At 35.4% G+C, this 72,089-nt stretch overlaps 3 protein-coding genes across 3 annotated transcripts; 1 reads left to right on the plus strand and 2 right to left on the minus strand.

The window, feature by feature from the left end:
• Positions 1-13,699: 13,699 nt before the first annotated feature.
• Positions 13,700-14,336, minus strand: LOC124887174. Its single transcript, XM_047396361.1, has 2 exons — positions 13,955-14,336; positions 13,700-13,836 (listed from the first exon to the last, which is right to left on the minus strand). The coding sequence occupies exons 1-2, from the start codon at positions 14,334-14,336 to the stop codon at positions 13,700-13,702; spliced, it is 519 nt and encodes a 172-aa protein (XP_047252317.1).
• Positions 14,337-31,477: 17,141 nt separating this feature from the next.
• Positions 31,478-35,544, plus strand: LOC124887175 (disease resistance protein RPS2-like). The gene is made up of 4 exons (XM_047396362.1): positions 31,478-32,396; positions 32,771-33,445; positions 34,602-35,043; positions 35,160-35,544. The coding sequence occupies exons 1-2, from the start codon at positions 31,616-31,618 to the stop codon at positions 33,268-33,270; spliced, it is 1,281 nt and encodes a 426-aa protein (XP_047252318.1). The 5' UTR covers positions 31,478-31,615; the 3' UTR covers positions 33,271-33,445; positions 34,602-35,043; positions 35,160-35,544.
• Positions 35,545-45,789: 10,245 nt separating this feature from the next.
• On the minus strand, positions 45,790-49,944 carry LOC107842296. The gene is made up of 4 exons (XM_016686057.2): positions 49,697-49,944; positions 48,933-49,003; positions 47,191-47,277; positions 45,790-46,054 (listed from the first exon to the last, which is right to left on the minus strand). Exons 1-4 carry the CDS (start codon positions 49,803-49,805, stop codon positions 46,031-46,033), a joined length of 291 nt encoding a protein of 96 aa, XP_016541543.2. The 5' UTR covers positions 49,806-49,944; the 3' UTR covers positions 45,790-46,030.
• Between the last annotated feature and the right edge of the window lie 22,145 nt (positions 49,945-72,089).

Consider the following 72,089-nt stretch of genomic DNA (forward strand, 5'->3'; position numbering starts at 1 on the left):
TCGTTCTTCCCATTGAACCTGGTTATAGGATCACTAGTCTCAAGGTTGGGTTTCCTCATATGTGACTCGTGATTTTTTATTAGCTTCCTTCCTCTCCCTCGATGCGTTTTAGACCCTTTATCTTGCCAAAGCCTTGCTTAGTTCATCTACAGGATAATTACATAATTTGACATAATCAATGTTAGTGGTTCCACTTGTCAAACATAATATCACAATATTATTTTATTATCAGGGGTCTTAATTTATTATTGTAATAACAACTTTAAAATTTAATAATAAATTTTGGTGCTATCACAATAACTCAAAATTAGAGAAATCAATTTCTCAACTTAAAGTGGTTGATCAATTCACTTTTTCACTAGTTGAAGCTAAAATAATTAGTTCAACCTCCATGACTGAGTTAGCACATCATAATTTATTTCTTCATTTCACTAACTATCACCAAGTTGTTTTTTCATTTGCATCAAAAACACTTTTAAGTACAATAGGATTTATTTTAATAAAACAAGCCACAATTTTTTTTATCAAGTAAATATACCTGATTCACCTGTATTTACCTGTAAAATATTTCTTTTGCATAGATAATATCAAGCCAAGTACAATTAGCCGCCTATCTCTTCTTTCATTAGGTTAGCAAACTCTTTTTATATTTGTCACATCAGTTTCACATATTTGAATCAAAAGGAGTTTCATGACTCATACAATCAACAAAATGTATGTCACAATTTTTCTTTTTCACCATAATGTGACATGTCAAGGAAAAGTTCATCACATAATGTAATTATTTTTTATTTCAAGAATGAAATTTATCTCACCCAAATATTTAATGTCAAATTGCCTATTCAATTTATCATTTATTTGATAAAATGCATGTTAGATCCAAAGACAACAATAAATACACAAATAGTAACATATGATTTATTTCAAGACTAATATATGCACTTGCAACTTTTTTTTCTCAAAGCATTCTCAAAAATGCAAAAATCACATATTTCATGGTGATTTTTTCTCATTTCATTAGCCCCCACTATTTTTAGACTTTAAGAAGATAAATTTTCATGAAAAGTATCATTTTATTTATGAAAAATAATTGATAACTTTTTACCTTTCCTCCGCAACAACTAGAAAAGTTTTTACCTTTCCTCCGCTTGAGTTGAGGAGTAGAAAGATACTTTACGTGGCCATCTCTTGCTATCTATCTTTTGAGATCCCTCATCTTGATATTCGCAATTTTTCAAACTGTAACAAAACATGATTCTCCTTAAAATTGTGGATGTAATATACCACAATTACAATAAATGATTACAGTTGAAAATAAAATGAACAAAAGTGAAAAAATAAAATAATCTTCTTCTTGGATGAGGCGCGGATATCTTGTTCTCTTTAAGGAGATTCAAGCCCACTGTGGCATAATCTACACCAATCCAACAGTATATCTCTTGACTTGTTCCTTCCAGGATACAACAACTCTTCAATAATGTACAACTCAAGCAACTCTGAATTAGTTAAAGAGTCCAAAGCTCCACCATAAGAACACCTTCCTTCAACATACATTTACTCTTTTTGTATAGTGAATAGAGTAAAAGACTTAAAATATTTTTTTTATCTAAACTCTTTCTTTCACTAATATAATAACTCTCTTTTGTGTAGTGAATATGGTTAAAAACTTAGAATATTTTCTTTGTCTCAACTCTCTCTTTCACTACTACACTCTATAATCTTTTCCACACTTATCATATTTTCTTGTCCGTACAATAGCATGCAAGGCCACCTCTATTTATAGGTGAGGTATTCATCCTTTTATTAAATAAGAAGAATGTGGTGTAGTAAAGTGGTACATGAATGGTTTATAGGTTATAAATGTTACAAGAGTTACAAGAGCAATGAGGTAGACTAATGGTAGATGTTACAAGAACTAAATGTCACATTCTACCATAAAATAATGAGTGAAATAAAGTGTTAATGATTATAAGAGTTACACTAAGTAAATATAACACTTTTACTCTTAATAATATTCCACTAATGTGCATTGGAGAAGTGCAACCATCAACAACACACTTTATCATTTGATATAAGGCACTTTAATATAATTAAAATATTAAAATGCACTAACTGAAAATAAGAATTTATCATGATCTAACAATGGATATAGGTGGTGTTAAATGAAGGTGATGATCATGTTGAAGAACAAGAAGTATGTGCTATTTGTTTAGTTGGATATAGAAATTGTGATACTATTGGCACACTTGAATGTGGCCATGAATTTCATGCTGAATGCATCGAGAAGTGGTTGGTGAGGAAGAAAGCATGTCCCATTTGTAGAGCTACAGTTTTTCCCAAACACGATGAACATCCTAGCCCCGTGGTACATTTCCTTTATCCGTACTGATGCAAATTTGACTCCACGAGATTGCTTAATACATCTTTTAGTTATTGGGAGGACCCAACTACACTCATAAATCTTTTTCTCTTTGGGAAGATACAAAGAGTGAAACAACTGATATTAGAAGACCCTACGTACCTTCTTGAAAATTATAGTTCAAGGGTAACAGAAACATGATCGCATGGGCAGAGCTAGGGTAACCCCCTTAGTTTAAAAAAAATTACATTGTTTAATATATAAGGTTATTAAAATTATTTTTTATGTGCATGTAGTAGATATTGAATCTTCTTGCCTTCTTTCTTTGTTATATTTTGACTACTCTGAATGAAAATCTTAACTATATAATTCTTTCTAATGGGGAAAGCGTCAAGATATCTCATATCTTTATCCTTCTAGTAACTTATGATATTTTGTGTATCAATTTTTTTTCTCCATGTATCAATTTTATCTTTTTCGAATTAGATAATTTTAATTACCAAAAGACAGTATGTATCAAAGAGAACAAGTTGTGTTTTTTAGTCCTTTAAATATTGAAAAACCTATTGAATTAGATAATAGGGAAAAGACTCAAATATGCCATTAAACTATCAGAAATAACTCATTTATGTCATTTGTTAAAAGTTTGGCTCGTTTATGCCATCACCTTTACAAAACAAGTTCATCCATACCATTACTTGTTAACGGTGGTTTTTCAAAAACAGTTTTGCTACGTGTCGTTTACTAGAAGTTCACATCATTAATTAAAACAATGAGAAAAGGCTCAAATATGCCATCGAACTATCAGAAATGACTCATTTATGTCATCCGTTAAAAGTTTGACTCGTTAATTCCATCGTCGTTACAAAACAGGTCCATACATGCCAGTAGTTGTTAATGACGGTTTTTCAAAAACTGCTCTGCCATGTGTCATCTTACTAGAGGTACACGTCATTAATTAAAATAATCAATAAGAATTGATTTATTTTCTCTTACATTTTGTTCATAATAGTCATAGTCAGTGCCTTGAATTTTTTAGGAAGATCACCTGTCATAGCATTGAATGAAAAATTCCTAAAGCATAAACATTAGTCGACCAAAATGTATGCAACGGAGAATGATTAACTAGTCATTTTGAGGTTTGTAAGGCTTGAAAAAGAATATTTTAGGCCTCACTTGTTTTTATAGTTATTGGAACTTGGCCTAAGAATATCTCAAAATATATTAAGTTGTTTAGTTAACTTAGTTGGGACAATCACATAATTTTAATTAGTTACGTGGACCTCTAGTATGATGATGCATGGCAAGACTGTTTTTGAAAAACCACCATTAACAAGTATTGGCATGTATGAACCTGTTTTGTAATGGCAATGGCATAAACGAGCCAAGCTTTTAACGGGTGGTATAAATGAGTCCTTTCTGTTAGTTCAATGACATATTTGAGTCTTTTCTCTTTCTTTTAATTAATGATGTGGACCTCTAGTAAGACGACACGTGGCAAAGCTGTTTTTGAAAAACCACCGTTAACAAGTAATGACATGAATGAACTTGTTTTGTAACGACGATAGCATAAACAAGCCAAACTTCTAACTAATGTCATAAATAAGTCATTCTTGATAGTTTGATGGCATATTTGAGTCTTTTCACTAGATAATATTAGTTGCCAAAGACAACATCAAAGAGGAAAATTTGCGCTTTTCGTCCTTCAAATATTGGCAAATTATATTCTCGTCATTATGATATGTAGTTAAAAGTCTTGACCTTTAGATAATTAAAGTGTATATTTTAGCAATTTGGTTGTGAATATTCACAAATTTAATACATTGTTAACTATTAAACCAATTAGCTGTACATTTTCTATATTAAGCTTGTCATGTTTTACTCAATATTTGAGAGTAATATAATACCATAAATAATACATCTATGTAATTTAATATTAAATATGTATATACTTAAATAGTACAAAAGGGCCAAAATCTAATTTATGAATAGTTGAAGAAAAAAAAAAGATTCGGTGAGCCAAAACGAGTAGTATTTTTATTTTAAATTAGACCAATACTAGTGACTAATGGAATGTCAAAATTTCATCATGGATTGTGGTAAGATAGCTGCTCTCCACTAGAAATCTCGTGTTTTTGCTTCCAAAAATAAGAAAAATCCCGTTGGAAGTTCACAATTCAAAAATGAATCCTACAACGTACGAATTCAAATTTAATGAAAACAAATGTGAATATTCTACGTGCCATGTGAAACCAAAGAAAAAATTCAACAGTAATTTGAGGAGTGAAATTCCAATGTGGGGCAGGAAAATGACAGATGAAGCTTCTTAGTTATATATAGTACAATATAAAGATTGACTTCAAATCAACCCATAGCTGGCCTGACTTTCGATTGCCTCAATAGTTGATTATATTTAACGTATACTAGTTACACTCCTTAGCCATGTTAATTTTCTTCTGATAATTTTTCACAGAAAAATAAGATAATATAAGGAGCCTCCCCCTCAAGAACACTAGAGAAAATCAAAGTGGTTAATATTCAATTTCTGTCCATCTTTTACAAGTTAAGTTAGTGAATATTTTGATGTCTGTTTGTGAATATAAATATCTATTAATATATGATGAATTCTTAATAGATGTTGGAAAATGATTGGTGAGTTCTTCAAGAATAACCAGGAAACTCAAAGAATTTAGTTCTGTATAAATTGATAGTGTGAACAATGATTATACCTCAGTTAGAGGCGGAGCCAGAAGTTTTTTGTTCATGAGTTCTAGAACATAATTCTGTTTGCTTATTGGATTTTAGATGCATTCATTGTACACATTAAATGTATTTTGGATCTGAGCAAAAGTTACTGGTTCTGCCGAACCTGTAACCACCATTATGGCTATAGTACTATATTCGGTAGTCAATATGGTGGGTTTAGTTTAGACAGTTACTCATCTGAGTAGTAGCTTAAACCTTATTTGTTGTGATTTATCAGTGTTGAAGTCTCAAATTAGTTGAGAGTTTGGGTTGTAATATCTTTATATGTTCTTGAATGATTCTCACCTTATGAGCTGACGTTTGAGGTGAGAATTGTTCAAAGACAATATAGTGGTTAACAAATTGGATTGAGAATTATGAGGTCTCAAAGACAAAAACATGAGGTGATTTCTTTCTCTTTGTCCAACTCTTGGTAGACAGAGTTACCCAATATCTGTACTATGTGGGAGGGAGCAGGTATCTGTGAAATTAGTTCAGCTGCATACAGGCTAGCCTGAACACCACGGTTATCAAAAAAGAGAATACACCTACCTCAATCAATGTGGTTTTAGGGCTAGACCAATTACCGATATAGGGTTGTCCAATACTGAACCTCAATGATATGTTATTCATATTCCAAATATCTAAACCCTGGTGCATTCCAGGATGATTTGCGGGGTGGTGGGGGTGGGGGAGGGGTGTTAATTGTTTTGGTCAGGGGCGGACCCAGCCTTCAATAGGGGATGCATGAGTATCCGTTAACCTCGGAAAAGTTCTGCATATATATGTGTATATACCTTGAAGAATTATCATATATTTTTAAGAGACCCTCAAAACACATTTTTTCAATTGGGGCAGCTGGTTGTTGGGCCCCTCTCGGTTCTTTATGCAAGTTGGTAACCCGTGTTTGAGCCTTCATGGCGGCACTTTTCATGATTTTGTTGTGGAAGACCAGCTGAACTTTGTGTACTAAAGTTAGTAGTTCCCCTGTTGCGCTCGAATCCCGGTTCCACCTATGGTTATAGTCTGACTTTAGCTGGGGTATGAGTTGTAGTCTCTTGGTCTTGAGCATTCTTCACCTCATAATCTAGCTCTTAGTCTTGGGTTAGATTCAATGTCTTTTTCTTAGATATCAGATTAGATGATCCACTTGTTCTCTGTCATTTTGCAGACATATTTGCCATTGAAATCGTTGGTGCAGTGTTAAGCATGATGCAGTGTTTTTGTGGAGAGACCTGTTCTTGTCAATCCATTTCCGAAACATGTACATACCTGAGAAAGCCTCTTTCATTAGCAAATAGACTAAGATGAAAAGATGGAATTGCTTAAAGCTCGGGAGGAGGATATTAAAAGTAAGTTACATGAGGAAAATGTATGGCGCGGAATGGAGCCAAAGGCTGAGGTAAATATGTGGCTTACCAATGTAAGAAAGATTAATAGTAGTATTGCTAGCATGCAAGAGAAAATTATTGAAGACAAGAGGTGGTTGCCGAATTATATGTGTCGATTTAAGCTGGGGAAATTCATTAATAAGAAAATTAAAGAAGTCGACAGGCTGCTGGGACAGAGCATATTTCCAGATGCTTTGTTGGTTGATGTGATGCCTCAAAGGGGAAAGATATTGCCAACAACCTCATCTGCTCAAAGAAGTTTGGAGGCCATATGGAAGTACTTGAATGATGGACACACTGGGATAATTGGTATTTACGGAATGGGGAGTGTTCCCAACAAATTTTCGTTGTGCGTAAAATTAACTGCAGGCAAAAATAAAAATAAATAAAAAAATAATTTTATTTAAAGTAATTTTGCGGGTAAAATTCCGTTATTCTCTCGATTCTTCTCTCCTAAGCTTTTCCGTAATTCGAGGGCCTTTGTAGCGTAATTATCGAACTTCCGGATGATTTGAGCCTCCCAGAAATTTGTTTGGATGTCCAGGGATTGTTTGACAGTACTTCATATTATCGAGTTGCCTCCGTTAGTCGATTCGTTGAAGAGCTGTGTAGTTAATGCAGAAGCCTCCAATGCTTCCAGAATGACCTCAGAAAATTGTGTAAACCTCCTATTTATAGTTGTAGGGGTAGGAAGTCTAAGTATAAATAACCCCTTTTGCCTCATTCTGATTGGTCCATTTGATTTTCAAGCTTATCACAAATGTTATGTGACAAGGTTGCTTGTGATTGACCAAAAACATGTCATTTGGGACATTTGGCGATGTTTTATTGGCTCTTGAACTTGACTTGGATTGCCACACCATTTGATGTGTGTGGTCTTGCTTCATTGGTCTTTAATTTGACTGGGATGCCACATCACTTGACACGTGACATAAGTTTAGGCCTCAAGGTGAGATGGACCTTGAAGTCCTTGATGAGGAATAAAATGGGCTTATTATTTTTATAGCCCAAAATGATTTTAGACCAAATAAAATATGGGTCAAATTCAATTTTTTTATGAATTTGACCCAATAAATTTTACGTGTCTACAAATGTCCCCTACTTCAAAACTCGTTAAGGTGTTTGATTTGTCGAATCTGTTAGAGATGAGATTTGAAGTATTTGTGGAGCCCTCATTTATTTTTTTATTTATTTTTTTACAAGACTTGAGCACTTTGTCGAAATCTGACTCCTTGAAGCCATCATAATCTAGGTAGAATAAAGTGAATCCCTTCCTTAAGAATATAAAATTATATTTAAAACTAAATATATCCAAACCTTGTAGGATTCGAGTATTAGTCTTATATCGAATTTTAATAGGATTAAATATGATGTTATCCCACTTTGAAAAGGATTAGGAATTTGACTTGTTTTGGACACTTGGAAGTCCCAGTTCTTCTTGAAGATAACTTGTTCAGCAAATTCCTTTTCGAAATCAAACTGGGGGCCTTTTCAGAGTCTATAAAAGGACATCACCACCCCATTAAATTATTTTAATTTAGCTTGAGCAGAAATTCAACTCCCGTTCTTCTCCTCTTTTTTTTTTTTTGCTCTTTTTCACAATTGAGCTTTCGGGTATTTTGGGGCGTCTATGGAAGAAGCTTCATAATGCATCGTGGAGGTGTCTGAATCACGAACATCTTGTCGTGTTGGAAAGTAGACTCGCTAGGCTACGTTCTACACGGAAACCACGCTCAATTTAACTCCATATTTGCCCAGGTATCGTTTCAAAATCAAACTTTCAGTTCTGTTTCATCACTTTTTACTTGTTTTGTGCAGTCTCACGAAAACTCTTATATCTTGACATAGGAACATCAAAATCAGGAGCCGTTTTTTGCGTTGAAAACTAGATTCGTATATCTACATCACGCGCAGAAGCCAGCATCAAATTGCATCTGAATCGTCCCAAATATCGCTCCAAAAACGGCTTTCTACTCTTGATTCGCTGTTTATTTCAGCTTTCCACAGCGTCGCAATAAATTCCATATCTCGATGAGGAAGTATCAGAATCAGGTGCCTTTTTTTTAGCATTGGAAAGTAAATTCATAGATCTACGTCCAACACGGACACCACAATCAAATTGTATCTTAATCGTCCCAGATATCGCTCCAAAGACGGCCTTCTAATCTTGGTTCGCTAGTTATTTCAGCTTTGCACAGCGTCCTGATAAATTTCATATCTCGATGTGAAAGTATCGGAATCAGGTGCCATTTTTTGTATTGGAAATTAGATTCGTAGATATACGTCCAACGTGAAAACCACAATCATATTGCATTTTAATCGTCCCAGATATCGCTCCAAAGATGGCCATCTAATCGTGGTTCGCTAGTTATTTCAGCTTTGCGCAGCGTCACGATAAATTCCATATCTCGACGTGGAAGTATCAGAATCAGGTGCCATTTTTTTAATTGGAAAGTAGACTCGTATATCTACGTTACAAATGAAATCCATTAGCAGAAAACTTCTATATTTTCTCAAGTAAATTTTTGAAATTACAGCCTAAATCTGGTGGTGCTCTTTTTTCCTTTTGCAGACTTACTGTTTAATTTAATATTTTTGGCAGGTCTTCAAACACAGAGAGGATATCTTCAGTGCTTTGAAATATGGTGAACTTCCTTGACCAAACATCATCATATCCTCTACTTGAAATAGAAAATGATGAATGATATTCTTCTGCTAGTGTCCTTACCTTGAAAGTTCATCCTCCGGTAATAGGTGCCTTCCCACTTGACAAAGGATCACCTGACATGTCCCTTCATCTAGACAAATGGTCGACAAAAGAAGAAATTAATGTCCTTGACTTTAATAAGGTCATTAACACTATTGCTTTTGTGCTGCATTCATCTACACATGACAAAGAATCTCCTGCTACCTACCCCAAAGGCTCGAATAAAGGCCTTGCTACATGGAATTATCCCTAATCAGGTTTTGGTGAGTTTCGTTAGGTTACTTGATATTGGGAGTGGGTAGAGGATGTCCTTAGCCGTAGCAAGGAGGCGCTGGAATGAACTAAGAATTATGATGTTGTTTTTGCCTCTTTATTCACGTACGACATCAACGAGAATGTTTTGCAGGCCTTTTGTGAACTTTGGCATTCCTCGACTAATATAATATGTGTTGGCATTGGTGATCTTTCCATTTCATTGTGGGACATGCATATGATTAGAGGCATTCCAGTACACGAAACTTTCTTGGATGAAGTCGTCCCTTCGGCTAAAGAATTGTCACAAACAGATTAGCAAGGGAAGCCATTTTTGCCTAAGACTTGTGCTTACTTATTTTCAGCATTCTATCGGCTTTCAAATGGTGCGTCTAAGGAGGTTTCTATTCATGATTGGGTGAATTTTTGGTTCAAAGGATCGGAGCGGTACACAGAGCCTCCACCACGAGGCCCTAAACAACATGCTAAACTAAAGTCAAATCACAGTCCCAACGGCTACATTGATGTGTCATTTTTACCGTGAACACAAGAAGAAAACATCCCTTTCGTCAAGTTAGGTGTGGAAGGGTTTCTTAGAAAAGAAACAAACTTGGTTGCTTTTCTTGCTTTCTGGATTTGCAAGTTCGTTCTTTCAATTAAGAAAATTGACCACATCCATCCTAGCATCTTTAAGATTGCAAGTCTAATGGCTCATGAGGAGAGGTTTGCGCTAGCGATTCCCATTTTGGCTAGCATCTACAGAGGCTTGACAGAGATCACAACTTCAACAAACTTAAGTGCAGGCAACATAATTTTTCCCATACAATATGTCTATGGATGGATTGGTGTGTATTTTAACTCCTATTATCAAGCACGTCATTACAATGGTCCTCATATGTGTAGGATTGTTGGGAAAGGATGGATAGAAACTTTGATCTTTCTAACGCAAGACGATTATTTTAGAATGTCGATATCTGCAGTCTCCCTACTTTGACCATGCTACAACCCAAGGAGTTGTTTATAGCAGACAACAGAGAGTTGTCTAGTTCTTGGAACGATTATTTCATTAGTCTTCGTTCGAGCTATGTTACCCTCTGGTGTGATGATCACTTTGTCATGGAGCCTAACAGTCCCCATAGATTCAGCCGACAATTTGGATTTGTTCAAGACCTGCCTGGGAACTTTATCAAACGACCATATGACAGGACACTAAAAGAATTGGTACAACTTTGGGACTCTTGCACCCGTCTTAGTAGTTCTTCAACCATTAGTATACCACCACGTCCTAAAAGGCCTCTAGCGGCCAATAGGTATGCAAATTGGTGGTATATTAGTCGAACAAACCTTGTTGGGCAGAATAAAATTATCTTAAAAGTTCCCCTTCGTCCATCGGAACAAGGTAAGTCTTCCACTTCCTCCCTTGTTAGGTTAAAGATGAGCCCGCTGTCTTCTAAGTCTTTACCTTCAAGGGATAAGTTGGTGAAAACTAGAAAAGAATCAAGTCGCCCTTCATTGAAATTGAATGACACTCCTTCTGTGGCTTCGAACAAGACTCGCAAGCGAAATAATGATTCTTCTTTGCTTGAGATTAATAGTGGAAAGATGCCAACCAATACGCCACTTGAAGATAAGATTCCGCCTATCTGCATAGTTAATGAAGTTGTAGATGCTAATGGTGACACTAGCTCAACGGAAGAAAATCAAGACCAACATTGGAAGCGCAAAAGAAAGAAGGCAAAAGACCAATCAAGCGAGTTTGTTGATTTGGACATTGCTACTATAGATAGCGAGGCATTTTCTGTTAATGACCCTAGCTCCATTATGCCATTGCTTGAACTCCCAGAACAAGTAAGATTACTTTCTTTTTTAAAAATAATAATAATAATACCCTGCTAATTTTTTTTATTTTTTTTAAAGCAGGATCTCCAAGGTATTTCTACTGATACGCTTAATGGCATTTTTGATGGTGTTACGAGTCCAAGTTGCCTTGATACATCTTCTCCTCCTGTCACAGAAGCTTTGATAAATAACATAGAGGTTGTGGCTACCCAAACTAAGTCGCCAAAAGTTTATGAGCCTTCATTGTGTTTATCGTCATTTGTTGCTCCAAATTTTGAACCACAAGAGACGACCTCTATTTTTAAGAAGTCTTACATTCTTCAGATGTGTGGTGCATTGCATGAATGGCTAACCATGTTCTCCGTTGAATCTTCGGACGACTTCTCAAAGTTGAAAAATGGTGTAAACATGCTCATGGAGGACCTCAAATGTATTAACGTCACAATACCTCTATTCTAGAGGACTCTGTTAATGCTTTTATAAAAACATATGAGGATTATGATGCTATGAAATCATCTTCATCCCGGAAAATAACTAAAGAGAACCATCAAAAATTGCTCTCTGATTTGCAACAAAGCCTTGTTAATGCAAAAGAGAAAAACACCAAGGAGCAAGTGTGCATGGAGGATCTCCAATCAAATCTTGCTAAGTTTGATAAAGAACTGAAGCTCTTATCTACGAAGAGGGAGAAGACCATTTCATGCATAAAAGAGCAGAAAGAACGGTTGTCTAAAAGCCAAGAGAAGATTATCACTTTTGAGGGCGATCTTCATGCAATTAGAGAGAAACATCCATTATCTGAAGATGAAGTGGAGATACTATCCAAACTAAAAAAGGCGATTGAGGCGAGTCGTCAGCAAATTCTAGAATTTTAATCTTTTTCGTAGTTTAGATATTTGCTTAGGATTTTTTTAATTGCTTATTATGATGTAGTGACATTTTTGTCTTTGGTGCAATAAAAGTGACCTTTAGCTTTCATTTAAATATTGTTGCATCTGTTTTCTTTTTTAAATGATCAAGCTAGATGAATTTTCCCCCAATCATGAATAAAATTTGAGCTCTGTTGACAACATGTATCAAAATCAAACTTCTTTCCATTTAACCAAAATTAATTTTTCTTGAAGTTAACCATGAATCTGTCCAATTTTATAATTTTGTGCGGCTAGGGTAGAAAATTCATAACTCAACGTACAAGTCTTTGAATTACAAACCATATTTTGTATTGATAAGATAACACAAAGAGATATAACATACGTAAAAATCAAGACCATATCCTTTACGGATTTGTACAGATTCGTCATTGAAGTTAGCTCAGTTTGAAACGTGAGAGTCTCCTTCTCAGCTTTGAGCGGCTATGGTAGAAACTTTCTAACTTTACACAGAAATCTTTGAATTATGAGCGATCTTTTTGGTTGCAAAGATAACACCAAAATCTACAACATATATAAAAATCAAGACTATATCCTTTACGTATTTGTACAGATTTGTCATTGAAGTCAGCTCAGTTCGAAACGTGAGGGTATCTTTCGCACCTTTGAGTGGCTGTGGTAGAAAATTTATAACTTGACGTAGAAGTCTTTGAATTATGAGCCATATTTTTTTGTTTCAAAGATAACACCAAGGTCTACAGAATATGTAAAAATCAAGATCATATCCTTTACGGATTTGTACAGATTCATCATTGAAGTCAGCTCAGTTTGAAACGTGAGGGTCTCTTTCTCAGCTTTGAGCGGCTATGGTAGAAACTTCATAACTTGACGCAGACATCTTTGAATTATGAGCCAACTATTTTTTACAAAGATAACACCAAGACCTACAAAATATGTAAAAATCAAGGCCACATCCTTTACGGATTTATCTAGATATACCATCGAAGTCCTCTTTACTTTACTTGTTTCTTCACCTTTGCACATCCGTGGTAAACTAAGCGAAGAAACATCTAATTCATGTGATATCTATGCCACTTCAAAGTATTATTGTCGTGCTCAAGTAATGACACATCCTTTTCCTTTTCTCTTTTTTTAACCCATATGACTGAACTTAGAGAAAAAACATACTCTAAACTGCCTACGTACCTCAAGAGGATTAAGTCATAACGTAGTTCAGGATGATGAGTTACATTTTTTTTTCTTTTTTTTAAGTTATTTTTTTGTATTTTTTAGATTCGTTCACATTTTAGACTCATGCGGGCCAGGAGTGGACATACAGTTTATACTCGTGCCTTAAGGAGGACTACCTTCATGGAAAGTACTGCTTAAGGAACTTACCATTGATGGGACCAACTCTTACACCATCTTGATCGACGATCTTATAATCGCCACTTGAATATGTTTCTTTCACAACATATGGCTCATCCCACTTAGATGTAAACTTGTCACCAATGCGTTTGTTGAGTATTATGGGTTTTCAAACTGCTAAGACCAATTTTCCTACTTGAAATAATTGTGGGCGCACTCTTTTGTTGAAAGATCTAGCAAGTCGAGCTTGATAACACTCCAACTTTTGTTGTGCTTCTAATCTCTTCTCGTCCAATGCCTCTAACTCTGCCAAACAAAGTTGAGCATTACTTTCAGTTGTAAGACCTTCTTGGATCGCCATTCGTAGCGATGGAATTTTTTGTTCTAGTGGAAGGACTGCTTCTATGCCATAACCAACGAATACGGAGTCGCTTGGGTAGCAGTTCTACAGGTCGTACGATATGCCCACAAAGCTTCACCGATCCTCTCATACCAGTTCTTTTATTTTTTGCAACCACTTTCTTCAAGAGGTTACCAAGTGTTTTATTAAAAGCTTCGGCAAGACCATTGGCAGGCGCATTGTACAATGAAGACTTATGCTGCTTAAAATTAAACTTCTTGCATAAAGTACTCATGAGCTTATTATTGAAGGGAGTTCCATTATCAATAACTATACATCTTGGTATGCCACACCTAAAGATGATGTTCGACTTGATAAAATCAACAACATTTTTCTTTTTTAACTCTTTTAGCGGCACGGCTTCAGCCCATTTCGAGAAATAATCGGTAGTAGCTAAAATGTACATCTGCCCTTTTGATGACTTTGGGAGAGGCCCAACAACATCAAGTCCCCACGCATCAAAAGATCATGATGCTATAGTTGGGTGAAGATGCTCTGAAGCTTGATGTATATAATTAGCATGAAATTGACATGCTTGATACCTTTTGGCATGCTCTAGAAAGTCCATCACCATTGTTGGCTAGTAGTAGCCCATCCTTTTGATGCGAAAATGAAGTTTAGGCCCTGATTGGTGTGCTCCATATATGCCAGAATATGCTTCCTCCATTTTTTGCTGAGCTTCTTCTTTGTTAAGACACCGCAAGAGTAACCCCTCGTAAGAATGACGAAATAAAATCCCCTCATGGAAGATGAATCATGGTGCCCTTCTCCTAATGTCTGCTCTTTTCTGCGGCTCCTCGGGCAGCCTTCCATGTTCAAGATACTCAATTAGTGGTTTTCTCCAATCTTCTTCTTCAACAACTCGAACAGATGTATGGAGGATTTCATCTAATTGAAGATTAAGGCAACCAGAAATAACCCGCCGATGACTTACTTGCACTTTTTTGACTTATTTTCTCTAAGTGCCATTGTCGTAGCTAAGTTTTCCAGAGCATCTGCTATGTAATTTTCTTATCTTGGGACGTGTTTTAAGAATACTTGATCAAACCTTTCAAGCAAATGAGTAGTGTATCGATGATATGGTATAAGATCTTTCTTTTTCTCCTCGTAACTGCCTAAGAGTTGATTTATGATCAACTTAAAGTCACCATAGATATCCAATTGTGGAATCTTCATATCTGATGCCATTTCAAGTCCAATAATTAAAGCTTGGTACTCTGCAGCATTATTGGAACATGTTTCACCCAAAATAAATGAAAATGGCAAGATTAGTTTTTCTGGTGATATCAACATGATGCCTGCCCCTGCACAATCTTGACTTGTTGATCTATCGAAGAGCATTGTCCATGTCGGCATTTCTTCAGTAAATAATACATCTTCATCAGGAAACTCATCCGAAATCTCCCATTCTGCCAGTAGGGGGTGATCAGCAAGGAAATTAGCAAGTGCTTGCCCTTTTACAGCCTTTTGAGGCATGTAGATGATCTCATATTGGTTAAACAATATAAACCATCTAGTTAGACGTCCTGACAGTACTGGCCGAGGCATCACAAACTTTACAGGATCAGCTCAGAAAATTAGCTTGATGGTGTATACTTCAAAATAATGTCTTAATTTATTTATCGCATAAAACAAAGCCAAACATATCTTTTCGATGGGTGTATAATTTAACTCAGCTCCTATCAAAGTTTGACTTAGATAGTACAATGCTTATTCTCTCTTAGCTTCATTATCTTGAGCCAAAAGTGCTCCAAGTGATCACTCTTGTGATGTACTGTAGAGTATCAATGGCCTATCGGGAGTTGGTGCCCTCAATACAGGTGGATTCAACAAGTATCTTTTGATGTTTTCGAAAGCATTTCGACATGATTGATCCCAGTGGAAAGGGGCATCTTTCTTCATTAGATGGCTGAAGGGTTGACATCGTTCGTCCAAGTTAGAGATGAACCTCCGAATGAATGCCAAATTTCCTTACAGACTATGGAGGTCTCTCTAGTTCCTTGGCTCCAACATTTTCTGAATGGCATTAATATTCATGGGATCAACTTTAATTCTGTGGTGACGTGTAATAAAGTCAAGAAACTTTCCCGAAGTAACTTCAAATGCACATTTGAGTGGATTCATTTTCAAGTCAAATTTTCTTAACCTCTCAAAAACAACGCGAAGATCATCAAGATAGTCGTCTCATCAAGATAGTCGTCCCTACACTTTGTCTTCACCACCAAGTTGTCGCGTAGCATTCCACCCTCTTATGTAATATGTCATCAAAAATATTTTGCATTGCACGTTTGTAGGTGGCACCCATATTCTATAGACCAAAAGGCATCACCTTGTAGCAGTAAATCCCTTTTGGAGTTTGGAAAGCAGTGCACTCTTTGTCTCTTGGGGACATTCTGATTTGGTTATATCCGAAAGACCCATCCATAAATGGCATAGCTTCATGTCCAGTCGTCGCATCAACCATGAGCTCTATGATTAGTATCGAAAAATCATCCTTCGAACACGCCTTGTTCAAGTCTCAAAAATCAATGCACACACCTATTTGTCCATTCTTCTTTTTTATAGGTATAATATTTAAGATCCATGATGGGTATTTCACCTCTCGAATAAATTTGGCTTTGATGAGCTGATTGACCTCTACTTCAATTTATGTTACTAACTCAGGGCGAAACACTCGTTGTGACTGCTTTACAGGACGTGCCCCCTTTTTTATCCCTAAATGGTGAATAGCTACCTTAGGACAAGGCCAGACATTTCTTTGTATAACCAGGCAAAGACATCTTTGTACTCGACTAATAACTTAAAGTAGTCCCTCTCTTCTTGCGTTGTAAGAAGTGTACTAACAAAGGTTGGGCGCGGATTCACCAATGTACCTAGGTTTATCTCCTTGAGTTCATCTACAGTCGATTGTACTCCATCCTCTAGTTGAGGGGGTGTTTCTTGAATATCATCATCCATTTCATCATGGCACAGATTATCCTCCATCGTTACATGATATGATGCGTTGGCTTCTTCTGGATCCTCTTTTGTTTCTCCAAGATGTTGGTTGGTAAAAATAATAGTTCTTTTTCTTACCTTCAGTGGGCCATCTGTGGTAATTGACAAAATAGACTTTCTTTTCATGCGCAATAGGAAAACACTATGAATTTTTTTGTCATCAATGTCCTCAAAGAAATATTATTGTTTGTGGCCCAACAACATCTTTCTAGCTGAGGTCTTTTCTATGGTTCCTAAGCGAAGAAAAACAGAGGCATTCATGATGGTGACACGTCCTTCTACACAGTTAAAAACTCCACTTCCATCTTTGCCTCCTAATCTATCAAATACAGAGACACGAGGTATTGATTTTCCTATGCGATTAAACACTAAGGTCAGTTGTGGTGTTTTCTCATCCTCATCCTTGTTTTCCCCTTCTACTAAGATGTGGTGAGATGAAGTTGTTTCCTTCACCTTCCTAGCTGAAATTCTAAGAGGCTCTAGCAATTTGAATCCTAGCCCAAACTTAGGAGTGGTGACGTAATGTCCTTGCTTTCTCAACTTTATTTGGGATACTGTAAGGCCATGAATTTTTTCACCAGTGACTTTATCCTTGAGCTCTCCTAGTCTTGTCGGATTGGAGAAGTCATAACTTGATTTTTCAAGTAATGTGAAATCTGTTTGATCAAAGTGACCTCTTCTCTTTTCAACTAAGATGTCATTTCTTGAGGACTCAGGAGTAATAGGTTGGAATTGTACGACTGGTACAGTCATACTCTTTTTCATATCTTGCAATATTTTGTGGCTCATTTCTTTTCTTGGATGGAGAACTTATTGAGTATATGCCTCTAGCAAGGGTTTTCCCTCTCTTCGACGCTCACGTGGAATGTAGCAAAATACAAAATGCTCATTATTTGTCTTTACTTTCATGTCTCCTTTAGATAATGGGAACTTAATGGCTATTCCTTTAGTTCTTTCCTTAGACATCTTAGCAACACCCACTTGCACTCTTACTTCTTCTTTTGAATTGGCCCCGTTTGGTTGGAGGGTGTTGGTTTCTTCACATCTAACTCACAAGTGTCCAAGTAGAATTTTGCATCTACAAAGTACGACTTTGTTTCTGTGAAATGATGAATATCTGCATCAACTTTGACTACCTCACCATCCTTCATATACTTCATGCACTGATGCAAACTAGATGTCACCACTCCATTTTCATGCAACCAGGGGCATCCAAGCAACAAGTTGTATGATGTCTTGGCGTCTATGATGTGAATTAAAATGTTTGATTTCATATTGCCAATGGATAATTCTACGGAGATTTTTCCCATGGCTCCTGCCCTCCTTGATTGAAGCCTTGGATTGGTATATTATTTTTGGACAGTTCATCAATAGAGATTCCAAGCCTTTTGTGCACTGTCCTTGGCATGATATTAACCGCCGAACCATCATCGATCAGTATGCGATCGAGATGTTGTTCTCGAATAGCTCCTACGACAAACAAATATCTGTTATGCAGTTTAGACCCTAACAACAAATCATCATCGGTGAAGGAAATTACAGCAAAACACTGTGCAACTGTTGGCTTAACATGACATTCTTGTGCTATTGTTAGATGATGCTCTTGTTTGCTTTCCTTGGGTTCTTCTATGCTAGAAATTACATGTGTCGTCCTGACTTGGCTATCTTGAAGGAATTTTTTAGAAAAAAATTTATGCAATGTGATAGGCCTTTAGGCCTTCAGGCCTTCAGTAACAAGAAACCACTAGTCCTCTTGTTAGCATTAACTTGACACTTTTTTATGGTCGTAGCTGATCTACATTATGCCCCGTCACTTTCAGCTCAGGAAGTCGTATCCTTGGAACCGCTCGATGTCTTTTTTTATTATGAGAAACAAGAGTCCAACTGTCATCCTCATCATTTTTAGAATTGTCGTCTACCTCTATTGCAACTTCAGAAGTTCTTCTTGGGGCATCAACTTCAACCGACCTGAAGCTCCCAAATTGCAATAAGATGGTGCTTTACATAGTCAGTGGCATGGAGCATTTTTGTTGATCGACAACACTAGCATGATTTGAATCCATGGTTTCATCCATGTCAATGATGATTTTCCCTTCACTTACTAGTGTCATGATTTTCTCCTTCAAAACAAAGTATTTCCCCATCGGGTGGCCAATGACGCGATGAAACTTGTAGTACTTGGGATCATTAACCCTATTAATTTCCTCAGGCCTCTTTGATTCTGGAAGATCAATGTCTTTTTGGGCTAACAATTCATCAAGGATTGTAGGTACGTCTGAATCTAGAAATGGGTAAATTTTTGCATCCAACTCTTTCAAAGTTGGGCGACGTTTTTCCTTCCTCGGCTGTTTCTTGGAGGTTTCATCTTCCTTCACTTTTTGCTTTGTCATGACCTTTACTGAAGTTTCTTTCACCATCATGGATTCTTTAGTATGGATCTTTAGGGTTGTACCCTTCTTGAACTCTTTGTTTTCTTTAGTAAGATCAACAAAAGGAGATGCTTTCCCATGACTTGCGATGCTTAACTCCATGTCATGTTCCCGTGTAGTAAGTTCTTTAAATGTTAATGGTTTGATTAATTGCAGTATATATAGAAGGCCCCAATGCATTCCTTGAGTACACATTTCTACAGCGGATATTTTAGAAAGACGATCTTTACAATCCAAACTCAATGACCTCCAACGATTGATGTAATCCACCATAGGCTCATCTTTTCTTTGATTAGTGCCAGTCAACTCTATTATACTCACAGTTCATCGAGTGCTGTAAAACCGATTGAGAAATTCCTTCTCGAATTGCTCCTAACTATCAATTGACTCATGCTCCAAGTTGATATACCAGTCGAATGCATTCCCTTTTAACAAACGGACAAACTGCTTCACCAGGAGATCGCCGTTTGTTCCAGCATTGCTGCAAGTTTTGACAAAGTGGGCGATGTATTGCCTCGGGTTTCCCTTGCCATCAAATTGCTGCAACTTTGGTGGTTGATAGTTCGTTGGCACGGATAGACAGTCAATTCTCCTTGTGTAAGGCTTGGAGTAATATAGTGAACTTTATGGTTCTCTGCCATATTAAGCCCTAATAGAGTTATTTAGCATGTCTTGCAATGGCTGAACAGACAGAGCTCCAACCGAAGTAGACTATTTCTCTTTTTGAGATTTAGTCTTGCTAGGTGACTCGTTGACACTCTTATTTTGGAGAGTTAAGCCGGGTGGATAAGCAGGGTCGTGGCTCGATTCTCCAGGGGTGAAGGACTCTAACTTGTTCAGCAGTTGAGCAATTTGAAGATTTTTATCCTCAACAGATTTCTTTAAAACTTTAATGGTTTGTTCCATTATTGCAAACTTCTCATCCATATCAGTTGAGTCAGCCATAAGGCATTGACCTTTGTTGAAACTGGAGAATCAGTCAAATCTTCAGATCCACTAAAATTGACGCCAGTCTGAGAGAGTTCATCACATAGCAAGGATGTCAAGTTGCCCCCAGGAGTTGCGATTCCAGCCGCCATAAGAGATTTGCTCTTTTTTGCCTTCTTCAAAGAAGTAAAGTATTCAGATGTGTCCCAACCACTAGTCTTCAACTTGCGCCGAGTGAGTGAACTAATATGGTTGAGCTCATCAGATGTGGTAGTAGTAGAGTTCTTGCGTGAGACAACTTAGTATTTTCGAAGTCCATAGCAGTAGTTAAATTTGATTTTGCAGGAAGAAGAGATGGAGAGTAGAACCGGTCCCACTGGGCGTGCCAAAATTTGTTCACAACAAATTTTTGTTGTGCGGAAAATTAACTGCAAGCAAAAATAAAAATAAACAAAAATAATAATTTTATTTAAAGTAATTTTATAGGTACAATTCCATTATTCTCTCGATTCTTCTCTCCTAAGTTTTTTCATAATACGAGGGCCTTTGTAGCGTAATTATTGAACTTCCAAATGATTTAAGCCTCCCAGAAATTTGTTTGGATCTCTAAGAAATTTTTGAAAGAACTTCATCTTATCGAGTTGACCTCCGGGCAGAACTTCGTTAGTCGATTCGTTGAAGAGTTGTGTAGTCAATGTAGAAGCGTCCTCCAATGCTTCCAGAATAACCTCAGAAAATTGTGTAACCCTCTTATTTATAGTTGTAGAGGGTAGGCAGTCCAAGTGTAAATAACCTCTTTTGCCTCATTTTGATTGGTCCATTCAATTTTCAAGCTTATCACAAATGTTACGTGACAAGGTTGCTTGTAATTGGCCAAAAACATGTCATTTGGGACACTTGGTGATGTTTTATTGGCTCTTGAACTTGACTTGGATTGCCACATCATTTGATGTGTATGGTCTTACTTCATTGGTCTTTAATTTAACTGGGATGCCACATCACTTGACAGGTGGCATAAATTTGGGCCTCAAGGTGAGATGAACCTTGAAGTCCTTGATGAGGAATAAAATGGACTTATTAGTTTTATAGCCCAAAATTATTTATATGAATTTGACCCAATAAATTTTACGTGTCTACAGATAGTTGGCAAGACATCCATGTTAGAATATGCACAGCGAAAGAAATAATTCTACAGGATCAATAACTTACATAATATCTAGATAACTCAACTAAACGAGAATCAAAAAACTTACCTCTTGAAGCTTTCACAAAACTCGTTCAACGCTTGCTTTCCAGGACTGTGATCTTCTACCAAAATTGAATTAACATTTTTCAATCAACACTTGAGTGGTAAATGATTATTTTTCAAAAAAGAAGATCTTGAATCAAAAAATCAGCCCTTATTTATTCCCAATCTTTAATGAAAAGGGAAGATAAAGGGGGCAAAAAGTTTTTGCCCTTATTGCTGCAATTATGCCAGTAACGTTTTTGCCTTTATTACGGGTTTAATACCCAAAACGTTTTTGGCCTTAATGTAGTCATTAAACCTGTTTTTTTAATTCATTCTTTCCTTATTAATAGAAGACCAGTAATTAAAACAAAATCACTTCTTCTATAAAGTTTTTCCTTTCTTTTCCAAAATGATTAATTAATCTGGTATGGTAGGGACCGCAGATTTATTAAGTGAGGCTTTCAATTATGACATTAATTCGGTGATGAAAGGATTATCATATCATAATAAAATATAAATTATTCCACTAAAAATCTGTAATTGCACTCCTCGATTCAAAATCTACCATTACATCTTATTTAACTCCCCATGTTAGAATTACTGACACCAATGAATTAAATTAAATTCTCTGAAAAAATTCAATTCATTGAATAATTTAATCCTTTATTTATAATGCTTAACTTATTTCACATGACGGATACAAAATTCAGTCTTCTATCTCAAGTCCAAGATATGGTTCTATCAACTCATTAATATTTCAATAAGTGATTCGTCATCATCCAACCTATCAGGAATATATTGACTCACAAAAGAGTCTCATCTTTTAATAGATTAAAACGACAAAACAAACTACATATATCATAATAATCATATCAAGATTAAGAGTATAAGTACATGTAATGGACTAGAGAAATCGTTTATTAATATTCAAAACATAAACGAATATCTCTAATTGGTCCGTTTAATACATATGAAATGTACTAGCATAAGAAGGTGGAATATTACCACTCCCATAATTAAGATCAAATTATATTTAATCTTGTGCTACAATCATCAAGATGTTTGTCCTATCTCATCTTTGATTGTGAACGTTAATTTATTACTTATAAGAACCGACAATTTTAATCTTCCGTGCATGAGTTAAAATACTCCATACACAAAATTATCTACTATATAAGCGAAGGACACACATGTTAACACAATGATCTATTCAAATAAAGATTTTATTAATATAATAAATGGTCTTTGCATGGGATGAAAATATAATACAATAACACAGATTACATGGTTAATAGTATATCCTAACAATCTCTCACTTAGACTCATAACCATGAATGCACAACTTTAACACATATTTTTTCCACATGCTTATCAAAAACCTTCTGAGTTAATCCCTTTGTAAATTGGTCCGCCAAATTGTTATTCGACTTAATCTTCAAAACTCTCACATCACCTCTTTGAGTTATATCCCGAATTAAGTGATATTTTCTCTCAATTTTCTTACTTCTTTTATGGCTTTGTGGTTCTTTCGAGTTTGCAACTGCACCACTATTATCACAATAAAGTGGTAGTGGTGTTTGAACCGAAGGAACAAGTCCAAGCTCTTTCAGAAAGTTACCGAGCCAAACAGCTTCTTTAGCCACCTCAGAGGCAGCTACATATTCGGCTTCCATGGTGGAATCAGCAACACATGATTATTTGATACTCCTCCAAACAATGGCTCCAACTCCTAAAGTAAACACATATCCTGAGGTAGATTTTCTAGAATCTTTATCCGACTGAAAATCTGAATCAGTATACCCAATAGGTACAAGATCCTCAGAGTGAAAGACAAGCATGTAATACCTAGTCCTTTTAAGGTACTTGATTATATGCTTAACCGCAGTCCAATGTTCTTGCCTAGGATTATACTGAAATCTACTAACCATGCCAACAGCAAAGCAGATATCTGGTCTAGTGCACAACATAGTATACATGAGGATCCCTACGGCAGAAGCATAAGGAACCCCCTGCATTCTCTCTATCTCATCGGTCGTTTTAAGCAACTGGTTTTTTGATAGAGTAATTCTATGCCTAAAAGGAAGGAATCCCTTTTTAGAATTTTGCATGCTAAATCTTGCAAGAATAGTATCAATATAAAGTGCTTGAGATAAGCCTAATATCCTTTGTTTACGATCTCACATAAGCATGATCCCAAGGATATGAGCCGCTTCTCTCAAGTCTTTCATATCAAAATGTGAGAACAGCCACTCCTTAACAGAATTCAACATGCTCACATTATTTTCTATGAGCAAAATGTCATCTACGTACAGAATCAAAAATGCTACTTTGTCTCTATCCTATTTTTTATAAACACATGACTCATTTTCACATTAATTAAAACCAAAAGTCTTAATCGAATTATCAAAACAAGTATTCCATGCTCTAGATGCTTGTTTCAAACCATAAATGGATTTCTTAAGTTTACAAAACTTATGTTCATTACCACTTTCCATAAAACCTTCTGGTTGTGCCATATAAATGCACTCGTCAATACTTCTATTTAGGAAAGCCGTCTTGACAACCATTTTCCAAATCTCATAATCATAATAAGCAGCAATGGATAAGAGAATCCTAATGGATTTAAGCATAGCTACCGGTGAAAAATTTTCCTCATAATTAATTTCTTCATTTTGAGTAAACCCTTTCGCAACAAGCCTAGCCTTAAAAGTTTACACTTTTTCATCCACTCCTCTCTTTTGCTTATAGATCCATCTACATGCAATGGGTTTGAATCCCGTAGGTGGCTCTACAAGTTCCCAGACTTGATTCGAATAAATAGACTCCATTTCAAATTTCATAGAGGCAATCCACATTTTAGCATCTTTATCATGTAGTGTTTCGGCGTAATTAAGAGGTTCCATATTAGGCTCCTCAGGAATTCTATCATACGATTCTCCCAAGGGCACAAACCGTAAAGGTTTTCTAATAATTATCCCACTACAATGACTATTCACTATAAGATCTGCTACATTTGAAACTAAATTTTGAACACCCTCAATGTCTTCCTGTACTATGACAGGTTCCTCGATATTATCCTGAACATTTTCCTCCACAATTGCAGGCTGCTCGACGTTACTCCCACTACTTTGAGGTAGTGTAGTGTCAAGTTTTTTCTCTTGTGCAATCTCTTGTCTATTGACATTTCTCCCACTACGTGGATGCAGTGGTATATCAATAACAAATTTCAAAAATTGTTCTTGTGTTTCATTATTCGTTATTCTATTGCCCAATTCCTGTAAAACAATTTTACTTCTAGGAACGTGGTTCATTAAATAATCCTCTTCAAGAAATCTAGCATTTGTCAAAACAATTGCCATCTGTTCCTTAGGACAATAAAATAAACCCCCTTTCGTCCCTTTTTGGATATCCAATAAAAATGCACACTTCTGTCCTAGATTCTAATTTATCAGTTTTTCTTTTTAGCACATGTGTTGGACAACCCCAAACCTGAATATGCCGTAGAATAGGCTTGCGCCCACTCCACAATTCAGATGGGGTTAAAGGTACTAATTTTGTAGGAACCAAGTTCAGAATGTAATTTGCAGTTTCTAATGCATAACCCCAAAAAGAAAAGGGCAAATCTGAATAACTTAACATTGATCTAACTATTTCCATAAGAGTTCTATTTCGGCTTTCTGCCACACCATTTTGTTGTGGTGTTCCTGGAGAAGAATATTGAGATGTAATTCCTAATTCTGATAAGTATTTAATGAATTTTGCGAAAAGGTATTCATCACCACGATCAAATCATAATGTATGGATATGCTTGTTATGTCGCTTTTCTATTTCCATCTTAAATTCTTTGAATTTTCAAAGCATTCAGATTTACGATGCAACAAATAAATGTATCTATATTTTGAGTAATCGTCTATGAAAGTCACAAAATACTTAAAACCACCTCTTGCTTGTATATTCATAGACCACACAAATCAGTATGAATTAATTCTAACTTATTTCCGGCTCTATTTTCTTTGGAAGGAAAATGTCTCTTAGTTATTTTACCTTCTAAACAGGATTCACAAGTTGGAAGTGCCTCCACTTTCAATGAACTCAAAGGTCTATCAGAAACCAACCATGAGATCCTATTTAAGTTAATATGACCTAGACGTAAGTTCCATAAGTATGTTTCACTCAATTCCAAAATACGTTTTCTTTTATGTGATTGATCAACATTATTAAGTTCTATTTTTTGTAGCATATCATGGGAAACTTCAAATACAAACAAATCATGTATTCTAGGAGCAGAAATAATAAAATGCTTATTAAACTTAATAATTGCACAATTATTAGCAAAATAAATATTGTAACCAGCATCCATTATTCTTGAAACTGAAAGCAAATTCCTTCTTATAGAAGGTACGTAAAGAACATTCTTCAAAGTCAAAACTCTAGAACTACCAAATGAAATAGAAATATTTTCTATAGCTAGGGCTAGTGCTGGTTTCCCATATGCTTGAAACACGTTAAGTTCATTTTCACTTAGGCGTCGTGTTTCCTGAAACCCCTGCAAGGATGTCCAGATATGATTACTTTCTCCCGAATCTATAGCCCAAAATTGGGTAGAAACAGTCGCTAAAAATGCTTCAACGGCATATGAAAAAGATGTACCTTGTTTCTGCATCTTAGCTATGTAGTCGGGACACTGTTTCTTATAATGACCAGGTTGCTTGCAATGATAGCATTTGCCTTTAAGCTTAGCCACACCACCATTAGCACTTGAAACCTTATGAGGCTTCTTCTTTTTCTTTTTGCCTTTCGGCTTAGAAGTCGAAGACAAAGGTTCGTCAACCATCAATACTGCAGGAAAAGCTTGTTGCTTAATGATAGATTCTGTCGCTTGCAGTTCATTTAACAGTTTCATAAGAGATAAGTCTATCTTATTCATGTTATAATTCAAGCGAAACTGCTGAAAACTATCTGGCAGAGTCTGTAGGACCATCTCAACCTGAGACTCCTTATCAATAACCGCACCAAGAATTTTCAGCTCGTTCAATAGACTCATCATTTTAAGAACATGTTCTCTTACCGAAGTTCCTTCAACCATTTTTGTGGTCAAAAGAGCTTTCATGGCCGTCTGCTTTGCAGCACGATTTTGCTCACCAAACATCTCTTTGAGAGATTCAAGCATATCATAAGCAGTAGTCATGGACTGATGTTGATGCTACAACATATTTGCCACAGAGGCAAGAATGTAGCATCTTTCCATCTCGTCAACCTTGATCCACTTATCGTAGGCTTTAATCTCGTCATCAGTGGGTTCATTTGACTTAAAAGGACATTCCTCAACCAGCACAAATTTAAAGCCTTCATCAGTAAGAATAATATCCAAATTATGTTTCCAGTCCACATAGTTAGGACCTTCTAATTTATTTTGATTCAGGATAGAAGTTAAGGGATTGAATGAAGACATGGTTAATTTGTTATATAATCAAATTAAAATAGATCATTAGACATGCTGCAGAATAATAAAATTCTTCAAAACCACATCACAGATATAACCATGCACATAAACAGTTAGAATCGTTAGGAAAACTTAACCACTTAAGCAAATATACATGTAATGTTAGATAATTTTTCTCTTAAATGAAACAGAACCAACTCAGTTGGAGAGTCAACTGTTGATTTAAGTTAGATAAATATCACGTTTCATAAGTCTCTATACCATTGAACCAACATGTAACTTAGTTGAAAAGTTAATACAAGTCATCAAAAACAAGAGACTATAAAACAGTATTACAATATATAAGTTTATCCGATGGGGAAGATGACCGATGTTAACATGTAAACTCATATTATGTACTGTTATTAACCACTGTAAATCATAAGGAATGATCCCTATCACCACTGATTTGCAAAATATAATTTTTTTCAGAATTTTTATTTTTTTCGAAAACATAAAAACGTCCAAAAACTCATCAAAACGACCCTGAATGGCCAAAAAATGGCCTGTCTCACAGTTTACTATGAGTATTGTTCTGTGGGTCGTTTTCAATAAACATACCAAATTTCAGGTCATTCGAAGTTTGTCAAAAAACTGAAGAACTACAAAACCGACCAAATCGGCAATGATTGGCCGAGCTGTTGTGAGGGACAGCAGGGCTTCCTGTACTGATTGGACTTACTGCTACTATTCATACAGTGATTAATGACTATATTTGGTCATAATCGAGACTCATCATATTTTTGCCCTTAATCTACAAATTAATTTTCACAAAACTATGCAAAATTCGTTTTATACTTTCTTGATGATAAACTTAAGTTCTATTGGAACCAATAACATCATCAAAAACATGAAAAATAGCCAGCAACAACATTATGTCAAAAACATGAAAAGCAGCCATCAACAACATGATTTATACAATTATTATTCGAAATATGTATAACAAATCATGTAATTTCTTTTACATTATCTAGCATATGTAAGAAGACTACTGATACCAATTGTTAGAACATGCACAGCGGAAGGAATAATTCTACAGGATCAATAACTTACATAATATCTAGATAACATAACTAAAACGAGAATTAGAAAACTTACCTCTTGAAACTTTCACAAAACTCGTTCAACGCTTTGTTTTTCAGGACTGCGATCTTCTACCAAAATCGAATTAACCTTTTTCAATCAACACTTGAGTGGCAAGTGATTATTTTTCAGAAAATAAGATGGTCTTGAATCAAAAAATGAGCCCTTATTTATTCTCAATCTTTAATGAAAAGGGAAGATAAAGGGGGTAAAACATTTTTGCCCTTATTGCTGCAATTATGCCATTAAACATTTTTGTCTTTATTATGGGTTTAATATCCAAAATATTTTTGGTCTTAATGAAGTCATTAAACCTGTTTTTTTAATTCATTCTTTCCTTATTAATAGAAGACCAGTAATTAAAGCAAAATCACTTCTTCTATAAAGTTTTTCCTTTCTTTTCCAAAATGATTAATTAATCTGGTATGGTAGGGACCGCAGATTTATTAAGTGAGGCTTCCAATTATAATATTAATTTGGTGATGAAAGAATTATCATATCATAATAAATTATAAATTATTCCACTAAAAATCTTTAATTGCACTCCTCGAATTAAAATCCACCATTACATCTTATTTAACTCTCCATGTTAGAATTACCGACACAAATTAATTAAATTAAATTCTCTGAAAAAATTTAATTCATTGAATAATTTAATCCTTTATTTATAATGCTTAACTTATTTCACATGACGGATACAAAATTCACCTGCAAGGTTTTCACGTGAAAACTTATAAGCAACCGTAAAGGGGTGTCTTCTATCTCAAGTCCGAGAGATGGTTCTATCAACTAATTAATATTTCACTAAGTGATTCATCATCATCCAACCTATCAGGAATATATTGACTCACAAAAGAGTCACCATTTAATAGATTAAAATGACAAAACAAACCACGTAGATTATAATAATTATATCAAGATTAAGAGTATAAGTACATGTAATGGACTAGAGAAATCGTTTATTAATATTCAGAACATAAACGAATATCTCTAATTGGTCCGTTCAATACATACGAAATGTACTAGCACAAGAAGGTGGAATATCACCACTCCCATAATTAAGATCAAATTATATTTAATCTTGTGCTACAATCATCAAGATGTTTGTCCTACCTTATCTTTGATTGTGAACGTTAATTTATTACTTATAAGAACCGATAATTTTAATCTTCCGTGCATGAGTTAAAATACTCCATACACAAAATTATCTACTATATAAGCAAAAGACACACATGTTAACACAATGATCTATTCAAATAAAAATTTTATTAATATAATAAACGAAAAAGGGCCTAAAATGCCCTTCAACTATGTAAAATGGTACAAAAATGCCCTTCGTTTACCTATTGGGCCTAAATGTCCTTTCCGTCTACCTATTAGACCTAAAATGTCTTTCTCACCTATCTATTGAGCTAAAATGCCCCTCTTATTTACCTATTGAACCTATTTTACCCTTTTATTTAGGCAAATTATACGAAAAGGTCATCCATTAGTACTTTTTCGATATTACAAAAGTAAAAGTTTTTTTTTCATATAAATCCGTTTTAAAAAAATCAAAAAGCAATAACTAATTATAAATTCACCTTAATTTAAGATATATATTTTCAATCTTCAAATTAAAAGTGAAAAAGATAATCTCTGCTTTCAAAGATTTTTCTCTCTTATATTCAAAATTTAAATATTTTTAAACAAACTAAGTATTCCATTATTTGGTCGTGTATGTTTCATTTTATTTTCATGTATGTTAATCATCTAGTATTATTTCATTATTGTGTATTTTTAATTCTAATGAAATGGGTTAACCATAATTTTTTATGTATAAATATTTATGGAATAAAAAACCATTATGTTGGAAGTACAGACATATCATATATTTTTGTTGTATAAATATAATTAATGTCAAAGTCAGATTATTATTATACTTTTGATATAATTTTTGCACCATTTGATATAATATCAAATGGTGTTTGATATTATATCAAATCGTGCAAATGGTGTTTGATATTATATCAAATAGTGCAAAAATTATATAAAAAAATATCATGAATATTTCTCTCATAAATTATATAAAAAATATAATAATAATCTGACTTTTACATTAATTATATTTATACAACAAAAATAGGTGATATATCTGTACTTCCAACAAAATGAGTTTTATTCCATAAATATTTATCCATAAAAAATTATGGTTACTCCATTACATTAGAATTAAAAATACACAATAATAAAATAATACTAGATGATTAACATACATGAAAATAAAACGAAACATACACGAGCAAATAATGGAATACTTAGTTTATTTAAAAATATATGAATTTTGAATATAAGAGAGAAAAATATTTGAAAGTAAGGATTATCTTTTCTACTTTTAATTTGAAGATTGAAAATATATATCTTAAATTAAGGTGAATTGATAATTAGTTATTGGATTAAATTAAGAATTATAATTATCTTTTTTTATTTCTTAAAATGGCTATATATGAAGAAAAAAACTTTTATTTTTTTAATATCGAAAAAGTACTATTATTTATGTAATTAAGTTTTATAGATGGTTTTTCCATATAATTTGCCTAAGTAAAAGGGCAATAGGTCCAATAGGTAGATGCGAAGGCTATTTTAGACCCTATCGATAGGTGAGAAAGGCATTTTAGGTCCAATAGGTAGACGGAAAGGGCATTTTAAGCCCAATAGGTAGACAAAGGATATTTTTGTACTATTTTACATAGTTAAAGTGCATTTTAGGCCCTTTTCCGTTTATTATATTAATAAAATTTTTATTTGAATAGATCATTGTGTTAATATGTGTGTCCTCTGCTTATATAATAGATAATTTTATGTATGGAGTATTTTAACTCATGGATGAAAGATTAAAATTATTGGTTCTTATAAGTAATAAATTAACGTTCACAATCAAAGATGAGCATCTTGATAATTGTAGAGTCATTTTTTATAGTTGAAGGGCATTTTAGGGATGCATCCTTGTAGCAATCAATAATTGACTTTTGAGAGAGAGCACAATTTTTGATAATGTCATTTTGGTCACAGCATCCAACGATTCAAATGTCCAAAAATTGCAAAAGGATATTGCTAGAGCAGTTGGTTTATCTTTTGATGATGAAGAGAATGAAATGAAAAGATCAGCTCAATTACCTGAAGTGTTGATGCGACGAAGAAGATTTCTCTTAATTATAGATGATATGTCGGAAGCATTTCCTTTGGAGGTTATAGGAATCGACATGACTGCAAGTTGATAATAACTACAAGATCCATGATGGTTTGTCGTGGCATGGAAACAGCGAGAGAGGTCGAAGTTAGTGCGCTTAACGAGGAAGAAGCGTGGCACCTCTTTAAACAAAAGGTCGGTGACGAGGTGCTAGCATCCCCAGGGTTACAAGTTGTTGTCGAATGAGTGTGGTGGTCTCCCACTAGCTGTTGTAACAGTTGGTAGGGCTTTAAGAAGAGAAAATAATCTGACGCAATGGAAAAATGCGTTAAGCCAGCTGAAAAGTGCAACAGGAAGAATAGAGGGAATGGAGAATCGAGTCTTTGCACGTCTGAGATTTAGCTATGAAAGACTGAAGGAAAGCGTGAGTCGGTCATGTTTTCTCTATTGTGCATTGTACCCAGAGGATCATCATATCGAAACTGACGAACAGATTAAGTACTGGACATGGGAAGGCTTGTTGGATAATCTTGGGTACGGAGAATCCAAGATGCTGCAGGGAAAGATGATATTAGATGAACTGAAAAATGCGAGCCTGCTAGAGATTGGATGTCAAGAAGGTAGTTTGAATGAATACGTCAAGATGCATGACTTAATTAGGGATATGGCGATAGCTGTTACAAGGGTGAGTCCGCTGTTTATCATCCGAGCAGGACATGAAATTCGTGACGCACCAGGTGAGAGTGAATGGCTCAAAGGCCTTGAAAGGATCTCATTAATGACAAATGATTTGAGCTCCTTGAGTTTTGAACCGAAATGTCCTCGGCTAACCACCTTGCTATTGCAGTATAATTCATTGTCAAAGGGCATACTTACTTCTTTCTTTAACCATCTAAAGAATCTCACAGTTTTGGACTTATCTTACACGGGCATTGCTAGGTTGCCTGATTCACTTTCTAATCTGGAAAACCTCCATGCTTTGTTTCTACGTAGTTGTTGGAACTTGTGTCACGTGCCAACAATGGAAAGACTCAAGGAGCTGAGAGTTTTAGATCTCTCTTCTACATCAATTGAGTGTATGCCGCTTGGGATGGAAAGCATTTGGATCTCTCCTACACTACAGTATATGGATTTGATATTCAAATTTTAGGAACGTACAGATTTTTGGAGAATCTCTTAACTATCGGTCTGTGGCAACCTCTAATGCTCGGTCGGGATTTTGTTAATGTTGTGGAACGCTGCACCAACTTGACAAACTTTGAAGCCAAGGACTTCAATTATTATGTCTTTTCAGATCACTGGAACACGCTCATGAGTTTCAAATTTTGCATAGGCTATCCTCAATCCTCTAAACTACCGAGAAAAAATAGCGTTGGATTCTTTGGGATTAACATTGTTGAAAGGGAAGCCAGGGATACTTGAGTTGGCCATTCATGAATGTTCTGGCATCTCACATTTACCAATGTTCATTATGAACGCCTCTTCTCACCTAAAATGTTGCAAAATAAAGTATTGCGATGAGATGGAATGGATTATAACTCCCTAATGGGGCACATTTCCCCGTCTAGAGTTATTAGAGATCGAGGGTCTGAGCAGATTGCAGAATTTATGCAAGGGGATTCCACCAGCAGGAACTCTTTCAACCTTAAGGTGTTGAATGTTATTGGTTGTGATAATCTCAAGACTCTGCTTCCACTTGAGTTAGTGCAGCAACTCAAAAACCTTGAAGAGCTCGAGTTGCAAAGCTGTTCGATGCTGGAGGAGATAGTTACAGAAGTGGAAAATGAAGAGGGCATTCAAGAAAACAATGGTGAAGTGGTCCTCCCAAGTTTGCGAAAATTAAGATTAGTTTCTATGCCAAGACTGAGAAGCATATGCAGAGATCCAATGATTTGTGATTCCTTAACGACAATTGAAGTTGTAGATTGTCCAGAGCTGGAAATACTTCCCTTCTTTCTGGAAATAAGGCCGCAATTAGTTGACTCTCTCAAACAGATAAAAGGAAGCAGAAGTTGGTGGTAGACATTAGAATTGAACCACCCTACCGCAACATCCCTCCTTGCTCCAATAGTTAGACCTGAAAGGGAGCAGCATGCATCTGCTGTTGATGAATATATTGGGGTTGACTTTAACACCATACATAGTCACGGTGGCAGCTCTGGAAATTCTTCTTTTGGACCACGATAACACTCTTACTGTAAGTAACAAGCTTGCACTCTCTTTCTTCCTAAGTTGCTCGGACTTTCCAAAAACACTATCTCACCCATGTCAGATCCTCCAAAAATGCACTATTTTTGAAGGATCCGAGATGCACCCGCTGACATTTTTGAGAGTCCAAGAAACATAGCTTACGACTCTTACAGATTTTAAATCGTTTGTTAATCAATATTGATTTGAAATCCCAACTCTTGAATTTTTGGATCGTAATGTTTCCTCAACACTAATAGAATGGATACAAAGCATTGATTAAGTAGGCAAAATATCTGAAAATTTGTATCATGCTTAATGGCTATTCTGGCAGGACCCCCAAAAACCCACGAAAGGGATTCGAATGGAAAGATTTATGCCTTGTTCGATTACAGTTTTATTGTCTGGAATTATTTCCCTACTACAGTGTAACGGTCTCGAGTTTGGAACGTTGGGAAATGTCAACTTAGTTTCCTTCTCACAATAATGCATTTTCTTCTATCTTTTAGGTATAAAGCAGTAGTACACCCCATATTGTATTGAGCTGTACTGTCTGGTTTAGTGGTTTGTGATTGAGATGTAGTATTCTTTGAGTCGCAAGTGTCTTCTTGTTTAACAGCCTTAAACTATGGATTCTCATATTGGAGCCACCACTTTTTTGTTTTTGTTGGGTGGAAGCGGGGTGGGGCTCAGAGCAACTGGAAGTGCTATACTAAGCTGCGAGTCGAGTTGAAAATCCTGCATTCATCTGTCTTTGCTGAATAGTGGCTGTAAGGCCATGAAATACTCCGCAAGTTGCAGTTTGGAATGCTAAAATTTGTGTAGTCCGTGATAGTATCAGCAGAGATTCTTGCTGGGGAATGCTAAATGAAATGACATATAACCAGAATTATGAAAACACTATAGGAGTTCGGCATAGGACGAGATATAAGGATCCATATGATGTCTCAAATAGTAGAAAGCTTTCCATGAAAACATATTGCTGAAATGCTATTTTGGTCCAATTCAAATAGAATTTGGTGTGAAAATGGAGGAGGGATTAGTTAACTTTTTTCTTGCTAACACACAGAAAACCAACATTTACATCCTGTAAGCATAGTTTTTAACGATAAATTGGTCCTAATTAGCAGAGTTTATTTTCATATATCTTCCAATAATCATTTCAGGAGAAAAATCAGTGAAATACCCTTTCTCCAAGTTCAAATCTTGGCAGTATCTCAGCGTGGTTCTGGACACGATCAGCTCCAATTTGGTTTGTCTCCAGCAGAATGCAAGCAGTTCTGGTTGAGTCCTAATCATGAAACAAGGCCTAGAGTTTTGCACATTGAATAGGTCCCACCCTGGTGCATTCTGTGCAGTTGGTCGTACAGCTGAGAGATCTGTAGATAAGATTGGAACATTGTATGTAATTAACAATGGATGAACTCCCACAATTGCTATACCTCTGGCTCAAGACACCACCTTCATCAGGTTCCCCTGGGACATACTCAGGTTGAACCTACCCTGCCCACAGGATGCCCTTCAAGTTGGAACGGTACTATCCCAGCTCCCGCCTGATGGTTTCCCGAGCTTTCCTGGTCAGGTGAGCAGCAGCATTTAGGTAAACAGGTACTGGTTCATTTGCCTTGTTATTGTGAATAGTGCTCATCAATTTGTTAAATGTCAGGTCCATTTTAAGTAGTAGCAAATTTTGTACTGTCCTTGAAACTGGTTTTCAATTTCAGCTACAGCTTTTTGTTCTTTTTTCCGAGCAAGCAGATTCATCAAGTTTAAGCCTACGCCGGTGGATGAATGACAATGTTGTTCATGGCATCAAGGTGGGGATGAGCACCATCATGAGCAGCATATGAAATCATCGTGATTCTGAATATGTTCACGATGATAGCTCCAGGATTGAATTTTGCAGCATGTTCTATGGATTCAAGAGCTATTGTTTTGTCGCGTAATTCAGATGTGCAGAGCTTTCAACATAGCAACATTATATTGATTGTATTACAGTTTTCTTGTCGTTGCACATTTGCAAGACACAGATTCTGACATTACTTCAAGGTACTGTTGAGCTTTATATATGTTCGACTTTTTGAGATGGCATGTTTTATATGCCATGCCTATCTATATCTACTAAAATGTAAAGCTGATACATTTTAAGTGTTTTTTAATCCTCGACTCTATTGATGGATGAAACTTTGGACTTTAAGGGCATTAGTTTTTTTAAAATGCCATACAAGCACCAAGGATATGGTTTAGTGATCAATGAAGTAGTTTGAGAATCTAAGGTCTCAGGTTTAAATCTCAGCAAAGACAAAAAATACTAGGTGATTCTTTCCATCCATCCGAGTCTTGATGAACAAAGTTGCATGATATTTGTTGCGAGTGGGAGATAGCAGATAATCGACATACACTAAAACTGGGTCGGACATCATGAGAAAAAAATTATACAAAAAGCATATAGAGTTCAACATGGAGTGTGTAAGACGATTGTTATACTTCATTTGAATTTCATCAATTTTATGAGTGCTTCAAGAATCTAGTATATCATGCATGTGATTAAATAAAAGTGCAATACAACAAATTAAAAGGACAAAAGTACATGGGCAAGAAATTTTCGTTTTTGAATTACGGTAAAAGGGTAATAATGTTTGAAGCAATAGAATCACCTTCGTTTATTAGTTTAATTTTTTTATTGCACAGTCACCTAGTTGAGTGAACTGACTGTCACTTCTGCTAAACTGATTGAAATATACCTAAACTGTTTATTAATTTAAATTTGTTTTACCCGTATCGTTGCATGGATATAGAACTTAAAAAAAAACTACTGGTTTTGTTTGAGAAGAGTGTTTCAAGATTATAAGAAAAATTTTGTATTAAAATAAAAATGCTTATAAGACGAAAAGTCATTATAAATTGGGAACTCGTAAATATTTTTTATATTTGTCGACTGCATACTCATAACAACAACAATAACATATTCAGCATAGTCCCACAACGTCAGTTAACCTCTATTATATAGATAAAATGACTATTTCCGATAGATCCTGGCATGTTTTTTCTTTTAAGTTATTTGATTGAATCCTGTTGCTTATTCTCTCAGTCAAACTACCGATTGAAATTTCAACTTTTTTTTCCATTTGGCAAGAGATGTTGGTGCTGGGAATTTATGGAAATTTAAAATATTGTAACGGATGGAAAAAAAACAAATGTCACAGTCACAAGTATGTAGAGCCTGGTTGATCACAAAAACGGTGCGACAGTTTTGGCCTGCCCGAAGTTGCTTTAAAATGTGGAAAAGCCAACTCTCCTGCAATGAAATACTCCCTCCGTTTATCTTTTACTTATCTATTATATTAAAAATAGATATTTAATAATATTTATTCAATTTAAAAAATAATAAATAATTTATCTATTTTTATTTATTTTACTCTTAGCATTAATGTAATTCATTATCAAATACATTTTTCAAAACACTAAATTTATTATATTAAAAGAATAATATATTAAAATTACTCTATAATTTACTATATCATTTACTATCTCTTAACCTATGCGTCAAATCAATAGTAGACAATCATCGATGGACAGAGGGAGTAGTAACAAGAATAATCAGGCCAATTAGGCAACACGAGGTATTTATTACTCCGTCCATTCATAAGAGGGAGTAGTAACAAGAATAATCAGGCCAATTAGGCAACACGAGGTATTTATTACTCCGTCCATTCATAAGTAAATAATATTTTAACCTTTTCATTTTGTTCCAAAGTGATTGTTTTAAATAATCAAGATAATATTAATGATATTCTTTCAATTTTTCACTTCTTTAAATGAAAAGTGTTTTATATAGGTAAGATTAAGCCTGTCAAACGGACCGGGCTAACCCGGCCCGGCTCGGCCCAATCTAGCTCAGCTCGCTTACAAAAACAGGTCCCATTTGGTTAGGCCCGGTAAGCCCTAGGACTTTAAGGTATCGGGTTCCGGGCCGAATATTTAATTGATTTGGGCACGATTAACCCGGCCCGAACCAAGTCCGGTTAGGACCCGCCGGTTAACCGATCCGGCCCGATTAATTTTTTTTTTTTAGAAAAAAAAAATGGATTTAATTATAACTTAGTTTTAATATATTATTAATTTACTATCTAGTATTATTAATTTATATATGTGTATATATATCTTCTATAGACGTATATATTTAACGTATACATGTGTATATGTTTTATAAATTAATATATAACTATATATATAATTATATATTGTAGTATATTTTATTTAAAGTAGTACATATATATATTGAATGGTACGTAGATATGTGTATATATCTTCTATAGACGTATATATTTAGCGTATAGATGTGTATATGTTTTATAAATTAATATATAACTATATATATAGTGTGTATATATATTGTAATGTATTATATTGTAGTATATTTTATTTAAAGTAGTAAATATATTGAATGGTGCGTATATTTGTGTATATATCTTCTATAGACATATATATTTAATGTATACATGTGTATATGTTTTACAAATTAGTATATAACTATATATATATTGTAGTAGATACATATATTGTAGTATATGTTTTCTTCAGACGTGTATATTTAATGTATATATAATGTGTATGTGTTTTATAAACTAGTATATAACTATATATACTGTAGTCTATATATATATATATATATATATATATATAATGTAGTATATGTTTTACTTAAAGTAGTACATATATATTGAATGGTGCGTATATTTGTGTATATATCTTCTATTGACGTGTATATTTAATGTATACATGTATATATGTTTTATAAATTAGTATATACCTATATATATTGTAATATATATGTGTATATATCTTCTAAAGTAGTATATATTTTACGTATACATGTGTATATGTTTTATAAATTAGTATATAACTAGATATATATATTGTGGTGTATATATATATTGTACTATTGTAGTATATGTTTTATTTAAAGTAATACATATAATCGTATATATTTAATGGTACGTATATATGTGTAATTGTGTATATATTTATTAAAAAATATATAGTGTATATTGGAGTGTATATAATTGTAGTGTATATAGTGTATATTGAAATTTTTTTTTCTTTTTAAACAGGTTTGATCGGTTTTTTAACCGGGTTTGACCTATTTTTTAACCGAGTTTGACCGGGTTTAGTTGGATTTAATCGGGTTAGGTTAAGTGGACCGGATCAGGATTATTTTTAAATTTTTTACTGTTGAACCCGGACCCAACCCAGCCCTCTTAACCCCAAATTGGACCGGATCGGCCCACCAACCCGATTAACTATCACGGGCCGGTTCTGAGTTGTCCGTCCCGACCCACTTAACACCCTTAGCCAAGATATTAATAGACACATCTTTTTCTAGATATTTATTAAGCGCAGGTAAAAATGCATTTTATCTTTCATAATGAGTAATTTCTTGGGGGTTGTATTCAAGTTAAGAAAGATCACTTAAACGATAGGAGTATTTGACAACAAAGGAATGCAAGATGTGTATATTCCTCCCCAAGCCATGCACATTTATCCTTCCTAACATTGTTATTTCCGCCACTCTTTTCTCTAGGATGTGTTTACTACGAACAAAAGTACTTCTTTTAAAAATTTGTTTTCTAGTGTTTGATAACAACAATAACAAGATTGAAAATATGTATATGTTATTATTATAGATAGAAGTGTGGAGTGGTGGAGGTGGGAGTTATGGGAAGTGGGGGCGGGATTGAGTGTGTTGTAGGATGGAAAAGAGGGGTATCACTTGTGAAATTTGTTTTTTCTATTTTTATTGTACTCGTCATCAAGGTACTTCTGTTATCCCAAAAAAAATGTATTTTAAAAATTTTTGGCCAACCAATTAAGAGAATTCTTTAAAACATTACTAAACACTCTTAATGTACCTTCATTTATATATGTCTGCATAGAAATAGTAGAGAGAGAGAGTAGGCAGTTTGGAAACCACTTTGAGATGACAAGCAACATGCAAGATACACTTTCTCTTTGACATATAGGAAGAGCTAGAGAGAGAGAGAGATTAAGGTCATTCTTGTTTTCTCCATCATAAGTTTCTAGAGAGAAAGAGAGAGAAATGGCCAAGGGGGGAAGCATGAAGGGACACATACATAGTCATCACAACAATGGAAGCCGAGGAAGATCAACACATGCAGTGTTGGTGCTTCTTGCTTTTGGGGTTGCAATATTTGGAGTGGTGATTGTTCATAAGCTCAGAGAGAGGCGCATGTTCAACATGCTTGTCAAGGATAAAGAAATTGAACTCATCCACCTTAAACTCCTCTTGCAGGTGCACTCTCTACATCTTTTGTGTCGTGTCATGTGTCATGTGTCATGTGTCTCTGTTTCTCTTTTTAGTGTATCTGGTACCTCTATTACATCTTTTTCTAGATTGTTTTTTGTCTTGAACCAAGAGTTTTATCAGAAACAGCCTCTCTACCTTAGAGGTGAGGTAGTAATACGGACTGCATACACTACCTTCCCTAGACCCTACTTTGTAGGAATATAGTGGGTATGTTGTTATTGTGTGGGTGGGTGGAGGGAGGGAGGAGGGGAGTAGGTTAACACACCTCCAGAAAAATCTAGTTCCATGCATGTATGTTGTTTTGGTTTTTCATCTAATGTTTGGTACTCGCATGACCCAACTAAATTTGGAGTTGAACCATGAGGTCCTGTGGTGAGTTTAAAGCTTTTCCTAACAAAAATCACTCCATATCAAAGATTCGAACCATAAGGATGAAGAAGTAATTACCACCCCACTCCATCGCAACTTGATTAGTCATGCATGCCTGTCACATCATTGTTGGTGACTCTAGTTTAGACTTTAAACCATCTGCTGAAGTTAAAACAAAGACTTGGCAGGTGACGGTTTTTAAAATTTTATATTGCTTCAACGGGATTTAAGAAAAATAATTACTTTTCGATTCATTTTTAAGGAAATACAAACTTACATGCTAAATCAGTTAAAAAGAGATGTGAGAAGTACTTATTCTTCGTGTTCATAGGATGAAAAAGAACAAACAAGATTTTTTGTCATTGCAACAAACAACCTACCCCGTATAATCCCACAGGTGGATCTGAGGAGTGTCTTAACCCTACCTTGCGAGTGTAGAGAGGCTGCCTAAACCCTACCTTTTGAGGGGAGGGGAGGGAGGGTTTGGTAATAAATGTGACATATTACCATAGCAAAGAAAAACATTAGTTACATCCTAAGATCACCCTTCTTTTTGGATAAAGGACTCAAACCTGCAAACAGAAATAATCTAACTACGAAGTCTAGCAATCAACCCTCTACAGTTCCTAGCTTTCTTTGATGATTTAAACATTTCTTTCTTTCCCGGCTGTCAGATTGTATTTTGTGTATGAGCATATTCCTTTCTACAGTATGATGTCTGTACAATTTCCAATTCCTTGCATGCCAAATGTGGTAAACCACTACCCCTATTCCCGCTGACACAATATTCTTTTTTCCTTTCTGCCAATGCTTCCTCTGGTACAATTCGAGGGTCCTTAAGTATATCAATTGGCGCATTAATTACATCATACCAGCTATAATTTTGTCCCATATGTCCCTTGCCCAATGACATTCGATAAATAAATGCTTTGCCGTTTCTGCCTCACCACTATCACACAAGCAGCATGTCAAATTATCACATTGAACACCTATTTTTTGTAATTTATCTACGATCAGTAACTTTCCTGTGCAGCCAACCAGGGAGTGACTATGTTTTGGGATGGTAGTACACTCCACACTTTAGATAGATGCCATACCTGTCTTGCCCCTAGCAGAGCTAATAGCTCTGTCACTGAATATGTGTCATTGCCAGTTAATGAGTCTCTCACCATGGTGTGCCAGTTCTGCATCACTGTCTTCATTTGTTCATCCTCCTCCAGTACCAGCTACTGTACGACTCCAAATGTCATTATCTTCCTCCATTTTAACCCCATGGGCCCATCTTAGCCACAACACATCCTTTTTTCCCATTAAGTGACCATATTAGTTTGTCACAGATGCAAGGTTCCATAGTGTACAACCTTTGATGCTTAGACCACCATATTTCTTAGGAAGGCACACCTTTTCCGAAGCAACCAAAGCAATTTTCCTCTTCTCCTCAACTCCTTCCCATTGGTAGTCTCTGTATTTCCCTCTCCACCTCCTTTGGCACCCCCTTAGGCAGTACAAAAACCGAGCCCCAAAAGTTTGAGTGAAAACAAGACTGAAATTAATGATTTGAATTCTTGCTGCATAAGAGAGTTGTCTTGATGAGGCAGCATGAATTTCTCAGTAATCTTCAAAAGCTGGTTACGTTCTAGCTTGCTTCATTTCTTCGGGGAAAGAGGTAAACCTAGATACCTGATGGGAAATGTACCTCGAACAAAGCCTGTTTCTGATTATTGCTGCATTTCTTCTAATATCATGCGACTATTATCTTGCAAATTTACTATGCTACAACCCAAGCTAATAGTGATTATCATCTGTGGGACAAAAAGAAAGAGAACATGCGAAAGAAGCTAAAACAAAAGCGGAGGAAATGAAATCGAAGATGCAGTGGGTTCGAATGCAGAAAAGGGATCTAGAGAGCAGAATCTTGGAAATGAAATCAACAATCTCTTCCCTTAAAGATGAACAAAGAATAATTGAAGTGGCTCTCGAAGAAAAGCAGGCTGAAATCAATATGCTTACGGAAAAACTTACAGAAACGAACCGAGAGGATTCCCGAGCTAAGCTTATTTCTGAATCGGTGCAACAGAAGGAAGCTGAAATTGACATACCTGTAAAGATCTGGTCAATGAGTGCAGATGATCCATCAAATCCAACAAACCTCACCAAGGCTGCTGGAGGAGAAACTGAAGTATTGCGTGAATCTGTTGAAAGAGATGAGCAGAAGAATTCAACAACAGAAAATATACCAAGAAATGCGGATCAATCTGCCCTCAAACGAGATGAAGCAGTGCAAGGTGAAGACAGAGGACAAGCACAAGATGGAGAGCAGGAGTCTCAGGAGTTGAGAACTGCTCAAGAAGATGTTCCAGGTGACAAAAACAGCACCATTTTTCAGACTTTGGATGGCAAAAGAAAGACAATTGACAGTCCCAAAACTGGGGAAATTTTCCTAGAAGAGAAAAGGTACGATCTTGAGAATGCATCCATGGAATCTATCAATCGTAGTGGTCAAGTACAAAAGCAAAGCAAGGATGCTGGTGTAGTAAATGCTGCAGATTGGAAAGAACATGGAACAACAATCGGAGGTGATCAAGGAAATTTTGAGGATTCTCAAGGTATAACCAGGAGCCTGGACAGAATCACAAGAGTACAGATGAATCAAGACTGAAGCAACAGCACATAAGAAAGACGAAAGGGAAGAATCGGCGAATAATTGCTGAAAGTGGTGGGAATACGAAAAAGAGAAGTATTATAAGCATGAGAAACAAAAAGTTCTTTAAAGAAATACAGGAAACAAATGAGAGAGTAGGAGGTAGTAAACAGGAGATACAGGATCATAAGCAAGAGAAGAATATGGACCCGGACAGCAGGAATGAATCTGGAAATCATCACAGGATTGACATGACCCTACAATTTACAGATCTGGAGGAATTAGATATGAGAAAGAAAATGCAGGATGATAGCTCAAACCTCTATGATGCTCCACTACATAAGACATTACCTAACACTACGAAATCTGCAGGCACTGATCAAGGTAGCCGAGAAGGCAGGAAATATGATACAAATGAGATAATTGGGGAAGGGCAAGAAATAGAAGCCAACAATATAGAATCTGAAATGCCCTGGAGTTCAGGAAGTGCCTACAAAGACAGCTGTTCCTACGGTTAACAGAGTTTCAAAAGACGCCAGAAACAAAAATTGGATGAAACTACCTAAGTTGCTCGAACTCTTCAAAAATGTTGCCGCACCAGTGTCGGATCCTTCGAAAATACACTATTTTTGGAGGATCCGACACGCACCCGTAGACATTTTTGAAGAGTCCAAGCAACTTATCAAACTACACAATCACAAGAGACAGTAGGCATCAGTAGAGAAAGTCAAGAACAAAAACAGGCAGACAACCTTCCCAATTCTTCGGAGCTTGCAAATATTGCTGAAAGAGATGTACAAACACATGACCTTCAGGTTGAGAATGGTCAAGAAACAGAAGGAGAGATAGACCAGTCGAGAGGAATTTTACAAGGGGCCAGCTTTCAAAAACTCAATAGCATAGCACAAGCAAATGAGGAAAGCAACACCATTTTTACAGACACAGAACAAAGGCTGGATGGCACTCCTCACAGTTCTTCCACACGTGCAAAATGCAGAAATGGCTTTAGTGTCTATTGGAAACAGCCTTGCTACTTCTTCGGAGGTAGTGGTATGGACTGCGTACATCTTACCCTCCCCAGACCCAACTGACCCAACTGTGTGGGAATACACTGGGTTTATTGTTCTTGTTGTTGGCTTTAATAGATAGCAACCTTGACACTAAGAATGACAAAGAAACAGAAGACGAAGACCATTCTAAAGGCTCTGCTGCCGCCTTGCAAGGGGAGGGAGAAGACCTGAATTGAAAACAGATGTGGTATCTGAATTGAAGTATATACAGTTGCCTGACAGAATGCTAAATGTTTGCTTCATTTCCATGTAAGATGATTATGTTTCTATTTTCAGTTAAATGTAACACGCACACTTACATCTTGGTTAATTGTTATGTTCTTCGGGGGAAGGATCGAGTCACAAGGCGATATATAAATTCAGCTCGTTAAAGGGATGCTGAAACCTTAGAGTTTAATGGAAGAGAGAACTCTGATCTCTTCAGCTCGTTGACGGGAGACTAAAACCTTAGAGTTCAATAGAAAAGAGAACTCCAATCTCTTGCTTTTTGCTGAAATACGACTTATTGATTTATTCTCTAAAAACCTCTTTAAATAGGAGTATTATAATAGTCTAATCCTTATGAAAGTAGGAAAAATAAAAACATATTCTACAAAGTCTAATCCCTATGAAAGTAGGAAACATAAAACCCTATGAAAGTAGGAACATAAAACCTTATTCTAGCATAATAAATAAAACTACTAAAATATAATTAAATATTTAACAATTGATTTTCATAGATCCACAACATTACTCAACACACTCAAGCTCGAATTCTAGGGAAATTGAATCATCCAATTCCAGCCCTACCCAATTTTTCTTGAAATTGACGTTGATAGATTTCAACTATACCAGTTTGCCAAAGTGTGACTAATTTGTCCACTGTATTGCTACTTTTACTAGGTCCAAATCGCTGCAAATAATGTTTCTTTACTTCTTCCCAACTCTTTCGTCTCTTTGCTCATTTAAGTTGATAATATCTTAATTGTGTTTCTCCCAAGATGTGAAACCTAACCACCTTAGAGTTCAATGGATTCAGCTCATTAAAGGGAGGCTGAAACCTAAGAGTTCAATGAAAGAGAGAACCTCTAATCTCTTTCGCTCTCACTCTCGTTAAAGGGAGACTGAAATCTTAGAGTTCAATAAAAAAGAGAACTTCAATCTCTTGCTTTTGGCTGAAATGACTTATTGATTTATTCCTCAAAAATCCCTTTAAATAGGAGTATTTCAGCAATAGTCTAAGAAAGTAGGAAAATTAAAAACCTATTCTACAAAGTCTGATCCTTATGAAAGTAGGAAACATAAAATCCTATAGAAAGTATAATCCTTATAGAAGTAGGAAACATAAAACCCTATTCTACAATAATAAATAAAATTACTAAAATAAAATTAAATATTTAACAATTGATTTTCATAGATCCACAGCATTAATCTGCAGCAGTTGCAATTCGTTGCCTCCACTTACTAAGCACTTCCATTTCTCTTAAACAACCTCCTCCCCCTCCACCCACACCTACACCCGGACACACAAAACTCACCATGCCCCATGATATAAGAATATTGCAAAAGGAACACGGAAAAGAATAATGAGGAGAAGTAATCTCATCATAACAGTAGGTAAAGGTGTAAAATGGAAAACACCAACTTTTAAGCTCGATATGAAGGATGATTTTCGGAAATTTTCATGAAATCATTGAGTAAATCATGTTTTCTACAATCCAGACTCGGTAATGATACTAATGGGTGCATCAGCTATGCTTATGAATGCTTAATGACTGATTTAAGTTTAAATTACACAGTTGTTTGAGGACATCTTCATTAACTCAATTATGGTACACAGTAATGATACTCGGTATTTACTGCATGTGCAAAGCTTCCACAAATTATGGTACCCGGTTCTTCAAATTAATTAGTACACAATTTCCACACTACTGATCAAGATGACAACGAAGCTTATAGAACGCAAATTGACAAAAAACAGTTCCATTTATCACAGTATACAAGAGAAAGAAGCGTGTTGCACTATTGATGCAACCGATTTTTGTCCACCATTTAGTAGCTTACAGGCTCTCTGGTAATTTTTATAATGATAAAGAGAATTCATAAAATGAGATTGAATGTCTGATAAGTTGTATTATTAGAGGGAACTTCTCAATTTTGGACTTGAAATATCCGAACCTCAGTATGATGCCACGTAAATTCCCACCCTTATTGTGTTGCTTGCACCAAATTCTGCACAAAGAAAGGATAAACTACGATGTCATTTCCTCTCAAACAAAGATAAACTCATCCCCGTTTGCAGGGAAGGTAAAGGACACTCAAAAAGAAGCGTAATTGTATCAGAAGAATTTCCTTCAATCATAATTAATCTGCCATTGTTTCACAGAATTTTAGTGCCCTAAATGTAAAATTCGAATAAAATAAAGGTCCATCCGCCAAATATAGCTCAAATTTCTTGTTCTATTCATGTATCAAGAATTGATTTTAGTAAATTCTATGCTTATATAAGCTATCTCAATATCAGAATTCACTGAAATGTAAACCTTGTTCAAAGCTCAACATTTTTCTAATTTGAATCGAAACTAGCTGTTTACTGTTCTGCCTCTGAAGGTTGGCTATATCCGATGTCTCGTATAGGCTGTCGTGAACTCCTCTTTGTCTAAGGTATAGCTTTTTTTTAAATACACTCGACTTTTTTCTCAAAATCTTTCGAGGTTTGGGTACACAAATAAAAGTTGAGAAGTTATTTGTTTTTGAAGAAAGCTTTTATCAACCGCATTCTCTAGCCTCATTTCTTTCTTCTAACAAAAGAAATCCCTATCCAACCAACTTGGCTCCTTTTTTGTCTCCATATTTCCTATGACCGTAAAGAAACTGTAGCAATGTTATTCAACAACAAGAAGGTTCTTCAAAACATCCTAGGAAGTAAGTTGGATATTTCAACAAAGAAAATGTATTTTTATTAAGGTTATTCCAAAGTTTTCAAGTTTCCCGTTCTTTTCTTTAAATCAAGAACACCACAGCATCTTTGTAGGAATTTACAGAGACACGGACTGCCTGTCTGCTGGTATGAGATTTTTAAGAAAGAAACATATACACCATACTTTACTTTCCTGATTCTTAACTTGGTTCTGAAACAGCCATTTAATGGTTTTTAAGTTCTTCCAGGTAACCTTTTGATGTTTTAAACGGCCATTGAATTTACATGACGCTCTCTTCTCAGTCTCAACCTAATTTTGATTAAGATTCTAACTAGACTGCAATCTATTGAAAAACTATAGCAGATATGATCATCTCAGTTTCCTAAAACAGATTGTCATAAGTAAATATGTAGCACTATTTGCACTTTCAGCAGAACAGACAAGTACCTCTTCTTTGTTCTTCTTCCCTCCAGTGAATAACTTGTATCCACCATAGAAAAGCAAGCCCCAACCGGACAAAGATACAATCACAAACTGCAAAGAGAAACATTATTTGCAACCATAAATGTCTGCATTTTACATTCCAAAAAGCACCAAAGACAGCATTACATAGGTTGAGATTGTGAACTTTCTTAATACATGTATTTTTAAGATTCTAGTGTACCAAATATGGATCAAATTGGGTCCAAAATCTGCTAAATTTAAATTAGTTTTACACCAAAAAGGACTTGAACAAAATGGACCCAGGTTTAGTTTGGTCCAAAAAAACAACCACCAGCAACACAATTCACTATTTTGTTTGTTTTAATTTCATCATGCCAACCCAGTACTTATTTTGGAAAATACAAACTTTCTCATATCATATATATAAGATAAGTGATACAAGTTCGTTATATAATAAATGCACTTTAGTAGATCGAACAAGATCATGACCAACAACAGCGTATAGTTACACGAAGATATCATTCTTCAGCAAAATTCATTTTTTGTTCCTATTTCAGTAAAACATACTTGTATCACCAAACAGAGCAGCAGAATTCCTTCAACTTCAGTAAGCTACAGGTATTTCTCCTATTCTCTTTATGACTATTGACTACTGTAAGGGAAATCAGATTAAGCGTTCAGAAAACTTTTCTAGTAGCTAGTGGGTCGGTTCTCAAAGACTCTTTTAGTACCTATTCATCCTTGATATGGATGTGTCTAGGAACTATTCGAGTAGCTCTTTTGATAGTGTCTTAATCAAAGTCTTTGATATAAAGCCACTTTTAATGCATAATATACCTACAGTCCCTTCCACAGAAAAACAATCTAGTTGTCTTGTTTTTGTCATTAGTGCTCCATATTAGCTCATGTAACACCTTGTTATCCTGGAAATCCAATAACATTCATTCAATTGCACTAATACACTCTCCCTTTCAAATTAAAAGTTTGATTTTGTATGATTAATTGTATGACAAGAAGAAATGAACATATAATGTCGCTTAGTGTTTGTTTATTACAATAAGTGTGAACATATAATACTGTTATAGCATTTCTTGAGAGAAAATAGAGCATCATATGGTAACTTTTCTTTTGAGATAACATGTTTGAATCTGATGATACTCTGAGTAGCAATTGTCAAACTTACACCAGCATTAATTCGTCAAAGCCCAAAAGAGTTTGCTCCTTTTCAACAGACAATGGCAAGAAAATACACTACCACATCAACTACACTATCAAAAAATGTACTCTAAGGGGTCGTTTGATACGCAAAATAAGGTGAGATATCCCATGATTAAACCTGGGATAAATTTTATACCGCTTTTTGATCCAGTATAATACTGGGATATCCCAACTTATCCAATTCAATTTGGAATTATTATAAAGTATTCCAGAGATTATAATGCCAAGATAATTAATATGCGTACCAAACGACCGCCTAGGGATTGTTTGGTATGGAATGGGATACATTCGCTATCCTACAAATTGAAATATCACATGGGATTAGTTATCCCACCATATATATGGGACAATTTATCCCATCACTACAGTAGAAATAATAATACTAATAATACTGGACTAATTAGTACACCTAACCAAAAGCAGGATAAAATTATCTCGAAATTATTATCCCTTATCCTCATACCAAATTACCCCTAATAAGAACAAAGCTTATTCAATAACAAGGAGAGAGCAGTAAGAGAGCTAACATGTTCTTCCTTCCATTGAGCAGGATTCATCGGTTCTTTCCAGCAATTGACCTTAGGGGGCCCATGATGATCTGGCAGTATTCACATTTCCATAAAATCAACAAATCAAAAACAAAAAAAAATAATAATAACTAAAACATAAATCAAAAAAAAAAAAAAAAACAGCTCAGTTCACTAGAGGTCCCACTATACGCGGGCCTAAAGAAAGTCCAGACCACAATGGCCTATTGTACACAGCCTTAAACTGCAATTCTACAAGAGACTATTTCCACATCTGTAATCTCTTGATCACGTATATTAACATATCAACATTAATGGAAATGAATCCATCAACAAAATGCTACTCATTTGAACAAATCAATTAAATAATCTATCAAATAGTTATCTAATATCTGTCGCCTGTAGCAGGTGACAAGTATTCTGTTGATTCACTCTAGGAGCGCGAAAGCTGACCCAGTTATCAAAAAAACAAAAAATAACATTAACGGAAATGAATCCGTCAACAAAATGCTACTCATCGAAATAAATCGATCAAAATAGTTATCCATTATCTATTGTCGGTGACAGGTTACAGGTATTCCGTGGATTGGAGGTACGCAAAAGCTGGCCCGATAATTTAGATAAAGAAAGTATAAGAGAAAATAAATAGATCAAATAATTATCTAATATCGTCGTAGGTGTCAGTTATTTGGTAAATTTAGTCGAGGTGCACGAAAGCTGACCCGATACATGATTATCAAAATAAGAGTATAAGAGAAAATCACCAGCTGCGCCGGTAAAGCTGCGGCGCTGAACAAGAGTGGAAGTGGTTGAGGTGGGTAATCGATTGAAGGCTGCAACTCGACGAGCCGCCATTGTCAATGAAGTAGCCATAGGTTTTGAGATGTATGAGAAATCGAAGAAGAGAAAAATGAAATTGATTCTTGGGATGTTAGGCTTTAATTGGAAAAGGGCGTTGGAACGACGTAGTTTTGTGTTTTTATATTGCTTTTGTCTATTCCATTTTACTCCCCTCATTTAATTTTTTTTTTAACAAGGAGGCGTTTGGTAGTGTATAATATAATCTATATCTATAATCTATATCTATATCTATAATCTATAATATATTAAAAGTGTGAGGATATTTAGAAAAGTGAATTGAACTTTTTGCCCTTTATTAAAATATTTCGCTTTAGACAAAATCGTCTTTTATTATTTTCCCTCCAATTAAATTCTTCAAAATAAATATACTAAATTTTAGCTACAATTAAATTTTAACCAAATTTAGCTTTTTTCTTAATTTAATTAGAACCCACATTTTTTCCCCTACTTTGTTAAAACAATCAAATTTAGCTTTTTTCTCTACTTAATTAATCAAAACACACGTTTTGTTTTTCTTCCAATTTAAAACCACGAATTCTATCCACTATAGGTATGCGTGATTTCATAAGTCCTTAATGGACTTCTATGTTGTAATGTGAAGCAAAAGTACCAAACTTCCTTAAAACAATTTCAAATAGGAATTCCATGTTTGAATGTGCGTGTAGCTGCACCAATTCAAAATTGGATTCTAATCTAAGTCCTTTTCTTTCAATCAAAAAACCATTTTTCTCTTATACATTCAAATCTGTATCATCTTTGATTTGCATATTCTGTCCTTCTATATAAATCCTTGATCTTTTTTATTGTTCATCATTATAAGCAATTGCGATCTTTCATTGTTTTTCTTCTTAGCATGGTTTCAACAATTTTATTTTCAGATTTTTGTCGTTACATCATCTCTCCCTTTTGTTAATTTAAACACAATATTACTTGCTATGCCAACATAAATTGCTTAGTTTAATTTAGCTTAATGTGTCATGTTAACTCAATATAATTTATTTTCTACTGCTCATAACTAACCTTCTTTATCTACCAACCTACTACATATTCAAGAATAATTCTTCTCATCTCACAAATTTACCTCTATTCTACCTTCTTATCATTCTATGTGTCCTTTTAGAAGAATATATTAATTTCTATTGCTCATAATTAACCTTCTTTATTTACCCACCAACCAACAAGATTCACATATTCAGGTATAATTCTTCTCATCTAACAAATTTACCTCTACTATGAAATTATGCGTTCTTCATATTGTTTTGTTGCAGTTTACAGGTGATAGATGAATGTCGATCAACTTTGAGAATTTTTTTTGGTAAAGGTTAGGTTTAATTAAATAAATTTTTCAAAAGATGTTGAATTTAATTATTGTATTTATCTTTATTATTTAAACAAATATCCTATTTAGTGTAACGTTTGAACTCAATAAAGTGAGGTACACGCGCGAGGCGCGTACACCTAAACTAGTAATATAAAATATGGTGTATCAATAATGTTGTGTTAGTAATGCTTGCATTAGTTATGTTTGTATTAGTTATGCTTGTATTTTTCTTATGCAATGTTTGGCTTGATGTATTAAAAATAATATGTTTTGCATAATTTTTATTAAAAAAAAATCCTTGACAAAAATACCCTCTTCACTTTTTTTCGGTAAAATCCACACCAACAAATTGAAGCCTTGTGTATTCTTCTTCCTTCTCCCCTCTTCACTATTTTTTATTGTGTGTGAAAGTCTTTTTCCTCTCGTGTTGTCCTTAATGTTCTCTGCATATGGGTCTGTTTTTTTTTTTTCGTTTCTTGTGTTTCTACTTTGTATCAGATCAAAATGTGTTCTCTGATCTTCTCTATAAATTGTGGTCTCTATGGTTATTGTGAAGTCTCCCCATTGGTGTTATGTTCGACGTTCGACTGAAACTTCATTGTTCCGTCATGGCCGGTGTTGCTTCTTTTCCAATGAAATTAGCATTCCACCCTAGTGTTTGCTTCGTTTAAACCAAAGATTCTGGGCAACAAAATCGGCAAACTTTTTTTCAGTGAAATGTGAAAAGTTAACCAGAGATTAGTAATGAACTGACATAAAAGAAGCAATACCGAACGAAAAAATTGATTTCATTGCCCAGAAAAAAAGACATTGCCCAGAAAAGAAGACATTGCCCAGAAATTTTAAATCGGCCAAAAAGATTGGTAATTTCACTGGAAAACAAGAAATTGAAAAAACAAGAAAAATGAAATAGAGAAAAAACTTGAGCAAATTATAATATTCCATTTCCTTTGGCATAAAAGATTCAAAAGATAAGTTACTTTGCAATAATTTTATATTATTTATAAGATTCGATTCCCAGTGAAATGAGCATAATTTTGGAACAAGAACGGAAAAGGAATTGAAAAAGAAGACTAAGGGAAAAATTAGTCATTTAATAAATTAATGCATGTGTTGAAAGCTTTGTATTACTAATACATAAAAAAAAAAATGATGGTATTAGTTATGCATAGCATAATACACAATAAAGTGTATAACTAATGCAAACATTAGTTATATATAGATTGAAAAAGTATATCAAACAAGGTATTAGCAATGCATAGAACTAATGCATGTATTGGTTTTTTATCACACTCTACTAAATGATCCCTAAGTGTTTGGTAATCACGTTGGAGTTCGACTGATTCGCGTTAAGGAGTCTCACATTGGGAGTAAATTGCTCTCTAACAAAAGATACTTTATATTCAAAAGAGAAAATACATAATTACCCCCCTGATCTTGTCCGAGTTTTGCAAAAAGACACCTAAACTTTAACTTCGATCTATTACCCCACGGTTCTTCTTTATTTCTTTGCAAACACACTATTTTGACCCCATCCGCGTACACATGCGCCACAGGTGCTGAAAGGGCTCAAATTTGACTTTTTGACCAATTAAAAGGTGTCACGTGTAAAATAATTTAATATATAATTTATATTCTTTTTTTAAAAAAATATTTATTTATTTTTAAAAATTATTTCATACCCCCCAAACCCCACCCCCACAACCCCCCATTCACCATTGTCTTCTTCCCCAACTTCTTCTTCATCACCATCACTCAACAACATCAATTACAACAACAACAACATCAATTACAGTCACCACAACAACATCATCATCATCACCATAACCCCACCCTTTCTTCTTCAACACAATGCCACCATTAAAGCTCCTCCATTGAAGTTTTTTTTTTAAATCATATCACTAAAGCTCCATTTTACAATTAAATCATATCATTTAACTACCCATCATTTCTTCTTCAACAAAATATCTTCTTCAACACCATTAAAGCTCGTCAACACAATGTCACCATTAAAGCTCTTCCATTGAAGCTTTTTTTTAAAAGCTCCCCCATTAAAGCTCATTTAACAATCTTTAAATCTCAATTCAATCATTTAACTATCCTCAAAACTCAATTCAATCATAAAACTAATTTTTGAATTGATTTGAATAAAAAAAAATTGGACAGGGAGAGTGCTGGATGCGGGGGAAGGCGGGGGTGCTGGACGCGAGGAGTGGGGGGGGGGGAGGTGCTGGACCTGGGGGAAGAGGGAGATGCTAGGTGTGGGGGGTGGGGAAGGTGCTGGATTTGGGGGGGAAGGAGGGGGGGGGTGGGTGTTTAAATTAAATAAAAAGAAAAATTGTATTAAAAAATAAAAAAATAAAAAACTAAACATATTTGACACGTGGCAACACCTGATTGGTGTGTGTATTTCACTCTTCTTGTTGTAACTGAGATTCAGCGAAAAATGGCATATTTGCAACGAAATATAAAAGAATCGTGGGTTAATAGGTCGAAGTTAAAGTTTAGGTGTCTTTTTACAAAACTCGGACAAAATCTAGGGGCTAATTATGTATTCTCTTTATTAAAAAAGACTCAAACTCAAGATGTTTAGTTAAGAATGAAATGGTAGTTATCACTCCATCATAATTCTTGTTGGTCCCTCCTTATTTAACCAAGTAGGCCTTTAATTTGGTTATATTTCATTGTGAAAATAGAAAAAATAGTTTTAGTTTTTAAAGTAAAATCAAATATTTGGAAAGGGAAAGTCATCATTTCCACCCTAAACTATACCCGAAAAGTCAAAGACACACCTAAACTTTTGAAGTGACCTAATACACACATAAACTATGTAAAAATAAATACTTCTACACCCTAACACACATACAACCACTTTCATGATGAGAGGTGTTCTGCACTCGCCACACATCATTAACATGTCACTGTCACATCAGATAATACGTGAAAATTATAATAAATAAATTTCATGTCATTATTATTGCTTCTTCTTCATTATAAACCATCAATTCACCATTGAAGCTATCATCACCCACATCTCCATCACAAATATTTTCACAAAATACCATCAAATTCAAAGTTAACCAAAATATTGTTACTATTAAAAACCGTAACAAGTTTTTACTAAATTTCTTAACTTGTGAAAATTTTTCGTTTTGACCATGGTTGTAGATCTTTCATGAGAGAAAACTTGTTCCTATTTATTTTTCTCCTTTTTTAATAAATTATTTATTTTTTGTTACACCACTATCAAAAACACACAAATTTACTTAACAACTCTCATTTCCACCATAATAATGCTAAAAAAATTCAAATCTTTACATGGAAATTGTGAGACCCCGAGAATCCCAACCGATAATAGAACCATTCTTTAAGCTCATGAGAAATAAATTTTAGTGATTTGGTAGTTTTATGATCGAGTTTGATGTATATTAAGGCCTCAAATACATCCTAGCTATTAGATGAATCAAAACATCCCTTACCGATTGAATTCTTGAGAAGGATATTGCCTTAGTCAACTTCAAACGAGCATATCTTTTGTTATACTATGAATTTTTTATCTCATGACCCACCAACTGATAGATAATGAATTAACTTTTCAACAATACCAATTTCGCCAAAATCAGATATCGGAGTAAGAAGTTTTGGTAGTTTTACAGTGAGCTGTCCGGACTGCCAAAGTGCGACAGGAAGGCCGACGAACCGTCGCGCCTGCGACAGACCACCACCCAAACCGTCGCAACTAAGGAAGTAAGTCTATTTTTTGGCCAAAAAATGACGGGTTGAAGGGACAGTCCGTCCCCAGGGCAACGGTTCATCGCCCAAACCGTCGCGGACCTCTATTTAGCAATTTTAAGCCGCTTTTAAAAGGATTTTTGGGTCTTTTTCTACCCTTTTTAAAACCTAATTGCATCAAATCAAAGAACACAACTCCTTATTCATCCATAACATCAAAATTAGGATTTATTTAAAGATCAATCCCCAAGAACAAGATTCATACCCTTCTTAAAAAAATTCAAGAATCAAAACGTCACCATTCAAGAACCTTCAAGAAAAGTTATTCTCTTTCAAGATTCAAGCTTTTGAGGTATGTTAGATGTTGATTTATGGGTTCCTTCCACCCATGAAGCTCAAGAATCCTTTTTGAAGTGCAAAGATTGTGTATTTATGATTTCCATGATTATGATTGAATTGAAGTTCATGTTTATCTTATTGTTGGGTTTTGATTCATGTTTTAGATTTTAAATTCCAAGAGTTAATCCTAGTAGGTGATGCTTGGTATGATGTTCATGATAAACCCTTCAAATTGCATGTTGATTGATGTAGCCATGTTATTTAGATGTATTGTTGGTTGTATAACTAAAGCATGCTCCCTATATGTTTGATTAAATGCCTAGGTGAATGAAGTAGTTCCATTATAGCATGTTAATATGAAATTCTCCTTTTTGTGTACAATTTAATGTATGTTAAGTGTTTGTTGAAAGGCTTTGGTGAATGAATTATGAGACATTAGCGTGTATGCCTATACGTCTCTAAGTTTATGACCTCAAATACTTGAAAGGATACTTCAGTGATTGTATTGCGAATGATAGACGATTGCCATGGTATTTCAAGAACTGTTATGCTTTACTTTTATACTATCGAGTCCTGGAGGTATTTAATACCCTACAATTTAGCTGTGTGCCTAGAGCTAGTATCAATTATAGTACTCTTAGTCATGTCATGATCAAAAGTATTCTCAGTTAGTTACAGTATTCGGTAGAACTCAGTCATCTTCATGACTTAGGAAAGTTCAGTAATCTCAGCATCCCAGTCTAATTCAGTAATCAATTCAGAACTCAGTAGCATTTAGTCAGCTAATAGAACTCAGATCAGTATTACGAAAATCAAGACTGTTAGATACAGTCACTCGAGCTTGTAAAGAATGTAGAAAGTTTCATAGATGCAGAGATCACCCACTAGATAGACTTGATCTTAAATTTCAGTCAATCATTCTCATTATTAGTAGATTCAGAGATCACCCACTAGCTAGGACTGACCTCAGCTTCAGTCAATCAGTATCAGTATTAGTAGATCCAGATATCACCCGTTAGGTAGGCCGAATCTCGGGTATCAGTATTAGTAAACTCAGTTATCAGAAGTCCAGTTATTAGAATTCAGTATTCAGTGTTACTACAATTTCAGTTATAGTTTATACACTCATGCATGTATCCTCATTCAGTAGTCTCATGTTATTCATTCAGTATTGTTTATGCATGTAAACTCTTGCATTTAGCCTTACCTCATCTAGTGTACCAGTACATTCTCACGTACTAACAAATACCTTTCTCTTATGCTATGGTGTTTTATACCATCGGTTCAGAAGCACGGGATCCAGAGCACCCTTAGCAGGTCAGATTCAGACAACAGTAGTAGACTTAGCAGTGAGTCCTCATCATTCGAGGATGTTCCTTATTTTATTATTACATTAGATTTAGCATTTCAGTATATGGAGTTAGTTGGGAGATTATCCCATCAACTCCACAGTTCAGATAGTTTAGAGGTTTTTCTGACTAAATGTTCAGACATACTAGAGTATTTTTAGATAGTTATTCTAATTTCGGTATTGTTAAACATTGTTTAGTTTTATTCCAGATATTTGAACCTTGTGGCAAGTTTCCACCGATTTTCCGCATTTATTTTAGTATGTTATTCAGTGCTCAGTTACAAATATCAGTCAAGGATTAGCCTGTGATCCTTCGGGATTATGACCACCGTGTAGCGTCCGGGGTACCAGACTCGGGGCGTTACAGAAATTTTAAGATGACCCACAAAAAATTGAGATCAAAAATCAAATATTCACCTCAAAAATTACGCTACCACCATTGTTATTATCGAAATTCATAACAATCACCACAAATTTTTGCATTCGCCATCAAAATTATAACATTATCATTTTCAATCATCAAAATCAAAAACATACCCACTACTAATTTTTCATAAATCACCAATTTCACCATCAAATCGTGAAGAATAAGCACTCAATTAGTGAAAAAAAATAGATCTAACGAAGAAAAATGATATTGACAAGAAAAATGGAGAAGAGAAGAGGGACAAAAAGAAAAAAAAAAGAACGGAAAGATATCAATAGAAGAGAGGAGACTATGATTTTTTTTCCTTTTCTATTTTGATTTTATTCAAATAGGAATAAACAATGTTCATAGAAGATCTGCAACTAATACTCTCTAACAATATCTATCAAACAATAAAGAAATAAAATTTCAAGTATTGAGCTTAAATTGATTTTCTTGTTTTGTAGAAGATGAACTTTACTTTACAACTTCTTTAAATTCCTTTTTATAGGTAAAATAGTCCATGTGACTATATTTTAAAAGAAAAAAAAATGCGCTTCTTTTCTTTTTCTTTTTAGTTTGTTGCCACATCAGCTTTTGTGGAGTAAATAAAGTCACTTTTACGTAGTTTAGGTGTGTATTAGATCGTTTCGATAGTTTAAGTGTGTCTTCGACTTTTCGGGTATAGTTTAGGGTGGAAATGATGACTTTTTTCTATTTGAAAATTAAAGTTTGTGTTTGTAATGAAATAAATTAGAGTTATTTTTATATCTCGTGAATTATTTGGAGTGTAGAATAAAACACCTTTTTCATTTGAATTTTTGAAATTTTGTGGCAAAACATATTTTTTAGAGTTGAAATAAAAAGAAAAAAAGAAAAAAACTTTCATGGTCAAACACCCCCTAAAGCTGAAGTTGTGAAAACCTCTTAAAATTGGCACAGATTATTACTTTCCTTTTCAAAATATGCCTATGTCTAGTACTCTTCGGTTTTGAAAGAGTATAAGAGAATATTACTAGTTGCGCCGCCAAAGCCGCGACACTGAACAAGATTTGAAGTGGTTTAGGATGAGAGATCAACGAAGTAGCCATGGCTTTTATGAAGTATAAGAGATCAAAGAGGAAAATAAAATTGATCTTTGGATGTTAGGCTGCTTCAATTGGACAAGGGCTTAGACAAGAACTTAGGGGTCGTATGGTAGGAGGGATAAGGACAAATAATTCCGGAATTAATTTAGAGGAGGAGCTTATCTCATGTTTGATTAGGACAAAATACATGAGATAATTCATCCGGGATTGTAGAGTATTTTTTTATCCCTCCTTGAGGGTGAGATAACTAATCCCGAGATAATAATTTTGGGATAACTTGTTTTCCAACCAAACAACTCCTTAAGGTCACCTAAAAGATGTAGCTTAAAATCGTTTCATTTTACCTCGCCCTATTGACTTGTCACCCGTCTTAAGAAAAGAAAATTTATTATGAGTCATATGGTGTGAAGTACTTCATCCATTTTAAAATAGTCGGTCCCTTTCAAAAATATTTATTCTAATTTAGTTATCTTATTTATGAAATCAAGAGGATTTTATTCATTAAAAAACTAAACAAAATGTATATACTCAAATGGGAAAAAGGTGCAAAAAATATCTATACTTTGGCGAAATTTGCAGTTATGCATCCTAAACTTTGCTAAACTATTTTTTACTGTATTTGACTTGCATATATTTGGCCACTTGGATCACTGCATATATTTCACGCACATTGAGTGCGTAAGGAAATAATATTTGATAAGGGGCAAATATACGTCAGTTAAATATGGTAAACAACAGTCTGGGGTAGGGGGGATCATAGGGCGCCCGCAAAGTTTAGGATGCATAACTGCAAATTTTGGTTAAGTACTGGTATTGTCGCACATTTTTCCCTACTCAAATTTATATTTTTAAAAGCATAATTAATAAGGCTAATTTGGTCAAATAAATCCTTAATAAATATTTTCTTAAGGAGTGTGTCAAGTCAACAAGGACCAACTATTTTTGAAACGGCGTAAATATAATATATAATAATCCCGGAATGAAATATAAGATTATTTAGTCTTGCATTTGGTTGAAGGTATTAGATAGTCCGAGATTATTTATCTCATCATTTATACCATGGTGATAGATAAGTTATTATATACATGGTGGGATAACTTATCCAGCTATAAATAATCCCAGGATAACTTGTTGTCAACCAAACGATCCATTAGGGGTCTATTTTACTAAAACAACCTTACTAATTATTCTTTGAAAATCTAAAATTGTCTACAAATACTTAAAGTAGTCATTTAATAATAGGGATAGTACTAAAAGAAAATAAGAAACTATTTTTTATTTCATAAATTAGACAAGTAAATTGAAAATAATTATTTTTAGTAAGAAGCCCAAGTAAAATAAAATGTCAACTTTCTACATGACATGTTTAATCACAAAATTTAAAGTCATTTAGTACAGTTGACATGTCTGTAATTAAGATCACAAAATTCAAAAGTCTCATGTACCTTCTTAAACTCTGTGTCAAATCAAAATAGGTCAAACAAATTAAAACATAATGAGTATTGCTTTGTCTATTTCACTTTACTCCTTACTCATTTATAATTAAAGGCTCAAGGGTGAAAGTGTTCTCGAACTTGAAATAAATTATTATTTTCGTCTCTGAACTATACCTAGTACTAAAATATTCCAAGGCTTGAATAAATAAATTTAAAAATACCCATAAGATGCCACATGACATACACAACAAGTAGTCACAGTCGTTATTATGTGCATGAGAGAGTAAAAAAAATACCACTTATAAGAAACTTTTAGATATTTGTAAAAGGAACCAGGGTCAAAGATAGTGATAAGAAGTTGTACAAGCTAGTCAAGATGAAAAGAGGAAGGCGCGAGATTTGAACCAAGTGAAGTGCATTTAAGATAAGAAAGGCAGAAAATTAATTGATGAGACATTCATTATGCGAAGATGACAAGTGCGCTTCAATAAACTCTTGAATAAAGAAAGGTACGGGGACATCGAGCCGGGAGAGTTGGATCACTTCGATAAGTGGCGGGATTTCAAATATTGTAATCTATAAAGGCGGAACTTAAGTGTGTTATTCATATGATAAGAAAGGCAAGAGAGACTAGGTCATACGAGATTTTAGTGAATTTTATGAAAGAACATTGACATGGCAGGTTTGAAGTAGTTGACTAGGTTGTTCAATATCATTTTTTAGGGACGTAAAATTATCTGGCTAATGGTAGTGGAGTATAGTGATTCTATTGTACAAGAATAATAATGATATTTAGAACTATAATAATTGCATGAGTATCAAGTTTCCAGCCATATTATAAAAATATGAGAGATGGTATTGGAGAATAGGGTGAGAAGAGGTGTGTGATCTAATACTGGGAACCTGTTTCGTTTTATGTCAGGGTGTTCTACCTCAGAAGGCATTCATCTTATGAGGAGACTAGTGAAGACGTAGAGGAAGAGAGATATACATATGGTGTTTATAGATGTTAAAGTGCATGCCCTACTGGTTACTTTTGTTTTAACCTAGTTGTTGCCTATAGATGAAACAGGTTAACTAACGTGTTTCAAACTAGCTAAAACAATAAGTAAATAACACAGTGAATTTTCACATGAAAAACATCCGACTCAAAGAGATGTAAAAAAATACGACCTGTACCTCTACAGGATTATAACGACTGATAACAAAACTCTTGTAACCTAGTAATTATAAACTCTAATTCCTATAACTCAACAACTAGGAATTATAAATTTTAATTCCTAACTACACACACACCAACCAAGGTATGCATTCTCAAAGTCTCTAAGTTTTCCTAACTCGAAGACTAGCTCCTCGTTCAGTTTATAACAGACTGAAACTAATATTACATCAATAGTTCAAGCACAATAAACAAATCCCAACAATCAAAGCTAATACTCTTAGCCAGATTCTATACTTAGGATCAGGTTCTTTAATGTGTCTCTTCAGTGATTGAGTAGCACTTCGTCAATCTTTCAATTGCCCTTTTCAGCTTTGTAAGTGTGTAAGTAATTATGTCAATTTCTTTCTCTATTTAGCCATATTTATTCAAGAAGTCCTTCAGTGGATGTGGCTTCTTGCTCGAGACAATCACTCAACTCATAAAGTTTGTTATCCATTATAAGTCCTTTGTTAAGTAAAACTCCTTGCATAGGTAAAACTCCTTCTTCAACTTAATCTCCTCATCCGAGTAAACCTCTTTCTTCAGCTTATCTTAAAGTTTTATATTCAACAACAACTTCTTCTTTATCACTCATGATTAATAATTTGAGTGTATCAGAATTAGGCTTGTTCATCCATTCCTAACTTTAAGCAATCTTGACTGAACCTCCCAGTGAAAACTGAAACCTGTCTCCCTATGCTTGGACCAGCTTGAGTAACATGGTTTATTTATGTGTCAGTCATCAAAAACTTCATTGATCTAACAAAAAGTCCTTCAATTACTATGTTTCCTATCTTGCGTAGACTTCTTCAATCTTCAGAATATTTCTTCTTCTACACATAAGACTCTTCAAGATATGCTCAGAAGTGAAACTCCTTCTTCCCATAGGACTCCTTTTCCAACTCAACTTGCTTTCCCTTATTATTAAGTGTTTGAATCAAATTCAACTTCTTCAAATTATCATATGTTTTTTTTCTTGAGTTTATCAAAATTAACCACTCATCTGGTCTTTGATTTCTTGCACCCTTTTCTTTAATCATTGATGATTTTGCTATAAGTTCAGCTGCATGAGACAGTGTGTCTATGAACCAAATTGACTACATATTTCATATCACATTGTCAATTATCAAAATTGCATAGTACCCAACAAATTTTCCCTCTTTATGATGATAAACCTCTTGTCTTTGTGCATACAAACATCTTTACCTGTGGACACTGAAGTATGAAACACTAGAATAGAATAGGTTATCCAATGAGTTATAAACACTACACAACCCTTATCTTCCCTCTTTTCGAATCATCAAAAAACTATTTCAATGCAATAATGTACTAGCTAAAGTGATTAGTTATGCTATTCATAGCCACTCGGGCTATCACCAAAACAATTAGACAAAGACTTTAGCCAACATAGTAATGTATTAAAGAGAGCAAAAACATGAGTCAATTAAGTAAAGATAACTATTACATTAAACTGCTAGAGCATGTTCCACATTAAACCTAATTTAGTACTGATCAAAACAAAACAACTGAGCATTAATCAAAAAAGAATACGGTGTAAGAGTAGGACATGGCTAAGGATACGATTAATGAGGAGCTGATGAGGAAAGTGGAACATGTGATATCAACTATGTCAAATGACGAATGACTTCAACATTTTTATCTCTCTCTCTCTTTAAGGTCAAGCTTCAAAGTCATGATCCTAGCCTGAAGGACCTCTTATTCCACTTCATGACTATCTTGTACAGCTTCTAGTTCAGAATTTTTCTTAGCTAAAGCATTTCTTTATTATTATTATTATTATTATTATTATTATTTTGCAAATGAGTCTTAGTCCTCCTTATTGAAACAAGTAGAGTAATATGATTCATCTATTCAAGAACATCCTTTGTTGTTTGAAAAGTCAAACCTGAACTAGGACTAAGAAATCCTAAAAAATCTTAGCTAATTAAAATCCAAAAGGGAGAGTATGTCCTTTTTTTTCTTCAGAAACATATACTATATGTGATTGATAATCAAGCTTGGCAAATTCATAGTGCAAAAACTGATATTTTGATTGAGAGAGAAGAAATTTCTGATGTAGGATTAACACATGCCTTTGATAGAGTGCAAAGATGCATTGTTTTAGAGTGAATTTAGAGAGAGAATTATGAAAAAAATCATGTACCAATTCATCTGCTTTATAGGACAGGGGAGGATGAAGTGTGAGGAATTGAATAGGTGTGCTCAACTATTTCAACTTAGATAACCTATGCTTATGTTAGGGTAGAACATACTCGATAAGAAGAACTTTGCAGTCACAATTGCTTGCTTGTACTTATTTTTCTACACAATCTAATACAAGATTAGGTTAGGAGTCAAAAATCTGGAATTAGAATACATAACTAAATGTGCAAGATGAATTGAATAACATTTAGCTACTAAAATTAAAAAAAAATTATTCTAGCCGATCATTGAGGGGAGTTCATGCAATTTTAATCATCCACAAGCCTAACTAATTCTTTTCAAAATGCTCTCTACTTAGTGCCTGTGGTGCTTTTTTAGTCAATTAAGTAGTTCACACAGTCAACATCTTTATAGGTCACAAGAGTGAAATTGCTTTCCGTTGGATACCATAGTCCCAAGTCATTGATTTCCTTGAGATTCTTTAGGCTTAGCTTGAAATCTTGCACATAAGCCCACACTTTATGTAGCTTCTCCTCCACAAATAACACAAATGCTTTGACACTTGTAGTTTTTCAGCAGCAATGCTTGTGAACTTCCAACAAAATTATAAGTAGCTTGTGTTGGTGTTATTGATGAATCAATTTCTTGATTTATTGTTCCCCCTATAAATATGTCCTCAGTCTGCACAATAGTTGGAACAAGTGGTACAACATGCTCCTCTTACCCTTCTCTGCTTCTTATCCTCATTGGTGCACAAAGATTCATATGAACCAGGTCCAAGCACTTAGTCGTACTTATATGATTCTTTGTATTGAAAGAGGATCTCCATTGCTTCCCCCATACACAAGCACTACAAATCTTGTCATCTTTCAAAGACTTTTGTTTTAGTTTTCCCAATCTTTTCAACTCTAGTAATGGTTCTCTTTTTGTTATCTCCAAGAGATTCATTCCTTCTTTAAATGTGGTGAGTGAAGGGAACTTTATTTTTGTCCAGTCTTATGCCTTGAGCAAGCTCTATCCATGTACTAATTTTACTTGCCTCCTTTCACTCTCACCTTTAAAACAAATTAGGGGTTAACTTTAGGCACCCAGACAAGCTTGGGTCCTTTTTTGTGATCAAATGAATGAATGAGGTCCCTTCTAGCCCATCGAGGCAACAGATTATGTGACCTATTTCTCTTACCAGTTTTGACCATCTTGTTATCTTGTGGTAACATAGAATCAGATTCTTTTGCTAGGCTTATGCTTCTTGATTTGCATTTTGCTGCAACTGGACATTCAGTGGTTGGATGCCTTAAGTGTAACGCCCCAAAATATCATCCCGAGATGCCACACGGTGCCCAAGGCTACATGAAGCCTTAAGCTAACCCTTTAAGCCAAAACACTACCCTTGGGTTCTAACACAACAACATACACGCTACGCTAAGGATATATATATATATAAGTACATATCATATCACATCGCACATGGCATGGAATATCGTTAGACTGTATATATATGGAATGTCTATACACAAACAAACCCAACAATACACTAGGCTGACATAGCCTCTATACAGCAAAATTAACGAGCCATTGGGACAAAGCCCCAACTGACTCAACAGACCAAAGGGATCACAAAACAACAGCACCAAAACTAGCAACTTGGTCCTTGAACCATGAGGACTCACCACTAAAGGAACATAGATGCGGCACTCGAATATCACTGTCGCGGCTGCGGCTAAGTACCTGAACCTACATCATGGTAAGAATGCAGCCCGTAGAGAAATATGTGGGTCAGCACAAGATACGTACTGAGTATATGGGGGCGCATGAAAAATATAAATAATATCGTAAATTTCGTAAAAACGAACATACAGACCATAATGACACACCTGGATTGAGTGACATTAAATCATGCAACTCATAACATCTTAGATAGGAAATGTAGGAGAAAAACCTCATAAATCATTATAGATCATCATAGGCAACTTGACTTACCACCTCAAAACTCGGAGTGTCTCGGTATTTTAATAAACATGACTCTTATGGACAGGGGAGTTTCCTATAACCGACAATCCCACGTAATCTACATGGAATACCAACGTTTGAAACCCCCGTTGGCTGGAGCGTCATACTCTTTGCCAGGGAGTATGACCTTAAAACTGCAATAATCACAATTGGGCTCTCTAGCCAATAATATCATCATCAAACAACCATACGGTGGCACATAGGTTTGGGGAAATACCAAATTTCCCTCTCGGTGCTAAGTACTACTCCTCGACAAGCTCAGAACGCGTTAGAAAATCCACCACAACATCACAAGGGTCTATCATAAAGACCAAATCAAATCTCTTTCTCATTTATCAAATCATATCAATTTGTGGATTCCTAACTCAACACATTTTAGCTCAAAATATTTTAATCTTCCTCAACATTAATAAGGTATCAATGCATTGAACCATAACCGACTCGACATTTGAACAAGGATATGAAGACTCAATACATAATATTTTCAACAATTTAACTCATCAAAATCATCTGAAAAATACCAAGACTCATTGCAACTTCAATATCAACATTTCTCAATTTGCCATCCAACTCTCATTTAAAGGTACTTGAGACATCAACCCATAGTAGGGATATAGAATTTCCAATGTCAATTATAAATTCATAATAAGAAAATAGTGGAATGATAGTATAAATCAAGGCTTAACAAATTAAATCATCTTACTCTCATAATCAAATACTTTTTGGACATAATTCCATCTCAACATCATACACATATCGGATGACATAATCCCATAGCTCATGGACAATAATATAAGATATAAAACCATATTTCCACTTCATGGTAAAACATGTAAAATCTCATGTCAATGTAATTCAACAAAAATACCGAGCACAAAATCGAAAGGATAATCTTATTCAAAGCCCTACATACCTAAAAATGGAAGATGAATATGAACTTCCGACTCCGGAACTTTATTCACGAAAATAAAGGGTGCTTCTCGAAGCCCTTAACATGATCAACTCAAATCCCAAATCAATTTAAAATTTCTACGGTTCAATCAAGAGACATAGAAGGATGCAATTTGGAGTAGTAAGGTTGGGGTTTGAGCCTTAGGAAATTTTGGAGAAAAATGAGCTATTGAATGCTCTTAATGGACTTAAATCTATGGTTTACCCGGATGGATTGGAGTGGGAATGACCAAAATACCCTTAAAAATCAAATAATGCCAAATTTATCCTTTGGTGAACTGTTTTGATAGGTTGAAGTAGATCGACTATAACTTTTTGCTCTGATGGACAAATTGGATAAAACCAATTTCATTGGAAAGAGGACTTTCAGAGATTTCTGTTGATATATAGTAGCTCACCCAGATCATTATGTACAAGGAGTTATGATCGTTTGAAGTTGACCCTAAAATTCGCCTGGCCTCAGTATTTTTTTCCTGCACATTTACTATTCACCATTACTCACAGTTAAATCGGAATGATTATAACTCATCGCTCGAGTGTCCGTTTTGGATGATCCACATATCGTTGGAAAGATTATTCGATGCTCTACGCGATGACGGGTCACATATCCATAAATTCCATACAGAAAAATTATTAATCACAATAAAGTACAGAATTCAACACATTTTCGTCCGAGATCTTAACGAAATTTTTTTTGGGGCATCACATTATCTCCCCCTTGGAAACATTCTTCCTCGAATATTGATAGGTAGGTCAAGAATACTATGAAAATGAGTATATAGATAAAAATCATCTTGCCTAAGTATATACTCTATTCTAGATTTTTTTGGATATCGTAGAAAACACACAAGCCAAGATAAACATAGCAATAAGGATTAAATCAAAAGAGAACGATACCTTTGACATGCTCAGGATTCGTAGGAAAGAGGTGGGGATATTTGGCGCGCATATCCGCTTCGGCTTCCCAAGTAGCACTCCCCTCGGATTGATTTCGCCAAAGCACTTTAACCAAAGGAACTTTCTTGTTTCTTAGCCTACAAACTTGAAAGTCAAAAACCTGAACCAGAATCTCTTCATATGAAAGACTATCTTGAATACCCGAGCTTTCGGAAGGATCAATCACACCAGAATCACAATAGACTTCTTAAGCGTAGAAACATGGAAAATCGGATGGACGTTAGATAACTCCGCGGGCAATTCAACCTTATACGCTACCTTCCCAATGCGATCCACAATCTTATAGGGACCAATGTAACGGGGACTTAGTTTCCCTTTCTTCCCAAATCTCTTCACCCCTTTCATGGGGTGAAACTTTCAAGTACACTAAATCACCAACATCAAATTCAAGGTCTTTCCTCCTTACATCTGCGTATGATTTTTGATGACTTTGGGCGGTTTTCAACCTTTCCCGAATTAACTTAACCTTCTCCATGGCCTCGAACACTGTATCCAGTCCAATCGCGGCAGCCTCACCAACTTCAAACTAACCAATGGGTGATCTACACCTTCTACCATACATAGCTTCAAACGGGGCCATTCCAATAGTAGCATAAAAATTGTTATTGTAAGCAAACTCGATTAATGCTAAGTGCACATCCCAACTACCTTTAAAATCAAGCACATTAGCCCTCAACATATCTTCTAAAGTCTGAATGGTTCGCTCTGCCTGACCATCTGTTTGCGGATGGAAAGCAGAAATTAAATGAATTTGGGTACCAAGACCCTTCTGGAAAGATTTCCAAAACTGAGAGGTAAACTGAGTACCTCTGTCAGAAATAATAGCCAAAGGGATTCCATGAAGTCTGACGAGTTCTCGAATATATATTCTAGCATAATCTTCAGCTATACACGATGAATGCACAGGCAAGAAATGAGCTGATTTTGTCAGCCGATCTACGACAACCTAAATCGAATCATTATGGCAACGAGAAGGAAGCAAACCAACTATGAAGTCCATATTCACTTCTTCCCACTTCCAAGTACGAATGCTAAACTCTTGCATCACGCCACTGGGCATTTGATGCTCTATTTTAACCTGTTGACACGTGGAACACTTTGACACAAATTCTGCTATGTTCCTTTTTATACCGTTCCACTAATAGATTTCCCGCAAATCATGGTACATCTTGGTAGCACCAGGATGGATGGAGTATTGCGTACTATGCACTTCCGCCATAATTCTTTGCTTCAAGTTATCAATATCAGGAACACATAATATTTCTCGGAGTCTCAAAACGCCATCTCCCCCTTGGGAGAAAACCTCCACCTTTTGGTCTTTAACTAACTCTTTTAACCTGAACAAGGTAGGATCGTTGTCTTGCTTCTCCTTCACTTCCGAAACTAAAGAGGATTCGGAACCGCTTTGCACTCCTATACTACCCTCATCATCATCAAACAACCTAACCCCTAATCTAGCCAAACGATGTACCTCACGGGCCAACTCCTTCTTACCAATCTCCGTATGTGCCACGCTACCCATGGACTTCCGACTAAGGACATCTGCTACTACATTGGCCTTGCCCGGATGATATAGCACGCTCATATCATAATCTTTCAATAGTTCTAACCATCGTCTCTACCTAAGATTCAACTCCTTTTGGGTGAATACATACTCCAAGCTCTTATGGTCCGTGAAGACGTCGACATGGAAACTATACAAATAATGTCTCCAGATTTTCAAAGCAAAAACCACGGCAGCTAATTCAAGGTCATGGGTAGGATAATTATTCTCATGAGGCTTTAGCTGCTTGGAAGCATAAGCTATAACCTTGCCCTTTTGCATCAATGCACAACCCAAACCGGCTCTGAAAGCATCGCAATACACCATAAAACCATCAAAACCGTCAGGCAAAGTCAACACAGGGGCTGAAGTGAGTCGAGTCTTCAACTCCTATAAACTCTTCTCACAAGATTCGGACCACAGGAAATTCACTTTTTTTGGGTTAAACGGGTCATAGGAGATGCAATAGATGAGAACCCTTCAACAAAACAACGATAATAACCAGCTAAACCCAAGAAACTTCGGATATCAGAAGGATAAATAGGTCTAGGCCAACTCTTTATAGCCTCTATCTTTTGAGGATAAACTCTAATACCTTCGGAAGAAACAATATGACCCAAGAAGGCTACAGAGTTCAGCCAGAACTCACACTTACTAAACTTAGTATACAACCGATGAGTTCAAAGAGTTTCCAACACGATTTAGAGATGATCCGCATGATCACCCTCACTTAGGGAGTAAATAAGAATATCATCAAGGAACAATATTACAAATAAATCTAGATATGGCCGGAATACATGGTTCATAAGATCCATGAAAGCCACTGGAGCATTAGTTAACCCGAAAGACATCACTAGAAATTCAAAATGACCGTAATGGGTTCGGAAGGTTGTCTTGGGGATATCACATTCCCTAACCTTAAGTTGGTGATAACTGGATCTGAGGTCTATCTTTGAAAAGTAGCTCGCACCTTGCAATTGATCAAATAAATCATCAATTCGAGGAAGCAAATATTTATTATTGATAGTAACCCTATTAAGCTGCCGATAATCAATACACATCTGCAAAGAACCATCTTTTTTACGGACAAACAGGACAGGTGCAACCCACGGGGACACACTAGGTCTGATAAAGCTTTTGTCTAAAAGATCTTATAATTGCTTCTTCAACTCTTTAAGTTCCACGGGAGCCATGTGATACAGAGGAATGGAAATAGGATGAGTATCGGGAAGAAGGTCAATCCCGAACTCTATCTCTCTATCAAGAGGTACTCCAGGGAGATCTTCCAAAAAGATATCAAGAAACTCATTAACAACATTAATTGACTGAATGGTCGGGGTTTCAGACTTAGTGTCTTTAACCCGAACCAAATGGTGGATGCAACCCTTGGAAATCAACTTCCTAGCTTTGAGATAGGATATGAAACGACCCTTAGGAATCACAAAACTCCCGGACCATTCGAGGATAGGTTTATTAGGAAACTGAAACTTGACCACACGGGCATGACAATCAATAGACGCATAGCATGAGTGAAGCCAGTCCATACCCAGAATGATATCAAAGTCAACCATATCTAGCTCAATCAAATCAACATACATAACCTGATGAAAGACAGTAATATAACATTTCTTATACACCTGCTTAGCAATGACAGACTCTCTTACCGAAGTAGAAACCAAAATAGGCTTAGAAATTAGTTTAGGATCCGTTTCAAAATTTACAGCAACCAGAGGTGTCATATAAGAAAAACTCAACTCGGGGTCCATTAACACATAGACATTAAAATAGAAAACACGGAGCATACCAGTGACAACATTGGGAGAGTCCTCCTACTCCTGACAAGGTGGTGGTATAGCATAGAAATGATTTTGGAGTTGACCGCCAGCAGTACTAGATGAAGCACCCTGAGGAGGAATTGGACGGGCTGTGGGAAGTGGGGCACTGGTAGCCTGACTCTGGGGACGGGCATCATGACTCCGCTGTCTGGCATACAGGCAGTCTGTAAGTATGTGGCCCAACTTGCCACAACCAAAACAGCCCCACTGCCCTATATAACACTCCCCAAAATGGTCTTTACCACACTTAGCATACGAAGGAGGATGAGGTCGGTTGCTTACACTTTTTTGAGACCTGAAAGGTACCGACCTTTTCTTGAGCTCCTGCCTACCCCGATATATGAAAGCACTAGCTGAGGAAGGCACAGGTATAAATGGACGTCTCTAAAACTGAGGGCGACTCCCTCTGGAGAATCTAGTCTGACCAAACCCCTTACTCTTTCTCTTTCCTTTATCTTGTCTGACTCAATCTGTTGGGCGTGAATCATTAACCTAGGAAGATCAATCTCCCTTTTGATCATAGCAGATCTATATTCTTTCACCGTATAACTCGAAACCCCAGTTAGAAACTTACTCATACTAGTCCTCTAGTCAGCCATTATATTGGGAGCGTACTTCGATAGCTGATTAAACTTAAGACAATACTCCTTAACCGACATGGAGCCTTATCACAAATTCATAAACTCCTCTATCTTAGCTTCCCGTAACTCAAGAGGAAAGAATCTATCCAAGAAAGCATTTAGAATAATTGCTAAGTCACCAGAGCGGTATCTTCCTCTCTACCCTTATTCCACATCTGCACCAAGTCATAGGCAATATTCTTCAACCGATAAGAAGCCAGCTCCACATTTTCTTCCTCGGTCACATGTATAATCTGTGTAATTTTCTTCATTTCATCAACATACATCTGCGGGTCCTCACCTGCTCTCGACCCATAAAACTCTGGCAGATTCATCCACATAAAGTCACGAATTTGTGCTACTGCTGAATTATTTTCCTGCAGAGATAGAGCGTTGTCCTGAGTATTGGTGGTAACTGCCTGGGCTAGCATCTGAAAAGCTGCCTGAAATTTGGCATGGGATACCGTCTCATGTAACAGATCAACGGGTTGAGGTTGGTTGTTGTTTCCATGAGCTCGACGTAGAGGCATTTTCTATCATAAGAACGCATGAATTAACAGCAGAAGAAAATAGTTGTAAGCATGATAGACTCTTGTAGAAAGAAAGAAACAACTTTTCCTAGAATGCCCCATAGCCTCTTGATCATAGGTGTGGCGCGCTACACACCGATGCTCAAGACTCTACGCAACGCGGCTTGTCAGACTCCCTAGGACTCTTCACAACCTTAGGCTCTGATACCAAGTTTGTAACGCCCCAAAATATCATCCCGAGATGCCACAAGGTGTCCAAGGCTACACTTATCCTCAAGCTAACCCTTTAAGCCAAAACACTACCCTTGGGTTCCAACACAACAACATACATGCTAAGGATATATATATAAGTACATATCATATCACATCGGACATGGCACAGAATATCGTTAGACTGTACATATATAGAATGTCTATACACAAACCAACCCAACAATACACTAGGCTGACATAGCCTCTATACAGCAAAATCAACGAGCCATTGGGACAAACCACCAACTGACTCAACAGACCTAAGGAATCAAAAAACAACATCATCAAAACTAGCAACTTGGTCCTCGAACCATGAGGACTCACCACTGAAGAAACGTAGATGCGGCACTCGGATATCACTGTCGCGGTTGCGGCTGAGTACCTGAACCTACATCATGGTGAGAATGCAGCCCATAGAGAAATATGTGGGTCAGTACAAGATACGTACTGAGTATGTAGGGGCGCATGCAAAATATAAATAATATCATAAATTTTGTAAAAAGGTACATACGGACCATAATGACACACCTGGCTTGAGTGACATTGAATCATGCAACTCAT

Source organism: Capsicum annuum, chromosome 9 (assembly GCF_002878395.1).
Source record: "Capsicum annuum cultivar UCD-10X-F1 chromosome 9, UCD10Xv1.1, whole genome shotgun sequence".
NCBI lineage: Eukaryota > Viridiplantae > Streptophyta > Magnoliopsida > Solanales > Solanaceae > Capsicum > Capsicum annuum.

Bases quoted from the DNA above. Each gene is read 5' to 3' on its own strand.
- LOC124887175 (XM_047396362.1), top strand. From the start codon at position 31,616: ATGGAGAATCGAGTCTTTGCACGTCTGAGATTTAGCTATGAAAGACTG. The intron at 32,397-32,770 runs AGGAACGTACAG...TATTGCGATGAG, and splicing joins GGATTTGATATTCAAATTTT to ATGGAATGGATTATAACTCC.
- LOC124887174 (XM_047396361.1), bottom strand. From the start codon at position 14,336: ATGTACATTTTAGCTACTACCGATTATTTCTCGAAATGGGCTGAAGCC. The intron at 13,837-13,954 runs GTATTCGTTGGT...TTTGTTTGGCAG, and splicing joins ACTGCTACCCAAGCGACTCC to AGTTAGAGGCATTGGACGAG.
- LOC107842296 (XM_016686057.2), bottom strand. From the start codon at position 49,805: ATGGCTACTTCATTGACAATGGCGGCTCGTCGAGTTGCAGCCTTCAAT. The intron at 49,004-49,696 runs GTGATTTTCTCT...GAATACTGCCAG, and splicing joins CAGCTTTACCGGCGCAGCTG to ATCATCATGGGCCCCCTAAG. The intron at 46,055-47,190 runs GTACTTGTCTGT...TTCTTTGTGCAG, and splicing joins GGAAGAAGAACAAAGAAGAG to AATTTGGTGCAAGCAACACA.